Source organism: Bombina bombina, chromosome 7 (assembly GCF_027579735.1).
Source record: "Bombina bombina isolate aBomBom1 chromosome 7, aBomBom1.pri, whole genome shotgun sequence".
Classification (NCBI taxonomy): domain Eukaryota; kingdom Metazoa; phylum Chordata; class Amphibia; order Anura; family Bombinatoridae; genus Bombina; species Bombina bombina.
Genome location: NC_069505.1, coordinates 454,410,919 through 454,483,007, shown reverse-complemented (window position 1 = coordinate 454,483,007; position 72,089 = coordinate 454,410,919). Strand labels below are relative to the sequence as shown.

At 40.0% G+C, this 72,089-nt stretch overlaps 1 protein-coding gene across 1 annotated transcript; it reads right to left on the bottom strand.

The window, feature by feature from the left end:
- Window positions 1–34,750: 34,750 nt before the first annotated feature.
- On the bottom strand, window positions 34,751–48,727 carry LOC128635988 (transcriptional regulator Myc-A-like). The gene is made up of 3 exons (XM_053689063.1): window positions 48,672–48,727; window positions 36,933–37,876; window positions 34,751–35,647 (listed from the first exon to the last, which is right to left on the bottom strand). Exons 2-3 carry the CDS (start codon window positions 37,849–37,851, stop codon window positions 34,995–34,997), a joined length of 1,572 nt encoding a protein of 523 aa, XP_053545038.1. The 5' UTR covers window positions 37,852–37,876; window positions 48,672–48,727; the 3' UTR covers window positions 34,751–34,994.
- Window positions 48,728–72,089: the final 23,362 nt, after the last annotated feature.

Here is a 72,089-nt window from a genome sequence, read left to right as displayed (position 1 = left end):
AAATCTTTTTTTCCCCTGATTGGACAGGGGAGGCACTGCCTCCCCTGCCTCTTATTACTGCACGTCACTGAGGTACTGGGGAGAGGCTGTGTGTGTGTGTGAGACAGAGGGAACCTCTCTATAATATTATATATCTGTATATAAGGTACTGGGGAAAGGCTGTGTGTGTGCGAGACAGAGGGAACCTCTCTATAATATTATATATCTGTATATAAGGTACTGGGAGAGGGGCTGTGTGTGTGTGTGTGAGACAGAGGGAACCTCTCTATAATATTATATATATGTATATAAGGTACTGGGGATATGCTGTGTGTGTATGAGACAGAGGGAACCTCTCTATAATATTATATATCTGTATATAAGGTACTGGGGAAAGGCTGTGTGTGAGACAGAGAGAACCACTCTATAATATTATATATATCTGTATATAAGGTAACTGGGGAGGGGCTGTGTGTATGTGAGACAGAGGGAACCTCTCTATAATATTATATATCTGTATATAAGGAACTGGGGAGAGGCTGTGTGTGTGTGTGAGACAGAGGGAACCTCTCTATAATATTATATATCTGTATATAAGGTACTGGGAAAGGGGCTGTGTGTGTGTGTGTGGTGTGTGTGTGAGACAGAGGGAACCTCTCTATAATATTATATATCTGTATATAAGATACTGGGGAGGGGCTGTGTGTGTGAGAGACAGAGGGAACCTCTCTATAATATTATATATCTGTATATAAGGTACTGGGAAGGGGCTGTGTGTGTGTGTGAAATAGAGGGACCCGCTATAATATTATATATCTGTATATAAGGTACTGGGGAGGGGCTGTGTGTGTGAGACAGAGGGAACTTCTCTATAATATTATATATCTGGGTATAAGGTACAGGGGAGGGGCTGTGTGTGTGAGATAGAGGGAACCTCTCTATAATATTATATAACTGTATATAAGGTACTGGGGAGGGGCTGTGTGTGTGTGTGTAAGACAGAGGGAACCTCTCTATAATATATATATATATCTGTATATAAGGTACTGGGGAGGGGCTGTGTGTGTGTGAGACAGAGGGACCTTTCTATAATATTATATATCTGTATATAAGGTACTGGGGAGGGGGTTGTGTGTGAGAGACAAAGGAAACCTCTCTATAATATGATATATCTGTATATAAGGTACTGGGGAGGGGCTGTGTGTGTGAGAAACAGAGGGAACTGCTCTATAATATTATATAATTGTGTATAAGGTACTGGTGAGGGGCTATGTGTGTTTGAGACAGAGGGAACCCCATTTTCCCCTCCCTGGTGTCATGTGATTCATTAGTGTTACAAGGTCTCAGGTGTGACCGGGAAGCAGGTGTGTAAAATTTGGTGTTATCGCTCTCACACTCTCTCATACTGGTCACTGGAAGTTTAACATGGCATCTCATGGCAAAGAACTCTCTGAAGATCTGAAAAAAATAATTGTTGCTCTACATAAAGATGGCCTAGGCTATATGAAGATTGCCAAGACCCTAAAACTGAGCTGCAGCACGGTGGGCAAGACCATACAGCATTTTACAGGACAGGTTCCACTCAGAACAGGCCTCGCCATGGTCAACCAAAGAAGTTGAGTGCACGTGCTCAGCGTCATATCCAGAGGTTGTCTTTGGGAAATAGACGTATTAGTGCTGCCAGCATTGCTGCAGAGGTTGAAGGGGTGGGGGTCAGCCTGTCAGTGCTCAGACCATACGCCGCACACTGCATCAAATTGGTCTGCATGGCTGTCGTCCCAGAAGGAAGCTTCTTCTAAAGATGGTGCACAAGAAAGCTCGCAAACAGTTTGCTGAAGACAAGCAGACTAAGGACATGGATTACTGAAACCATGTCCTGTGGTCCGATGAGACCAAGATAAACTTATTTGGTTTTGGTGTCAAGCGTGTTTGGCGGCAACCAGCTGAGGAGTACAAAGACAATTGTATCTTGCCTACAGTCAAGCATGGTGGTGGGAGTGTCATGGTCTAGGCCTGCATGAGTGCTGTCGGCACTGGGGAGCTACAGTTCATTGTGGGAACCATGAATGTGACATGTACTGTGACATACTGAAGCAGAGCATGATCCCCTCCCTTCGGAGACTGGGCGGCAGGGCAGTATTCCAACATGATAACGACCCCAAACACACTTCCAAGATGACCACTGCCTTGCTAAAGAAGCTGAGGGTAAAGGTGATGGACTGGCCAAGCATGTCTCCAGACCTAAACCCTATTGAGCATTTGTGGGGCATCCTCAAACGGAAGGTGGGGTAGCGCAAGGTCTCTAACATCCACCAGCTCCGTGATGTCGTCATTGAGGAGTAGAAGAGGACTTGAGTGGCAACCTGTGAAGCTCTGGTGAACTCCATGCCCAAGAGGGTTAAGGCAGTGCTGGAAAATAATGGTGGTCACACAAAATATTGACATTTTGGGCCCAATTTGGAGATTTCCACTTAGGGGTGTACTCACTCAATGGTTTAGACATTAATGGCTGTGTGTTGTTATTTTGAGGGGACAGGCTGTACACTCACTACTTTACATTGTAGCAAAGTGTCATTTCCTCAGTGTTGTCACATGAAAAGATAATAAAATATTTACAAAAATGTGAGGGGTGTACTCACTTTTGTGAGATACTGTATATTATATATATATAAATTATATATATATATATATATATATATATATATATATATATATATATACTCAGACTTACAAAGATGAAATAACTTACCACCAGCCGTGTTTAAATCCCATCACCAAACGTGAACACGCCTCCCAGAATTGAGTGACGTTGTCGTCCATGGCAACGTGTATAACTTCTACAACATAAGCAAAACAGACGAGGATTTGCATACAACGAGGATCTAACAAAATAGCCAACTTTCTGACAGTATACGGAAAGAACACGGTGTCTAAATCACCGATCATTGTGTGCAAATCAGCTGGTTACCATAGGAACCAAAAAAGCTTCTCAACGTGATACCGGAAATGGTCATATCGGCACACAATGAGGGGCGGGACATTGCGGTTGTCAAAGCAACAAATAAAGCATAACTCGTTAAAGGCATACTACTAAATACACAATAGAAGACATGCCGAACAACAGAGAGAATATAAATTTAAACATGGATGCCAATACTATTAGGCATATTAAACCAACTATTAAACCAACTAATAATCTCCAAAAAAGGGGGGATCAGACAGGATAACCACAACATTATGTATAGACAATAGGTAGGCACGGTGTCCAAATTGCTGATCATTATGTGCAGATCAGGTATTTGTCATAAGAGCCAAAAAAAACACATGACACAATATCAGATATATTCATATCGGCACATACTGAGGGGCGGAACAACGCGGTTGTCAAGCAACTAATAAAAAAAACACCTGTTAGAATATAATACACAATCCGAAACATGCCAAACAACATAGAGATTATAAACTAAAGAGCGTGGGATGCCAAAATATCAGGCATATTAAACCAACGAGTATAGTAGTCTCCAGTGTTGTGCGGCGTGTGTCAGGGAATGAAATAAAATAAAATAAATGATTCTAGGGTTAAGTATCTATTCTATACAATGATATATAACAAAATGCTGTGTAACAAAAATACACGAGATTAAAGCAGAATCTCCAAAACAAGATAGTGGCTAAGGCAGATAAATGATGGATAAAAAATGGATAAAAAAATAGGGCTATTAACATCAATAAAGCATGGATCAATAACATAACTGAATAGATCGTGGATCTCAAATATCTATATGTTGTTATAGAAACACCTGCCAGTCCAATTGAGTATTGAGACCATTAGGGATAATAGTATCCAATTGGAATGTCCATTTAGCTTCTCTTTGGAGGAGTATCCGATTTCTATCCCCTCCTCTTGGCAGTGGTGGTACATGGTCTATAATAGTGTATTTGAGGTCCATCACACTGCGGAGGTCGTCGGAAGTCTTATCCACATAATATAGATTTTGCGTTTGTGGGGGTGAGTAAAGGTGGGACCGGTTATGAGACCTCCGCACGTCGTACACCAAAGCATTGAAAGACGCCAGGTTTCTTAATGTCCAGCCATGTCGACTGTCTGTAACAGTGTATAGGGTCAGTTTTAATCAAAAGATCACGTAAGGATCTCGACCTCCTATACCCTATCCTAGGGGGTTCCGTTTTAACCAGAGGTAATGACTTGTCAGTGCTAATAATTTTCCAGTGTTGCTTTAGAGTATCCATTAAAGGACCTTTGTCTCCAGTAAATGTAGTCACAAATGTCATCCTTGGAGCCTCCTGTTTGGATTCTTTGTCACGGCTCATCAATATCTTTTCACTTTGTTCAGACAATAATTGTCGAGGGTAACTTCTTGATTCAAATCGCTGGATCATTTCACTCAATTGTTCGTCTCTAGTATCAGCTTCTGAATTATTCCTAACAACTGTTAAAAGTTGGGATTTCGGCAACGCTTTTTTCAAAGCGGGAGGATGGCAGCTTGTGTAATGTAGAAGTGCATTCCTGTCTGTATCCTTCCTAAATAATGTCGACTGGATTTTTCCATTCTTTTTGTAGAGTCTGACATCAAGGAAATCAATTTGGATCTTACTAGACAGTATTTTGAACTTTAAGGCGAAATAAAGTTGGCTATTTTGTAAGATCCTCGTTGTATGCAAATCCGCGTCTGTTTTGCTTATGTTGTAGAAGTTATACACGTTGCCATGGATGACAACGTCACTCAATTCTGGGAGGCGTGTCTACCGTGGAGAGCGTGTTCACGTTTGTTTGGTGATGGGATTTAAACACGGCTGGTGGTAAGTTATTTCATCTTTGTAAGTCTGAGGACAGGTCATTTTGGGCCCGAAAACGTTCACAATAAAGTGAAGAATATATACAAGACCTTTGGAGTGCTTCATGTTTGCTTGCCTACATCGTTTTTGATTAGCACCCAAGGCTGCTGTGGATTATGTTCAGGAGTGCACTTTGTTGAAAAAAAAAAAATATATATATATATATATATACAGTATATACATTATATATATAGAATTACTTTCTCCTTTATTTGTGTGTGGGTGATATTAAATATAAACAAACTGGTCTGAGAGACAAACATGCCACAAACCTCATTGTTTAACTTGACTAGGTCTTTCACCAGGTCTGATCTAATCTTAGACAGTCAGTGTCACTCACACTGAAGTGACAAATTGCTGCTGACTGAGTGAACGGCATGCACACTTAGAATCACTCACCATTCAGCAGCCAGCTAACAGCACAGCCCGCGGGTCTTCTCGCTGATGTCACGCGCGTGATCTTGTGACGTCTGTCCGACAGACTCAGTCAATGCAAGTGGCTGTGCCCACCAGGAGTCTGGCTCCAGCTGAGCTAATGGAAGCCAACTAGCAGGCTAGATTGGGTGTGGACTGCCGGTTGGGAGTGGGACACGGGCTGGGAGACTCTGGGAGGGAACTTGGAAGTGCGGATGATGTAAAGAAAACATTTTGAAACAGAGGGAGCCTCTCTATAATATTATATATCTGTATATAAGGTACTGAGGAGGGGGCTATGTGTGAGGCAGAGGGAACCTCTCAATAATATTATATATCTGTATATAAGGTACTGGGGAGGGGCTGTGTGTGAGACAGAGGGAACCTCTCTATAATATTATATATCTGTTGTGACGGATTTTGGCTACCCCGACTGGGTAGCTCCAACAAAGGGTCCTTCCGATACCTGGAACTTGCCACTTTGTAGCGGGGAAAGTGATTTTAGCAGAGCCCACCCAAATAACTAGACAGAGTAGTATTCAGGTGAAAACATAAAGTACACATTATTAGGAAACACACAACATTTATACACAAACTTATCTTGATAAGAGTTTTATCAGTCCCTCAAATCTCCCGCCATTCCCGCCCCTCCAGACAGGCTGATGTCACCATAGTGTCCAGTGTTCCCCAGTGTCCAGCGGTACGGGGATGGGGCATTCAGGGTGATCCCGGGGCAGTGGCGGCACTTCCAGGTTGTCGTTGGAAAGCCCTTGGAGCAATAGATGTCCAACCGTACACCAGGAAGGCCGCTGGAGACTAGGTGATGAGGGGGAGTCCAAAACCCCCGGTTCCTATGGGAGCTCCTCCCTGGTCATCACCCCACCTCTGGTCCACTGCAAGAGGTATTAATTTCCATAAGAGCGGTGCTCTGGGACAAAGGACCGCTGGAGCGACCTGGGTTAAAGAGGACCTGGAATCCGGGCTGTTGCGGCCGGCGGTTCCATGGGGCCGGCCAGCCGAAGGGCGGTCTGCTGAATAGAGCTCGGAAACCCCAGTTCCCAAGGGGTACCAATCCCCAAGAGAGCGGAGCTCTGGGACAAGGGGCCTCTGAAGTGGCCGGAGGTAAAGTTTTCCGGAGGGTGCTGGATGCGGCCTCTGGACGGTAGTTCTAGGAGCCCGGCCGGAGAGGGATAGGTCGGTCAGAGACCGCCTATTTCAAGATCAGATTCAGGTTCAAAATACATTTCTCACAAAAGGGAAGAGTTTGGAGATCATGGTTGCTCTGAGGAGCCCAAAACCACCAAGAAATGAGAGGGGGTGAGATAGTAGGGGGTAGGGGTTTAACCCTTGCAGCCTGGTATCCGTGACAACTCCCCCCTTCCAGCTCGACAGACCCGGCTAGATCCACACAAGAGTCGGCCTGGGGCTGCCCGAGGAGCAATGCCACTTCTGTCTGCCGGGAAAGCCCATCAGTGTTTTTATTGCTTTTTCACGACCTGTACTAAATGTCAAAGTTAAATGGCTGTAGGGCTAAACTCCACCGCAGCAGTCTTCCATTGTCCCCAGAAACTCGGTTAAGCTAGACTATGGGGTTGTGGTCTGTGAGGACAGTGAATGATTTCCCATAGAGGTAGGGCTCTAACTTCTTAAGGGTCCAGACTAGGGCCAGACACTCTTTCTCCACCGCCAAGTAGCCTACTTCCCTGGGTAACAGCTTCCTGCTGAGGTGGTTTTGTCCTTCGTCGTCCACCTGGCTTAATACTGCTCCCAACCCGAACGTGGAGGCATCTGTGTGGACATAAAAACGTTTGGTTGGGTCAGGAGCGGCCAAGACAGGGGCAGAGATTAAGGCAGACTTAAGGCTCTGGAAGGCAGTTTCACACTCTGGGAACCACAGGACTTGTTGGGGGAGTCGTTTACGGGTCAGGTCGGTCAGGGGTTTGGCCAGGGCGCTGTAGTTAGGGACAAATTTCTGATAGTTCCCTGCGGTCCCTAGGAAGGCTAGGACTTGAGTTTTGGTCTTGGGAGAGGGCCAGTTGACTATGGCCTCAACTTTGGCCGGTTCTGGTTGCTGATTCCCGCAGTCCACCCGGTTGCCCAGGTACTTTACCTCTGAGCATCCGATGGTGCATTTGTCGGGTTTTAATGTCACACCAGCAGCCCTGATGCGATCTAGGATGACCCCCAGGTGTACCAAGTGGTCCTCCCAGGTGTTGCTATAGATGGCGATGTCATCCAGCAAGGCACAGGTATAGTCCTGGAGACCATCTAGGAGGTGATTCACCATCCTCTGGAAGGTGGCTGGAGCATTCTTTATTCCAAATGGCATGACCTTGAACTGGTAGAAGCTGAAGGGGGTGATGAAGGCTGACTTAGGGACAGACTATGGGTCTAAGGGGATTTGCCAGTATCCCTTGCAGAGGTCGAGGGTGGTGTGGAAGTGGCCACGGGCGATTCTGCCTAAGAGATAATTAACTCGGGGCATGGGATAGGCATCAGTCGTAGTCCTGTCATTGAGCCTGCAGTAATCGATGCAGAACCGGGTGGACCCATCCCGCTTGGACACTAGCACTACCGGGTAGGCCCAGGGACTTTTGGACGTCTCAACAACAACCAGGTCTAACATATACCTGAGTTCCCAGTGCATACTATCTCGGACTGCCTTCTGTCCTGGGGTCTCCACTCAGTGTATTGCCACGGTGGTGTACCCAGGGACAGTGTAGAACATCTCTTGTCTGTCTTCCAGTAGTTGCTGGACCTGCCCCCTCTGGCTAGCCTCCAACCTCTCATCCAGGGTTATATCGGCTATTCCTTGGGGGGTCTCATTTTGCCCGGGGAGCTCCTGCATGGAAAGACTCTTAGAGTCCTCCACAGCCAGAGCACAGATGGCGGCCATGTCTCTGGCCCTTTCTAAATATGCCTTGAGCATATTCACATGGAAGGTCTGACAGACCCGGTCATCTGAACATTTGGCCACCAGGTATGTGGTGTCATTCTCCTGTTCCACTACTCGGTAGGGTCCTTGCCAGGAGGCCTGTAATCTATCAGTTTTGACAGGCTTCAGGGCTAGGACCTTCTGCTCTACTGTCAAGGTCCAGTTTCGGGCATTCCGGTCTTACCACTGCTTCTGCCTACATAAGCAGGGGTCCTCTTATCTTCAGGCCATACAACAATTCAAAGTGGGAGAACCCAGTGTATTCCTGGGGTTTGTATCGTTCCCAGTCCCTGTGAGAGGCCGAGAATGTCCTAAGCAGCTGCTTTAGGGTCCCGTTGAACCTCTCACAATACCCATTAGTCTGGGGGTGGTATGGAGCGCTGTACAAGGGTTTGATCCCGCACAGTTTCCATAACAGTCGGGTGAGTGAACTGGGTTCCCTGGTCGGAGATAACTTCCCAGGGGAAGCCTACCCTGGTGAATATCTGGAGCATTGCATCTGCCACTGTCTCCGCTTGGATATTAGCCAAAGGGATTGCCTCCGGGTATCGAGTGGTATAGTTGACCACTGTAAGTATGTATTTCTTCCCTGTGGGGCTGGGTCGGGCCAAGGGACCAATGATATCTACACAACCCTGCTAAAGGGTTCATCAATATCGGGGAGGGGTGCAGGAAGGCTTTAGAGCGGTCCCCTTTCTTCACTACTCTCTGACACACTTTGCAAGTCTTACAGTAGTTCTTAATGTCTACTGTAATTCCTGGCCAAAAGAAACTCTGGGTTAGTCGGTGGTGGGCTCTGGATTTTCCTAAATGTCCTGCTAGGGGAATGTCATGCCCTATTCGTAGCAGGTTGGACCGAAACTTCTTCAGTACCACCAGCTAGTGCTTGGGCACCAACCCTTTTCTCCTCTTTGAGATCTGGTATAGGAGCCTTTTCTGCCACTGAAAACGTTTCTCTCCATGGGCCCTGGGGGTCAGTCCCTACTCTGTCATGGTAAGGGGCTAAGGGTCTCCTGGGCAAAATCAGTAGGGGATGCCCAGGAGAGTTGGTCAGGGGGGTAGGGTAGGGAAGGAGTCGGGGCGGAGGGTCCTACCTGGGTCCCCAGAACCGGAGTGGTGGCTTGGCGTCTGGCCTGCTGGCGGGTGGTCACTGGACAGGTATCCGAAGAGTTATTCCCCACAAAGTCTGAAGCAAGGTGGAAAAGGTCGTTCCCCAATAGGACCTCGGCAGGCAGTTGGGGCATGATGCCCACCTCTACTGTACGGGAGCTGGAACCCCAATTCAGGTGCACCTGTGCCATGGGGATCTGTAGTACAGCCCCTTCAGCCACCCGAACAGCAAGGGTCCTCCCTGTGTAACTAGAAGCAGGGGCTAGGTGAGGCTGGATCAAGGTGATGGTGGCTCCAGTGTCTCGTAATCCCTGGGCCACCTGCCCATTGACCCAGGCGTCCTGGCGATGGTGCTGATGGTTATCTCTAGTCGCTGTGTGTACCTCCTCCAGAACCCCAACTTCTTCTTCTGCCCAGTCACCATAGTGGGAAGGGCCCTCCGCATACAGGCAGTGAGCCGCAGCTTAATAGTTCCCGATTGGAGCTCTTACCCACTGTGCCAGAGGGGGGTTTCTTGCCAACTGTGCCGGAGGGTTTCTTGAAGACTGGGTCGGACAGTACCGTTGAATGTGGCCTTGTTGCCCGCATGCATAACACCCCGGGGGTTAGACGAGCAGGAGTTGAAGCAGAGCGGGGGCTGGCTGGGGTTGCCTGGCACCGGGTATCCACATACTGCTCTGCCAGGGCGGCAGCTTGGTCAGCTGTTGTGGGTCCTTTGTCTTTCACCCAGTCCCGTATCCCTGTAGGGTTGTGGTTGTAAAACTGCTCCAAAAGAATGAGCTGGACAGCTTCGTCAAGGGTAGTAAAGTGTCAACCACTAATCCATGAGTCCAAGGACAGGGCTAAACAGTGAGCCCACTCTGTATATTGCTGCCCCTCTTGCTTTTGATGTTCCCTGAATTTCAGCCATTGAGCCTTCAGCGTGAGTCCATAGCGGGCAAGGATGCACTCCTTCACCCGGTCATAGTTGTTTTGGTCTCCGGAGGGGATAGTGTGGAAAGCCTCCAGGGCCCTACCGGACAATTTCGCGATCAGGATAGTGACCCGATCAGCTGTGGCAACACCCTGTAACCGGTACTGGGTCTCAAACAGCTGGAGGTAGCGGTCGATATCCTCTCCCTCAATTAAAAATATGCTTGGCAATTAAAAGTATGATTCACATTTATTAAGAGCACTTAGCAGGTATTAGATGCATAAAGAAAATGACCTAAAGTTCGTAACAGCACGTTCCTACCGACAGGAAGCTACTCACGTGACTGGAATGGACAATCCGATGGTGCCATCACCAAAGTAAGGAACCCGGGGTTTGTCTGTATCGCTGTATCTATGTTATGACTCTGCACAGAGATTTTACTTAGATACCTTCTTTAAAATAAATCTTTTTGTGACGGTTCTTTTCAGTGCAAATACCATCAACGTGTTTCGCCGTTCAAATGACTTTATCAAGATGGTTTGTTCAATCTGAAATTTTTAATTCATACACTCCCCTAAATTTCCATTGGTTGATTCCAGGCTTGGCTGATGTTATTAAGGTGGTAAAGTCCACTTGACAATAGTTGATACTGCAAATCGTAAGGTGGTTATAAAAATGTAATGTGCAGGGCAGGCAACAGATCTGCATAAAAGTAAAGTGAACTATATAATATAAAGCATAAGAGCTCTTTATACATATAGACATAGTAACAATAATATTATACACAAAAATAGCACTGCCATTACAAGTTTTGGAAAAGCCGCCTTGTACGTGATATATGGTGGTGTTAAGCTCCATACCGCACAAAATACAAGGGCTGCTTTGATGTACTCGTGCACGCTTTCCCCATAGACATCAATGGGGAGAGAGTGTTAGGTTTTTTTCTAACACCTGCGTTCGCGGAATGAAAAGCTCCATAATGCAACCCCATTGATGTCTATGGGGAAAAAAAAGTTATGTTTAAACCTAACACCCTAACATAAAACCCACGTCTAAACACCCCTAATCTGCTACCCTTGACATCGCCGACACCTACATAATGAAATTAACCCCTAATCTGCTGCTCCCGATATCGCCGCCACCGAAATAAATGTATTAACCCCTAATCTGCCACTTCCGATATCGCCGCCACTATAATAAAGTTATTAACCCCTATTCCCCCGCACCCCAACATCGTCCACACTATAATAAAGTATATAACCCCTATTCCACCGCTCCCCGACATCGCTGCCACTAAATAAAGTTATTAACCCCTAAACCGCCAGCCCACCACATCGCAAAACACTAAATTAAACAATTAACCCCTAAACCTAACAACCCCCTAACTTTAAATTAAAATTACAAGATCCCTGTCTTAAAATAAATAAAAACCTACCTGGGAAATTAATAAAACCTAAGTTTAAACTATTCATTAAACTAACATTACTATTATACTAAAATTAAAATAACTATCAATTAAATAAACTAAATTACACATTATAAAAAACTAACACTACTAAAAAAAAAATCTACAATTACAAAAAATAAAAAATACTAAATTACAAAAAATAAAAAAATATTAAAGTACAAAAAATAACAAACAGTAAATTACGAAAAATAACAAACGAAATTATCCAAAATAAAAACAATTACACCTAATCTAATAGGTTATTTAGTTGTGGCGATGTCGGGGAGCAGCGGAATAGGGGTTAATATCTTTATTATAGTGTGGGCGGTGTTGAGGTGCAGGGGAATAGGGGTTAATAACTTTATTATATTGGCGGAGATGTTGGGGAGCGGCGGAATAGGGGTTAATAAATTTCATTAGTGGCGGCGCTGTCGGGAGAGTTAGATTAGGGGTTAATAACTTTAATATAGTGTTTGCAATGTGGGAGGGCCTCGGTTTAGGGGTTAATAGGTCGTTTATGGGTGTTAGTGTACTTTGTAGCAGTTTAGTTGTGAGTTTTGTGTAACAGTTTTGTTGCATAAAACTCATAACTACTGGTCTCAAATTGCGAAACGGATTGTGTCGGTATAGGCTGGAACGCAAGCTTTTTAGCCTCACCGCAAAACTTGTAATGGCAGCGCTATGGAAATCTCACACAAAAACGTCATTTTTACGAGAGCGGGACTGACGTTGCGTTACAGGCTAAAAGGCTTGTGGTACAGCTATACCGACAAGACTCGTAATGGCTGCGTTGCTGTTTTAACGCTGAAATGGCCATTTTTTCAGCGTTCCAACATGAATGCAAAACTCATAATCTAGGTGAGTGGGAGATGATGTATTCAGTAACCCATCATATTGATCTCATCTATACTCATATAGTCCATGCAACAAGTTGTTATTAATATCATGATTCCTTTACTCTAACATATTACAATATCAGTAGTTAACAATATGTACCCTTATTAAAGGGACAGTCAACCCAAAAATAGTTTTAACTTATATCTATAAAGTTGCCATAGATCATTTTTTACAAATATATCCCAGTGTTTACAGATATTCAATTTGTAAGTAAATTCACTTACTTTTGCCCCCGCTGCTGTTTGAAAATGTCCATCTGGCTCCACCCCTTTTTGTCATCCATGACATAATTAGCTTCTTGTGTTCCCTGTAACTTACTCGTAACCGTCTTTCGCGCATGCACAATGCGCCTATTGTACTGTTGGGCAACTTTTTCACACAGGAACAAAAACGCTGGCTCATTATCTGAGCGGATCATATTTGCAGCGTAAATAAAAAGAGAGAAGCGCTCAACCTGGGAACGAACAATAGCATAATAGCTTGTTCTATGGCTAGTTACCACCCAAGAAGCAGCCTCTTTTTGCTCAACTTGTGCCTTTTACAAAGAACTTTCCTTAATTATATCAGTCTGATCCTGACTTCACAGTACAGTCCAGCCCCGAAATACCAGGTAATGCCTCTCTGAACGAGAGAAACAGCAAAACCCCAGACATACGTTTCGGCCTATTGTGGGCCCCGTCAGTGAGGTGCAGCCATATCCCTCTAGGCACACTGACCAACGGATCAACGTCTGGATTCCCGCATCATACTTCCCCAAGTGTCATAATTTGCATAAATAAAAAGAGAGAAGCGCTCAACCTGGGAATGAACAATAGCATAATAGCTTGTTCTATGGCTAGTTACTACCCTAGAAGCAGCCTCTTTTTGCTCAACATGTGCCTTTCACAGAGAAGAACTTTCCTGAAGCATATCAGTCTGATCCTGACTTAACAGTATAGTCCAGCCCCGAAATACCAGGCAATCCCTCTCTGAACAAGAGAAATAGCAAAACCCCAGACGTACGTTTCAGCCTATTGTGGGCCTCGTCAGTGAGGTGCAGCCATGTCCCTCTAGGCACACTGAGCAACGGGTCCACGTCTGGATTCCCGCATCACACTTAGGGAGACTTCCCTAAGTGTCATAATTTGCATAAATAAAAAGAGAGAAGCGCATTTCCAATAAAAGTTTGCAAATGTATCTATCCTTGATTTAGCTTCAGCATTTGGATCAAAATCAGATGTGTATTGTGGTGATAGTTTCAAGAATATTTGACCTGGTGGATTGTCTGGAATTTGGAAGCTAGTATTATAGGTTGCTGGATTCAAATCTAGCTTTGGTGTTTTGTCCCATATTGGTCCCAGAGGATAATTTGCTTTAGCTACATCAAACCCAGTATTTGGTTGGTAGGTGTTTTGATTAAATGGATATGATGTAGTAGCATCTGCAGTGTCTTGTCCTGGAGACCAGTCATTGTTTGTTATTCTATATGATTCTCCTGGTATATTTCCTTGTGTGTATGACTCATTATATGTTGTAAATCTATCTAATAATGCTTCACTGTCAGCACCATGGTTGTAATCAAATACTACTTTAGTTGGTGCCTGTACTTAAGCTTGATTCTCTAGTAGGTCCATAATTGTATGATAAACCTCCTAATGTTGCTAGAAATATGCCGTCAGGATACTTCATGCCAATGTTGTATGGTCTGTATCTATTTGCTTCAGTTAGTTGCTTCGTGGTGCTTCCACCAACTGTCCCTATGTTTGCCCCGTGTCTATTTCAGCAGCAGTACCCAATGATGTAGTTTGTTTTATTCTTAGTGGTGCTCCTATATGTCTTTGTGTTTGCCATGATCTTATTAGATTTAGTAGTTTGCAACTAAATTTGTATTTACCCGAGTACCATTCATCCCCTGTTCTTAACATTTGTATAGGCATTGTGTTTTCTATTGTCACGAAGCTTGTCCAGTCTGCAGCCACTAATTTCTTGGTGTTTACTGCTGCTGTTGTAACTTTTTGAAAGGTACCACTTTTGATGGTTCCATAGTATGCTGTGTAGTATGAGTATAGTGGTAGTTTCTTGCTCTCCATGGTATGGACCCTAGGCCATTTAGTGAGAGACCGTTTGCTGAGAATGGTAATGTGTTGTTGATATTTTGTGCTATTTGCATGGTTGCTGTAAGATCATTGTTATAGCTTATTGTTTTAACTACTGGGTACTGCTGCCGGAGGGGAGCACAGGACACAGGTACGCTGCAAATATGATCCGCTCAGATAATGAGCCAGCGTTTTTGTTCCTGTGTGAAAAGGTTGCCCAACAGTACAATAGGCGCATTGTGCATGCGCGGAAGACATTATGAGTAAGTTAGAACAGTTACAGGGAACACAAGAAGCTAATGATGTCACGGATGATGAAAAAGGGGCGGAGCCAGATGGACATTTTCAAATGGCAGCGGGGGCAAAAGTAAGTGAAATTACTTGCAAACGGAATATCTGTAAAAACTAGGATATATTTGTAAAAAACTATCTATGGCAACTTTATAGATATAAGTTAAAACTATTTTTGGGTTGACTGTCCCTTTAAGTTTATGGTAATACAAAAGAATTCAAGTCTAATTCTGAGTTAAGACCCAGGGGATATAATGTTTTTAACTCGTAGATTCTTTCAGCCTCTTTCTTTAGCAATTTTCTTTCAAAGTCTCCTTCCCGCCAATCTTTCTTTACTTTACAAATCCCCCAGTATTTTAGGTCTTGTACACAGTTATTAGGAACTTCTCTGAAGTGCTCATACAGTCTGGTTTCATGTTTCCCTTTTTCTATAATGCTTAAATGTTCTCTAATCCTTGTTCTAAGGGTCCTGGTGGTTTCGCCCAAATACTGTTTATTGCAGCTGAATTGTAAGAAATAGATGACCCCTTTGTCTGGACACCTTATTGTATCGTATATTTTGTATGTTTTGCCTGTGTTTGTAGATTTATAGCTCTTAATTGTACTGCTATGTATACATGCCTTGCAGCTATAGAAACGAAAAAATCCTCTAAGGTCTACATCTCTTTTCGCCTTGTCTTTACCTTTAAATTCGCTTGGAGCTAAGATACTTTTTATATTAGCTGCTTTTCTATATATTACTGTTGGTGTTTAACTTATTTTATCCCCTAAAATGGGGATAATTAGATTCCAATGTTTGTGTAGTATTTTCTCTATTGATTTATGTTGACAATTAAATTTCGTTATGAATAGAACTTTTTTTTTGTTTTTGTTTATTCCTTGTCAGTATCTCTTTGCGGTCTATTTTTCTTACTGTTGACACTGCTGTCTCTATCTTGCTTGGGTCATAAGCCCTCTCTTGAAAACGGTCTTCTAAAGTTTTAATTTGCACATTGTAATCTATTACTTTGGAACAATTCCTTCTTATGCTCAGGCATTGTCCTTTCAGTATATTTTCTATCCACTTCTTGAAACGGCAGCTTTTTGCGTGTACGTAGTTATTCGCATCTACGTCCTTATAATGATTTTTAGTGTTTAAGCCACATTCATTAACGTAAATATCTAGATCTAGGAAAATTATGCTCTCTTTACTTAGTGTATACGTAAATTTAAGACCTACATAAATCAGGTTCCGTGCTACCATAATTAGCGTATTAATAAAGTTAAAGTGTATGTTTATATCAGAATATTTAGATAGAAAGATAATCTGGGTCAGATTGAGCATATATTCAGTGCCAAGTAAATTATTGAGCCACTAGTTCAACTTGCTCCAAAATTGAAAGATTTGGGGGAAATACCAGAAACAATGTAAAGTCTCTGCCAGTCTGGCATTACATTTTGGGCAGTTCCCTTTCTTGCCATAGCATTTTGCAAATCTTGAAGGATAAATATAGAGTATATTTATTAACTTGAAATGACATTCTCTCCAATTTATGGAAACCAGTGTTTTATCAATTAAGCGAATGCTATGCATAATATTTTCTCTTGTTAGGTCTGGCATGGTTCTGTTCCATTTGGAGAGTGTCATCTCGATGTGGGTGTTCCCATGGAAATGAATAATAGTATTATATAAATTTGTTATAGGAAAGTTCCCTTCTGAATATAAGATAACCACCTTGTCGAGTTCTCCAAAGGATAGATCAAGTCCTGTTTCCAGTCTTAAAGATTCGATCTAGTGTCTGGTCTGCAAATACATAAAAAAATAGATTTAGCTATGTTATATACCGAGCTTAAATCGTGAAAGGATCTTGCCCTCAATGTTCCGTTTTCACAAAAATCCTCCAATGTTTTGAGACCTCTACTTGGCCATGAAGTAAAAATTCCATGTCCTATACGTGGAGCAAATTCCGGGTTGCCCTCAAGAGGCAAGAAACCTGACCTGCGGCAGTTGACCTTTATCTCCACGCATAGCTTTTGCCAGGTGAGGATTATATATTAGAAATATCAAAGATAAGAGAGGGCGCATATACTATATATACACTATACAAAAAAACAACATACATAGCTCATTCAATATATGGCACTTGTACTTATTAACATACAATTATATCAAAGTCCCATGTTGAAAGTCACTGTGATAGTGCAAAAATGCAAAACATCAGATATGTCCTCAGTGTGAATGATGGCTACACTCCTCTTCACAGAAGATCAGGGCCGTCTTTAATATTGACTGGACCCTGGGCAAAAATGTTCTTGGTCCCCCCCCCATACAATTTCGCTCTCCTCCCCAACATCCCAAAAACTACTAAATCAATTTATTTTATAGTTGTTTTCAAAAAATTTAGCCCAGCAGTGGATCATCCACTGCTGGGCTAATCATTTAAAAAAAATGATATAAATTACAATATGTGAACCTGGACCGAAGCAGTATTAATAAATAAATAAATATATAAATTCCTCCACTGTGGATTCATTTAATATTCTTTTGAATGTGATTCTGGTGTGAGGTTAGCTGGTTAAAGAGATTTAGGGCAGCCAACAGGAGCAAAGCAAGGTAAAGACTGAGGAGGAAGCATGGAGGTGCACACAATTATAAGTTTAATGACTGAAACAGCAAAACTACTATGGGAAGCTGTAAAATCTGAGACAGAGAGAAAACAAAAACTATAAAACTAAACCTTACATTAATGTGTGAAGTATCAGCATGACACTATACATCAGCCACAGCAGAACATGTCACTTCTTTGCTAGTAACAAGTTCCCTCTCACCCTGCACTAGACAATGCTGCATGGGGAGGGGCGTGTGTGCACTCACTTATTCTTCCCACTGACACCTTTCTACAAAGCACTGTTCCCCTAACAAACTTCAGTTAGTTGATCTTAGGGCCACAGCAGAAAGAGCAGGGCTAAGGGGACCAGCAGACTGGATGCTGTCTGCCCAAGGCTGCATGGATACAGTGTGAGATGAGTCACACAGCCTCAAGACTGAAGAGAGCAGTGTATGCAGCTGCACAGATGCTCAAATCCTCATCTGCCTGCCGCTCCAGCTTTCTGCTGCATGCGCCTACAGTCAGCCCTACCCAGAAACAATCCCCACCACCAGAGCAGTTACCTGGTAACAGTGGTAACCCCAGTAGGACCTTTTCTGATGCAGTGGGAATGGCTGGATGCCGAGTTAGGGCTTTGCATTCAGTGCTGCACATTGCACATCTAAAACAGCACATGGCAATAGCTTGGCATGTCACATGACACTGGCACGGTCTGGCACAGTTTAAAAAAAATAAATATATAAGCAGAGTACTTTTGAATGTGACAGTATTATGACTGAATGTGTCTGTTCCCATGTCACATCAGCAGTCTGGTATGAACCAAAAAAAATAATAATAGTTTTTTTGTTTTTTTTAGGACTCTTGGGCCCCTCAACAGAGACTGGGCCCTGGGCAGCTGCCCCTTTTGCCCTGTGTTAAAGACGGCCCTGCAGAAGATACTGGATAAGCTGTAAAATAGAAGAAAGAGGGGGGCGCCTCATGGTCCAAAAACAGGGTAAATATACACACAGCCCAATATTGGGCAATGAGAAGTTAAAAACCACTATACTTGTGTTATAGTAAAAAACATTTTTATTAAAAAAACTGAAAACAAAAATTGAAATTAAAAAATTTAAATATTAAAAGAATATAATAACAACAAGTAATGGTCAAGGGGGTAATCCCCTCTAATGCAACGCGTTTCTCGGATTCCTGAGGAAACCGCCCTTCAGTATAGTGGTTTTTACCTTACATCTCATTCCGCAATATTGGGCTTTTTGTGCATTTATCCTATTTTTGGACCATATCATTGGCAACACCTGGAGTGGGTGAGCTGATATGCCCGAATCTAAAATTATCAGTCTGCATCTACCAGCACATAGGTGTACTATTGGACATTGTGAGTACCCATTTGGCATAATTATCTCCATTGCTCCATCTATTTGGTTGATCTGCACATGTGGTTTCCTTTGTTGTCTTGACTTTCCATTACAGACTCACCTAGCGGGGATATCCTGGAGTGGGTGTACTGACACACCATATTGGGGAGCTTATTTTAAATGTGAGTATCAATTTGGCTCGAGTGCATAAGCTTTGGCTTTTTTGGTTTGGTGATTCTACACGAGGCGCCCCTCTCTTTCTTCTATTTTAGAGGATTATATATTTGAAGGTGTACATATGGGCAATACTTGATGGAGCTTTAGAAAGCAGAGTATATAATATTGCTTTCAGGGTAAAGGGGTGGCTTAAATTAAATTCAATATTAAAAAAAGAAACAAAGTTCTTTTCCAAGATCCAGTCTAGAGCGAATTTGCCAAGTATGGTACAGCTATAGATTTGGATATTGGGAAATGCCAAGCCACCATTGGCTCTTGGTAATGATAATTTGAAAATAGAAATTTGCGCCCTCTTACCTTGCCATAGAAAAAGAGAACAAATCTTATTGAAAGTGACTATATCCCTTTTGAGCAAAAGGATGGGTAAATTTTGTATTAAGTACAACAATTTTGGAAACAAGATTGATTTTATTCACATAATACATGCAGACAAAGAGATAGGGAGGTTGTTCCACACTTTTAGCTTCTTCTTGAAGTCCATTAGACAATTAGAGAAATTGAGATCGTAGCGTGCAGGGTTTTTACTGAAGTTGATGCCTAAGTATTTCATTTGATTGACTTCCTTGAATGGATGTGCTGCTACTTCAATAATTGGTTTGGAGATGCACAGTAATTTTGACTTTTCAAGATTAATTCTATATCCCGAAAATGAGCTATACAGCTCATTGATCTGTAAAAGCTTAGGTATCGCCTGATTCGTCTTACTCAGGAAAATCAATATATCATCAGCAAATAAAGACTACACCAGTTTTCGTACTTCGTTTGATCCCATTTAATTCTTCCCTCAAAATTATTGCCAAAGGTTCTAATGATAGATTAAATAGCAGAGGGGAGCTATCTGATGTTTTGTCGTTTGCTATGAAAGAGGAAGATGGAGAGTTGTAAATAAGACGTAAAGTGTGAGAACTGCCCTGTAAACTCGAAGCCCTATGCATGCTGTGGCGTGTCTCCTTACTCCTGCTTATGGTGTGTGCTCCTGATGGTGGAGTCGCTACTGCGGCTCCCTCTTGCAAGCTAGTCCAAGCAGGTTGTCTTTCCCCACCAAGGCTCCGCAGTGTGAGGGGTTGATGCTGTTTTTTACACCAGTTCTGGCTGTTTTCAGCAGAGCCCTGTGTACAAGCCGCCATGCTGGGTGCCCCTCCCACCGGAAGTCACTTCTACACCGGAAGTCACACATACACAAGCACATAAACAGTCACACACACTCAAACATACAGACACAGATACATATGTACTGAAACATACATACATACACAAATAAACACTCAGTCATGCATGCACATGCACTCAAACATACAGACAGACATACATAAACACACATGAACTCAGACATACAGACACACATACATAAACACAGTCACACACATACATGCACGCAGACATACAGACAAACATAAACATACAGTCACACACATATGCACTCAGACATACAGACACACATACATAAACACAGTCACATACATGCACTCAAACATAAGACACGTACATAAAAACAGTCACACACACACATGCACTCAGACATACAGACACACATACATAAACACACAGTCACACACATGCACCCAGACATACAGATACACATACATAAACACAGTCACACACACACAAGCACTCAGACACACATACATAAACACACAGTCACACACACACACACATATACAGTCAGACATACAGGCACACATACATAAACAGTCACACACACACACACATGCACTCAGACATACAGACACACATACATAAACACACAGTCACACACACATGCACTCAGACATGCAGACACATACATAAACACACAGTCACACACACACATGCACTCAGACATACAGACACACATACATAAACACAGTCACACACACACATGCACTAAGACATACAGACACACATACATAAACACAGTCACACACACACATGCACTCATACAGACACACATACATAAACCCTCAGTCACACACACACATGCACTCAGACATATACACACATACATAAACACACAGTCACGCACACACATGCACTCAGACATACAGACACACAGTCACACACACACACGCACTAAGACATACAGACACACATACATAAACACAGTCACACACACACATTCACTCAGACATACAGACACACATACATAAACACACAGTCACACACACACACATGCACTCAGACATACAGACACACATACATAAAAACTCAGTCACACACACATATACAGACACACATACATAAACACAGTCACACACACATGCACTCAAAAATAGACACACATACATAAACACACAGTCACACACACACATGCACTCAGACATACAGACACACATACATAAACGCACAGTCACACACACACATGCACTCAAAAATACAGACACACATACATAAACACACAGTCACATACACACATGCACTCAGACATACAGACACTCATACATAAACACATAAACACACAGTCACACATACAAAAACACACAGTCACACACACACATGCACTCAGACATACAGACACACATACATAAACACACAATCACACACACAAATGCACTCAGACATACAGACACACATACATAAACACTCAGTAACACATGCACTCAGACATACAGACACACATACATGAACACACAGTCACACACACACACATGCACTCAGACATACAGACACACATACATAAACAGTCACACACACACATGCACTCATACAGACACACATACATAAATACACAGTCACACACACATGCACTCAGACATACAGACACACATACATACATAAACACAGTCACACACACACACACACGTGCACTCAGACATACAGACACACATACATAAACACACAGTCACACACACATGCACACATAAAAATACAGACACACATACATAAACACAGTCACACACACACATGCACTCAGACATACAGATACACATACATAAACACACAGTCACATACACATGCACTAAAAATACAGACACATATACATAAACACACAGTCACACACACACATGCACTCAGACATACAGACACACTTACATAAACACAGTCACACACACACATGCACTCAGACATACAGACACACATACATAAACACAAAGTCACACACACATGCACTCAAAAATACAGACACATATACATACACACAGTCACACACACACATGCACTCAGACATACAGATACTCATACATAAACACACAGTCACACACATGCACTCAGACATACAGACACACATACATAAACACACAGTCACACACACACATGCACTCAGACACATACATAAACACACAGTCACACACACACATGCACTCAAAAATACAGACACACATACATAAACACACATTCACAACATACATAAACACGCAGTCACACATGCACTCAAACATACATAAACACAGTCACACATGCACTCACATACATAAACATACAGACACAAATACACATGTACTCAAACATACAGACACACATACATAAACAGTCACACATACATGTACTCAAAAATACAGACACACATACATAAACAGTCACACATGCACTCACATACAGCCACACATACATAAACATACAGACACACATGCATAAACACAGTCACACATGCACTCAAACATACAGACACACATACATAAATAGTCACACATGCACTCACATACAGCCACACATACATAAACATAAAGACACACATGCATAAACACAGTCACACATGCACTCACATACAGCCACACATACATAAACAGTCACACATGCACTCACATGCATAAACATAGACACACATGCACATGTAATCAAACATGCAGACACACGTAAACATACAGACACACATAAACATACAGACACATGTAAACATACAGACACACATGTAATCAAACATACAGACACACATAAACATACAGACACACATACACATGTAATCAAACATACAGACACATGTAAACATATAGACACACGTAAACATACAGACACACGTAAACATACAGATACACGCAAACATACAGACACACAAACATACAGACACACAAACATACAGACACACATACACATGTAATCAAACATACAGACACACGTAAACATACAGACACACATACACATGTGATCAAACATACAGACACACGTAAACATACAGGCACACATAAACATACAGGCACACATACACATGTAATCAAACATACATAAACATACATGCACACATAAACATACATACAGACACACATAAACATACAGACAGACATAAACATAGACACACATAAACATACAGAGACATAAACATACAGACACACATAAACATACAGACACACATAAACATGCAGACATACATAAACATACAGACACACATAAACATACAGACACACATAAACATAGACAGATATAAACATACAAACACAGATAAACATACAGACACACATAAACAGACACACATACACATGTAATCAAACATACAGACACACTTAAACATACAGGCACACATACACATGTAATCAAACATAGAGACACTTAAACATACAGACACACATACACATGTAATCAAACATACAGACACACATACACATGTAATCAAACATACAGACACACGTAAACATACAGACACACATACACATGTAATCAAACATACAGACACATGTAAACATACAGACACACATAAACATACAGACACACATACACATGTAATCAAACATACAGACACACGTAAACATGCACACGTAAACATACAGACACACATAAACATACAGACACACGTAAACATACAGACACACATAAACATAGACACATGTAAACATACAGACACATGTAAACATAGACACACATAAACATACAGACACACATACACATGTAATCAAACATACAGCTACATGTAAACATACAACCACACGTAAACATACAGACGCACATACACATGTAATCAAACATACAGACACACATACACATGTAATCATACAGACACACATACACATGTAATTAAACATACAGACACATGTAAACATACAGAAACACGTAAACATAGACACACATAAACATACAGACGCACATACATAAACACACAGTCCTTGAAACAATGGTTGGAGTTTGCTGTGTATAAGGAGAGTGTAAGGACTGTTAAACTGCTGGGTTCATGGCTATTTTGTGTTTCAGGTCATTGTGCGCATGGTATGTTCATGATAAATGTTACTGAGCGGAAGATATTAGCTGTAACGTCTGTACACAGTATTGTCCTGTAAATGTTATGTAATAAATACTTTATCCTTATGCGCTACTGTTCCTGTTTTATCTGGAGGAAGCCGAGGTGCTAAATACCTACCAGCTTAACCACTTAAAGGTAAGTTATAGCTCATTTCTGTATGAGCACCAGTCACTTAGACTATATTTGTCACGCCGCTCGCTCCGGTCTCAGGCGCACAGCGATGACGTCATCGCGGCACACCCTACCTTTCCCTGATGCCGGTCCGGCTTCCATCTGTGCTCTCCTTGGCGCAAATCCTGCACCTATGTTAGTACCTCGGTCACTTTCATCCTTAGATGTGCTCTTTCCTGGATGCTATTGCCTGAACTGCTGAAATACATTTGGACTTCCTGTTTGTTTTCTTAACCCTGCTTACCACTAACTACTCTTTTGCTTAACCTCTGAACTGCTGAGATACATTTGGACTTCCTGTTTGTTGCTTGAACCCTGCTTACCACTGACTACTCTCCTGCTTAACCCCTGAACTGCTGAGATACATTTGGACTTCCTGTTTGTTGCCTGAACCCTGCTTACCACTGACTACTCTCCTGCTTAACCCCTGAACTGCTGAGATTAATTTGGATTGCCTGAACCCTGCTTACCACTGACTACTCTCCTGCTTAACCCCTGAATTGCTGTATATCATCGGACTGCCTACTCGTTGCTGAAACCTGCTTGTCTCTGACCATTCTCTGCTTTACCCTTAGTGCCGTGAAGGGCTGCCCTGTCTACCGTGAGTACTGTTTTAGCTCATTTCTTATCTGTTTCACTTGTTCTGGGATATTTGCCTATCTTTCCACTTGATACCGGGATAAGAAGACTACTGGCCAGGATTGGTCTGATAGGACAATATCCCACAAGCATTACAATATTCTCCTAACGGTCTTCACTAATTTGAAGACATAGAACAAGAGGGAGAGCCAAGGGACCTGATACCTACTTGCCTAATAACCACTAAGTGCTGAGTTATAGCTCAAACGTACCTGACCCCTCATAAAATCATTAGTTTGTTTCCCTCCCCCCCCCCTTTTTTCTTATTTCCCGTATTAACCCAGCACCCAACACAGGGATAGATTACACGTGAGGCACAAACCGTTTTGTGTAAGCCTTTTTCATTGCGTTGATATTACAAGTAGAGCGGCATCGCCATTTTACGCTAGAATGATTGCTGCAAACTCAAAGCTGATGTTAACTGTTTTCTGAAAACAAAAAAGTTGCAAAAAACACTTCAAAAGTACATTACAAAGTACAGTTACGCTCATATTAACACTGTGGTATAACAATTATTTTATAAAAATATTGCACAAAAAGTTATAAGGGCTCAAAGATATGGGCTGCAAAGGGGTTTAACACTGAGACACATAAATATACATTTCAAAAGATGTATTTGTACGTATATATATATATATATGTCTATATATGTGTACATATATATTAATGTATTTATATGTGTATATATGTATTTTCAGTCATATATAGACTTATAAATACATTAATATATATGTACACATATATAAACATATATATATATAAGTGCATTTTAGCCCTTTTCCATTAAGCAGATAAAAACATGATAAAATATATTTTATGCAGGAGGCGGGGCGTAGCCGTGCAGGGACATGGCCGCTTTCTGAAAAGCTCCGTGCATGTCCTGAGTCTCCAACCTAAATAACTAAGCCCTAACTGAGGAAAATTTAATAAACTTAACATATGTAAAGGTGGAACTTGGAAGAGAACAATTGAGAGCAACTACAAAAACATCTGACCTACCAGTTGAAAGTAATGCGCAAATATAAGAATCCGTCAACGCCAGTGTGAAAGGCAAGATCAACCGCATACCTCCGCAAGACAAGGGAGGTCTGATACAGCTTAAAACACACTGCCGCTATAACAGTCAGACTGTCAGATAAGCTCCGACAACACCGGGAGCACATAGAGAATCGGGACGCCATTACCCTGAACCACGCGGTTAGCCAATTGAATGCGTGTAAGTGAAGAAGTGGGGGTATAGGTACACAGAGCCCCGAGAACGCACAAACCAGACTCCTACACCTTGAAAAACACATTCTGAACCAGGCTGAGTTTGGGCCGAAATAAACCTGGGCTGGGACTTATAGTGCTAACTGAACCAGGCAGAGTAAAAATAGAAGAAGGCCTTATTGCATGAGAGGCAGTAATTGCTCAGCTCGACTCAGCGTGCAGCACCACTAGGTCTATACTGTAATTAACAAGATATACAGCAAAGAAGTACAAATATTCAATTCACAACAAAATTTATATCCAGAGTTTGAGAGCAATCTGCTAAAGCCATATTATCTGTTAAACTACCATGTGAAGACACAGCATTATCCCGCCGGGCCTTAACACCCAGATCTACACAAATACTAATGGCAGCTAAAAGAAATACAAAACCAGACAAAAAGCAAACAACTGCACCAATTATGAACTCTTTCTTCCCTAAACAAGATGTAGACCTACAGGAGCATCCACAACCACTTACTGACAACGACAATATACAAACAGTGATGAAACCTACAACTCCAACTTCACACACAGACCAGCTATCTCAGATCCAGTCAAATATCTTATCACTACCTTCCAAATCAGATCTAGCAGACTTAAAATCCTTTATAAAAACGGAAATGTCTTCTTTGAGGAAAGATATAAACGAAATGGGGTCTAGACTGGAATATTTGGAAGAAAATCATGACACGCTTAACAATATGATGTCTGATGCCAATCATCTACTAACTAGACACGAAACTTTAGTCCAATCCCTCCAATTAAAAATAGAAGACTTAGATAACCGAAACAGGAGGAGTAACTTAAGGATACGTGGAGTCCCAGAAACTGCAACCAGAGAGTCAATGACCTCCTATCTCTTGCAAATGTTTGAGTACATTATACCTAATTTTAAACTTACAGAGACATCAATGGAGAGAGCGCACAGAGCTCTAAAGCCCATTCCAGTTCCTCCGAAACCACCAAGAGATATAATTATCAAATTTGCTAACTACTTGGATAAAGAAGCCATCTGGAAACAAGTTAGGTTACAAAAGGAAATCAAATTCCAGACCTACAGCATACAGATTTTCCAAGACATAAGCCCTGCAACTATTGAAAGGAGAAGGGAGATTCGCTTTATCACCCAGCGCCTACAGGAAAGAAAAGTTAAATATCGTTAGGGATTTCCCTTTAGTCTTATAGTACAGCAAGATGGAAAAACGCATGTTTATAAAGAACCCAATGACTTGGATTCTTTCTCAAAAATCCTGAATATAGACTTTCCACAAGAGGGCATACCATCTTTATCAACGCAGAGAACGGATAACCCATTGCCCCAGAGAACACAATGGTCGACAGTCCAATATAAGAAGAAAAGAGTAGAAGATCCCTAATTAGTTTCCTGAAAAACCACGGAATTAGCACTGGATACATGTTGGGGGCCCCCCTCAAAGAGAAAATTTCGTCGTCTGCCTCCAGAACTGATAAGTATATAGCATAATACAACGAAAATGTCATATGATTAAGTTCTATGTATAATATGCAACTAGCCTTTAGGCTATATGACTATCTATCTTGCATATTAGAGAACAGCGGAGAAGGACAATACATAAAACTGTTAGGTTGTTGGTTGAACTTGATTTGTTATGGTTCAATGGGCGAGAGAAGGTCCTATATAAAGTTGTTTTGAGTTAATTAACCTGGAATTAAGTTAGATATTGTTGAATGAAAATGATTACTTGACTACTGGGTAAATGTATATAGTTTAAATTTGCATGTGCACTTGTAATACCACTAGTAAAAGTTTAAGATTCATCTAGCATAAGACTAAAAGCTGAACAAGTCAACACATAAGATAATAAGTCACAGCACCAGAATATATGAGATCAAATAAATACCCACCCACACATAGAACATTATCAGATAGACAGAGTACAAAAGAAATAGTCTGGAGGATATATTCTAAATTCCCTCATAAAATAGAAATGAACCAAATAAATAAGATCCTTAAAAACTCAGAGGGAGACACAGTTTAGAATCCAAGAAATTTGACAAATTCAACAACAAATATATTAAGGCTATAACACTTTAACTCACTTCGAACAAATTATATAAATATGAAGGAGATTGCAAGCGAGCCACACTAACAAGAAGACAGTGAGGTGAATACCCAATGTAGTAGACCTTTAATTATATATAGAAATAACAGAGAACCATTATGCCAAATACAAGAGGCCCTAACAATTGTAATGATGTAAAACATTAATAGAGTTAAAACCAAAGAGTTAAATGACAAACTCATATTAATTCCTCATACATGTGTAAAGCTTTGGAGTTGGAGACTTAGACTTTGACATGCTACCTCAAGTTTGAAAGTATGTTAATTTTTACTACATACTGTTTTTGTTTTTTATGTTTACTTTTATTTTTTGGATCATGTTCCTGCTCTGTCCTGTGTTTCCGGCCAAATTCTTATAATACACAATTGTTTGGGATGTCACACACACTGCTCACTCATCACATATATCACCTAGATTATGACTGATAAACGAAATCATCCTTCACCCACAAACAACATACGTTTATACTCAATAAACGCAAAAGGCCTCAACCTGCCTAACAAAAGATCCACATTGCTGAGAGAATGTCGCACCTTAGGGTCCGATCTGATGTTTCTTCAAGAAACTCACTTTAGAAAAGCAAAAGAACCATCCACATTCACCCGCCTTTATGGCACAGGCTTCTGGGCCTCACACCATAAACACAAAATACACAGGGTGGGCATTGTTGTCAAAAGAGGTATACCTTTTACTGAACGGAAAACCATTAGAGATAAAGAGGGCCGCTTTATCATATTAATAGGCCTGCTATACAATAGACCGGTGACTCTTGTCTCAGTATACGCTCCTAACTCTCACCAACATTTATTTATTAGAAAACTGTCTAATCTACTATTAGACAACCAGAAAGGAACCCTCATTATGCGTGGGGACCTCAATACAGCCCTAGATCCTGTTAAGGATTGTTCTTCCAGCCGTTCCTCGATTCCTACCTCAAATCTAAATAAAACAATAACAAGTCTCAAGACCATAGTAGCCCAAGACGTATGGAGAACATTGCACCCACAACTCAGAGATTACACTTTTTACTCATACCCACACGGAGTATACTCCAGAATCGATTATGTATTCACAGACATGGGGAGCCTAGATTTATTTCATACAGCTAAGATATGGCCGATAACATGGTCTGACCACGCCTCACTGACTAGTTCTTTTTCATGGCCAACTAAACCGATCAAAGACTTTATATGGAAACTGGACGACACACTCTTGACAGACCCCATAAATGTAACAAAGATCGAAAAAAACCTCATAGAATATTTTCAGATTAATATAACTCCTGAAACATCAGCACAAACATTATGGGAAGCACACAAAAGTGTTGTCAGAGGAGAATTGATAGCCATGAAAGCGTATATCAATAAAATTAAAAGAGAGAGTTAATTCATATCTCCTCAGAATACAACAATTGGAAACAAAACATAAAGACTTGCCCTCAGACAAAGATACCTTAACCGCACTTACATTAGAAAGACAAAAGCTAGCCTCTCACCTGTCAAAAGAACATAAACGAAAGGCTTTATACAGCCAACAGAAACATTACGAGGGCCGTAATAAATTTGGTCGACAGCTAGCGAGATACCTTAAACATAAAGCACATAAAAAATACATATTACATATTACCGATGAAAGAGGACATACACAACAATCTACCCGACAAATAGCCTATACATTTCAAGGATTTTTTCAAAAATTATATAATATCAGCAATGACTACAACAAACATACCACGGACACACAAGCGTGCTTACAAGAGATGAATACATACCTTAGTCAATTAAAAATGCCCAACATTACACCTGAACAAAAAGAGGAACTGGAAGCCCCTCTATCCTTAGAGGAAATAAACCAAGTCATTAAAGATCTACCAACTGGAAAAACACCGGGCCCAGATGGTTTTGGCCATAAATACTATTCCATATTCAGAGACACACTAACACCTCACCTCTTAAATTACTTCCAATATATAGACAACTCGAAGCTCATATTATTTTACTACCAAAACCTAACAAATCCCCTTCCCTCCCCGCAAACTACCGCCCAATCTCGTTATTGAACACAGACATCAAAATTTCCGTGAAAATACTAGCCCTTAGACTAAATAAAATTCTCCCCAGTATTATTCATCAAGACCAAGTTGGCTTTGTGCCCGGTCGAGAGGCTAAAGACAACACGGTCAGGGCCCTCCATCTCATACATTATGTTAAGAAAAACAATATCCCTACTCTATTCGTGTCAACAGATGCCGAAAAGGCTTTTGACCGTGTTGCCTGGGATTATTTGAAAGCCACCCTGACACACTTAGGTTTAGGTCCACAAATATTAGCCCGAATTTTCTCTTTATATTCTCAACCTAGCGCACGTATCTTGATAAATGGCACCCTGTCAGACCCTTTTCCAATTAGAAACGGAACACGCCAGGGCTGCCCCTTATCGCCCCTCTTATTCACCTGTGTTATAGAAACGCTAGCCACAAGTATCCGACATAACCAACAGATACACGGTATTAATATCAACTCACAAGAATACGCGGTTTCCCTCTTTGCAGACGATATGCTTTTTACCCTTACAAAACCAACAATATCTATTCCACATTTAAACAGTGAATTTGAAACATTTCACACACTATCCAACTTCTCAATTAACAGGACCAAATCTGAGATCTTAAATATAAATATATCTGACATAGACCAACAAGCTATCAAAAACCTCACCAAATACACTTGGTGCCCTTCAGCATTAAAATATCTGGGAATCAAGTTGGCCCCTACAATAGACAATATATTCACGCTGAACTACATACCACTTAAGCAAGCAATTATCAGTGATCTTTCTTCATGGAGGTCCAAACAGATCTCGTGGTTAGGACGCATAGAGGTAATCAAAATGAACATTTTCCCGAGAATGTTATACTATCTCCAGACACTACCCATCTCACTTCCCAAACACTATCTACCATCCATACAGAAAGCATTTCGGGAATACATATGGAACAAAAAACCACCTAGAATCAACCAACACACAATGCAATTGCCCAGAACATTAGGAGGTATGGGGGTACCAAATTTAGAATTATATAGGCAAGCTATATTTTTACAAAGAATCGTAGATTGGAATATCCATTACCATCATAAGAGATGGGTCCCTCTGGAACACTCGATATCTCAAAGACCCCACCTTGGGCGTCTCTGTTGGAGTAACTCCATCAAATCTAGTCTGAAAAATGATGATAACCCGGTGACTAGAGACCCACCAGATCTGGACAAAAACTATACACACATCTTTATTTATCTCCTCCATACCTTCCCCGCTGACATCCCTAATAGAGAATGGCGAGTTTACACTGAGTTCATTTACAAATTCCTCGACTACAGACTCGATAAACAGGGACTTTACCATTCGACAGATGGTTACTAATGAAACAATACGTTCACAAACTGACCTAATAACAGAGGGACACGAATGCTTTGTTAACTGGTTCACTTACAGACAAGCTAGAAATTTCATTCTCAAACACAGAGACCACAACAACATGGTAAGGCCATTGACCAACTTCGAAACCTTATGTATACAACCCCCTCCAGTCAGACATACACTAGCTAGAATATATAAATTGTTGATACAGAGGCCACCAAGTCATATACCACGATACCTAGAAAAATGGGAAACCGATCTGGGGGTTATTATAACTCCCCAGACGAGTGACTCGATACTTCAAGCCACCATCAAATCTTCTGTCTCATCTTCCATATTGGAAATTAACCTCAAAATACTACATAGGTGGTATTTTACCCCACAAAAATTACACCGTCTATTCCGCTCACAACCTAATAAATGTTGGAGATGCGGACATGTAAACAGCAATGCAGCACATATGTGGTAGTGGTGCAATGCCATCCAGAACTTTTGGAGACAGGTAGTAGAGGAGGCAGAAAACATAATGGAAACAATATTCCCGTTAGACCCCCTAATATGGCTTCTAAACAAAAAACCTATAATTAAATATAAACCTTACCTACGCTTATTTAGGATTATGACTAACGGGGCAAAACAACTGATAGCCAAAAACTGGAAATATAATGGAGCTCCATCACTAACTATGTGGGTTCAGAAGGTTTCCGAATTAATTTCACTAGAAGAATACTATTATCTCAAAAATGGATACTTATGCAGTGATAACCCAAACTTGGGACACATATCTTCAATTACTTAAAGAAAAACAACCCACAGAAAGCTAGACTGGTAGAGGAACATGGGCAGGGCAGGACGGATCCCTTTTTTTTTTTTCTCCTCTTTCTCTCCCCTCTTTCTCCCTTATCCCTCTACCTTCTCACTACCCCTTTTCCTATTTCTAAGTTGTTATTACGTATATTTTTATCTTTATTGATTCCAATACGTAGAGTTCTAGAAAGTTAATATATTTTGTATTAGATTTAGGATAACAAAAACTGGACAACTGTTGGATATGTAAACAACAAGGAGCTGCGTCTCCTATTATATGTATCACATTATGCATTATTCAATAAAGTTGTTTTAAAAAAAAATATATATATATATTTTATGCAATATTCATATTTAATAAAGATTTTAACAATGTATTTACTGTAAAATATTTTACATTTTCTAATGTGAATATGCTATGTTCTTTTCACGATGGGTGTTTTATTCAACAATTTTTTTCCTCCATTGACTTCTATGGGGAATGTGAAAATGCGATTGTGGTGTGTTAGTTTTTTTTTTTTTATATGGGGGAATACATGCACGCTATTCTGGTTAACGCTAGCGTAAAATAAGAACAAACACAACCTGACTACCGAAAAAGCTTAAATCTAGCGGAAAGAAGAAAAAAAAATACCGCAACACTTGACATCTTGCCCAGAATCTGGAGGAATCTCAACCTGTGGGAATGAAGGACTATATCCTATTTTATTTTACACAATTGTTTTGGCATTCTCACTATTTATTTGTGTATAAGTTTATATTTGAAGAAACAAATATATTTTTTGATCACATGTTGGTAATGTTTCTTAATCAGATCTTCAGAATTTGAGATGACAAATCAAGTAGAAAAAAATATAAACCAATGACAACTTTAATAACATTTTAAATAAAAAAAAATTGTTAAATGCGTCATGGCAGGAGGTGAATGTGATCTGCTTGTGTTACTATGATTGTTAGAAAAGTAAATACAATATCTATAAAGATTTATTAAAGATATTACACACAAGACAATCAGTATATACTATATACTTTTAGCTACAAACTTTAGGAACTTGTTTGTAAGAAAAATAAACATTTTAAATACAAAGATTTGTAAAACAAAGGAATTGGTGAAAAAAAAATGAATAAAGTGCGATCATCACATATTTCCCACAGTATTGAGACAGTTTAAGGTGCTGGCACAATATATTGAGACCATGACAAGGTTGTGTAGTTTGGAATCCCTGTGTGTAATATTGTCCATTGTCTACAAACTTCCAAACAATCACATCATTAGGTCTTAAAGTCTCCAACATCAGACAACAATCACATCATTAGGTCTTAAAGTCTCCAACATCAGACAACAATCACATCATTAAGTCTTAAAGTCTCCAACATGACACAACATTCACATCATTAAGTCTTAAAGTCTCCAACATGAGACAACAATCACATCATTAAGTCTTAAAGTCTATAACATGAGACAACAATCACATCATTAAGTCTTGAGGTCTCCAACATGAGACAACAATCACATAATTCAGTCTTAAATTATCCAACCTGAGACAACAATCACATCTTTAAGTCTAAAGGTCTCCAACATGAGACAACAATCACATAATTCAGTTTTAAATTATCCAACCTGAGACAACAATCACATCATTCAGTCTTAAATTCTCCAACATGAGACAACAATCACATCATTAAGTCTTAAATTCTCCAACATGAGACAATAATCACATCATAAGGTCTTAAAGTCTTTAACATCAGACAACAATCACATCTTTAAGTCTTAAAGTCTCCAACATGACACAACATTCACAACATTAAGTCTTAGTGTCTCTAACATGAGACAACAATCACATCATTAAGTCTTAAGGTCTCCAACATGAGACAACAATCACATCATTAAGGCTTAAGGACTCCAACATGAGACAACAATCACATCATTAAGTCTTAAGGTCTCCAACACGAGACAACAATCACATCATTAAGTCTTAAAGTCTCCAAGATGAGACAATAATCACATCATTAGGTCTTAGTGTCTCCAACATGAGACAACAATCACATCTTTAAGTCTTAAAGTCTCCAACATGACACAACATTCACATCATTAAGTCTTAGTGTCCCCAACATGAGACAACAATCACATCTTTAAGTATTAAGGACTCCAACATGAGACAACAATCACATCATTAAGTCTTAAGGTCTCCAACATGAGTCAACAATCACATCATTAAGTCTTAAGGTCTCCAATATGAGTCAACAATCACATCATTAAGTCTTAAGGTCTCCAACATGAGACAACAATCACATCATTAAGTCTTGAGGTTTCCAACATTAGACAACAATCACATCATTAAGTCTTTTGGGTAAGTTCTAGTTTAAAAACTAAACTTCCTTAGCTGATTAAGTTTTTCTTTTAATTGTTTATTTCTAATCCTCAGCTCATCTACTTCTCTTGAAAGCCATCGCTGATCTTCCCGCATTGAAAGAACATATTCTGTTGCTTTTTTAAGGATTACATGTGTTGATGCTTTCTTGTTGTTTGCTATTTCTGGTATCTGGTCACGGAGAGCAATGAAACTCAACCTAAGCTCTTTCCTTCTTTGTCTTTCCAAGACATTGTGTGACGTTTTCTGGCCTGGTGTCCTTGGGCTTGTACATTTACTGTGGTTGCTCATCTGATCGAGGACTCTAGTATTGCTTTCTAACCTTGCGTTATGTGACCTTTTCTGGCCTGGTGTCCTTGGGCTTGTGCATTTACTGTGGTTACTGACCTGATCGAGGACGCTAGTCTTGCTTTCTAACCGTGTCCTTTTTGAGGAAGGGCAATCGGCTTTGGTAGAGGGAGGTGCAGTATAATTGTGATGATCATTGCATACATGACATCTTTTCAAAGCTGAGTTGCGGTGAGGTTGGGATCTCTGTGAACAAGAGCTTAATTCAGCTTTCTTTGATGCCAATTGTCTTTTCTCTAAGGTCACAACATCAGTCTCCTCTTTACCTTCATCATGGTCTGGTTCATCATCTTGTTCTGTTATAAGAAGTTATGGGTATTAGACATTTGTCTATAGTTTATAAAACAAACAAAATATACATTTATGTCCTAGCAAACTTAGCTCTAGACATTCTGTAACTTAGTGTATAAAAAGCCCTTTTAGCTGTACAGTAAAGACATGAATTAGTCACATTCAATTCCTTGACTGTTCGATGCTAGTCTCACACTGCAGTAATGAATTCTTCTCATGCTGTCTAAGACTGGAGTGAACTTACAGTACAATGACTCCTTGTGACCCTTTCACTGGCAGTGCCCCCCCCCCCCCACCACTACTGTACTGGTAGATTTCACTCTTCAAATATTTTATGTACCACTTTCCTAGGTGGTCAAGTAGAAAAAAAAACCTTTCCAATTTACTTTTATCACAAATTTTGCTTTGTTCTCTTGATATTTGCAGTTGAAAGCTAAACCTAGGAGGTTCATATGCTAATTTCTTAGACCTTGAAGGCTGCCTCTAATCTGAAAGCATTTTGACAGTTTTTCACCACTAGAGGGCGTTAGTTCACGTGTTTCATATAGATAACATTGAGCTCATGCACGTCAAGCTCCTAGGAGTGAGCACTGATTGGCTAAAATGCAAATCTGTCAGAAGAACTGAAATAAGGGGGCAGTCTGCAGAGCCTTAGATACAAGGTAATCACAGAGGTAAAAAGTGTATTTATATAACTGTGTTGGTTATGCAAAACTGGGGAATTGGTAATAAAGGCTAAGAGGCCTATTTATCATAGGTCTTGCGGACCTGATCAGACAGTGCGGTTCAGGTCTGCAAGACCTCGCTGAATGCGGAGAGCAATACGCTCTCCGTATTCAGCATTGCACCAGCAGCTCACAAGAGCTGCTGGTGAAACGCCGCCCCTGCAGACTCGCGGCCAATCGGCCGCCAGCAGGGGGGTGCCAATCAACCTGATCGCACTCGATCGGGTTGAATTCCGGCGATTCCTGTCCGCCTCATCAGAGCAGGCGGACAGGATTATGGAGCAGCGGTCTTTAGAAACACAGGCTCTCAAGCTCCGTACAGAGCTTGATAGATAGGCCCCATAATCTACCTTTTTAAACAACAAAAATTGTGGTGTTGACTGTTCCTTTAACAGTTAAGCTCTAGAGGAGACAACCTGCTAACATATGCACAGTAAGACCAATCCCACAGTTAAATAACTGATTAAAACCTTGTTCTCAGACACCTAATGGGTTAAGGTAAGTAATTGGACACATTTAATTTGCTCTAACAAGACAAGTATAAGTGATTCTCAGAAGTACTCACCGGAGTCACTGCTATTGCGGTCACTGCTGATGGGTGGAGTACTGCTGTTGATGTTACTGCTGATGGGTGGAGTACTGCTATTGATGTCACTGCTGATGAGTGGAGTACTGCTATTGCGGTCACTGCTGATGGGTGGAGTACTGCTATTGCGGTCACTGCTGATGGGTGGAGTACTGCTATTGCGGTCACTGCTGATGGATGGAGTACTGCTATTGCGGTCACTGCTGATGGGTGGAGTACTGCTATTGCGGTCACTGCTGAAGGGTGGAGTAATGCTATTGCGGTCACTGCTGATGGGTGGAGTGTCCATGGTTAAGTCTTTGACCAGGTGAGTTGGGTTGGCTTTTGAGATTGTCGCACTGACTGGGCATGGAAAAACCACAGATGGAGCAATACAGCCAGAACTAGGGTCCTGCAGGTAGCTATGACTGGACCTTACTGGACTTTCATGGCCAGAGCAAGTCTTCTGCAGGATCTGCTGCTGAGGCTGGTTGTGTGAAGACAAGGAGCCCTCCTTCCTGGATAGCTGGTAAGATGGAAGCTTTTCAGAGACCGCTTTCTCCGACTTTGCTGCTGCTGCTGAGAAGCCACTCCACATACAATCCTGTATAATTATGGACTTGACCGAGGTCTCATCATCAGGCCCATGTATAAAGCTCGGATTCACTATATCCCCTCCCAGGAACTCAGTGACCATCTCTAACTGGTCTTCAGAGGATGAAACCAGGCTGGAAAGACTGGACATGTGACTGGGAGAAACTGGTGGGGTGGTAAAGAGCTCAAACTTCTTCCAGATGTCTTCACTGGGGGCCGGAGGCTGTAATTTGCTGTGCTGCTGCTGTTCCTCCTCAAAGTAGAAATACGGCTTCATTGAGTCATAGTCATAGTTCTGACTCTGGGAAGATGAATCGAGAGCCATTGTCTCTGCTCACTCTCCCAAAGGTCTGAAAAAATAACATAGCATTAGTAAAGGTGACAACTTAAATACAAAAAACTTAAAGGGACATATTTTTAACAAATGGCGGGCAGACATGATTAGCTGTAGCAAATCACGTCCGCTCAACATCGATAAATGCCAACAGCATACGCCGTCTACATTTATCATTGCACAAGCATTTCTGGTGCACATTTGTGGCCAATCGGCCGCTAACAGGGGGTGTCAATCCTCCCGATTGTATCTGATCAGATGATTGCAGTCTGCCACCTAAGACGACCGCTGCTTCTTAAATCATGATTCTGACGAACCAGAAGGCTTTTGCGGAATGAGCAGGATACGCTGCTTAATAAATCGCCACACAGCCTCACATTTTTCTTTCATGATTCAGATAGAACAGACAATTTTAAACAACTTTCCAATTTACTTGTATTATAAAATCTGCTACATTTTTTTAGTGTTTTTTGTTGACCTCTCCACCCAGAAAGGATGAGGTGAGATTTGCAAAGATAATTATATATCTGTCAGACCCACCTTAAAGGGACACTGTACATCAATTTTCATTTAAAGTGAAGGTAAAGTTATCCGGTATTGCAGCTAACCAACCATTTCTCAATAGTACCTTAATGTATTCGCCAAGTTTTTTTTTTATTACTGGTATATTTAAAAATATATTTCACATTGCCTCACTGTTTGGCCGCAGACTCCTCCCAAGCCCTACTTACATGTTCTGCAAGTTGCGACGTCTTGAGCGGTCCCACCCGCTCTCAACAGCGTGCTCATGATTCAGAATTAAACTGTGCATGCGCTACTCTCCGATGCTGCCTACCACGTATTAAGGGATTCATACCTGGAACTAGAACGCATGCGCAAAACGGGAGTGTGCGCAGTGTGGAATCCACAGAAAATGTAATTGCACATGTGCTCTTGAATAAGTGGGCGGATGACGTCTAGTGACGGTCGCCTAACGGCCTACATTTCAATAGGACAATAAAAAAATGTGATCAAAAAGTAAAAAAAAAATATATTTTCAGGTTGACTAAAAATGTTTAATAAATTGCCTTAAAACAGTTTATAACTTTGTTTATGCGCAGAGCTGAAAAAAAATGATGAATGAAACCTATATTTATTTGACTCTATAAACGGAATACTGGATAGAGACTAAGGTAACTTTACCTTCACTTTAACTGCATGTAATAGACACTATTATAAAGAAGAATATGCACTGATGCTGATCTAAAAATCCTGTATAAACCTTTTAAAACTTACTAGAATGCTCCCAGTTGATGGGGTTAGGCTGGGACACCCAGTGAAAGTGGCTGGGAAAGCAGGAAGAGAAGACCCCCCCTTCCCTGCATATGAAAAGACAGATTACACAAACAGCAGTCTGTATACATCAGTATACATCTGATAATGTGGGGCTTGTTTAGGAGTCTGAAAATCAGAATGTTATAAAAAAATAAGCAAAACTATATATTTTTATAAAAACACTCCCAGATGGGCTATGTAAATAGATAGTCTGCAAAACATTTATGCAAAGAAAAATCTAGTGTACAATGTCCCTTTAATTTAAGCCCCTGGACGTAAATGCTGCAACATACAGCAGCCCTCAGTAAAGGCGTTTAATACCTCACTGCATATGTGAGTCTGACAGATGTGTGATACAAAGACACCAAACCTGCAACATACATTACACACATACAGTTACATACACATACATTACACACAGTTATACACATACATTACACACATACAGTTACATACATACATTACACACATACAGTTACATACACACACATTACACACATACAGTTACATACACATACATTACACACATACAGTTACATACACACATTACACACATACAGTTACATACACACACATTACACACAGTTACATACAAACATTACACACATACAGTTACATACACATACATTACACACAGTTATACACATACATTACACACATACAGTTACATACATACATTACACACATACAGTTACATACACACACATTACACACATACAGTTACATACACATACATTACACACATACAGTTACATACACATACATTACACACATACAGTTACATACACACACATTACACACATACAGTTACATACACATACATTACACACATACAGTTACATACACATACATTACACACAGTTATACACATACATTACACACATACAGTTACATACATACATTACACACATACATTACACACATACAGTTACATACACACACATTACACACATACAGTTACATACACATACATTACACACAGTTATACACACACATTACACACATACAGTTACATACACATACATTACACACAGTTATACACATACATTACACACATACAGTTACATACATACATTACACACATACAGTTACATACATACATTACACACATACAGTTACATACACACACATTACACACATACAGTTACATACACATACATTACACACAGTTATACACACACAGTTATACACACACACACATTACACACATACAGTTACATACACATACATTACACACATACAGTTACATACACATACATTACACACATACAGTTACATACATACATTACACACATACAGTTACATACACATACATTACACACATACAGTTACATACATACATTACACACATACAGTTACATACACACACATTACACACATACAGTTACATACACACACATTACACACAGTTATACACATACATTACACACATACAGTTACATACACACACATTACACACATACAGTTACATACACATACATTACACACAGTTATACACATAAATTACATACATACAGTTACATACATACATTACACACATACAGTTACATACAAATACATTACACACAGTTATACACATACAGTTACATACACACACATTAAACACATACAGTTACATACACACACATTACACACAGTTATACACATACATTACACACATACAGTTACATACACATACATTATACACATACATTACACACATACAGTTACATACATACATTACACACATACAGTTACATACACACACTTTACACACATACAGTTACATACACACACATTACACACAGTTATACACATACAGTACACACATACAGTTACATACATACATTACACACATACAGTTACATACACACACATTACACAGTTATACACATACATTACACACATACAGTTACATACACATACATTACACACAGTTACATACATACATTACACACATACAGTTACATACACACACATTACACACAGTTATACACATACAGTACACATACAGTTACATACATACATTACACACATACAGTTACATACACACACATTACATACAGTTATACACATACAGTACACATACAGTTACATACACATACATTACACACAGTTATACACATACATTACACACATACAGTTATACACATACATTACACACATACAGTTACATACACACACATTACATACAGTTATACACATACAGTTACATACACATACATTACACACAGTTATACACATACATTACACACATACAGTTACATACACACACATTACACACAGTTATACACATACAGTTACATACACACACATTACACAGTTATACACATAGTTACACACATACAGTTACATACACACACATTACACACAGTTATACACATACATTACACAAATACAGTTACATACATACATTACACACATACAGTTACATACACACACATTACACACAGTTATACACATACAGTTACATACACACACATTACACACAGTTATACACATACATTACACACATTCAGTTACATACACACACATTACACACAGTTATACACATATAGTTACATACATACATTACACACATACAGTAACATACACACACACATTACATACAGTTATACACATACATTACATACATACATTACACACATAGTTATATACATACATTACACACATATAGTTACATACATACATTACACACATACAGTTACATACACACACATTACACACAGTTATACACATACATTACACAATTCAGTTACATACATACATTACAAACATACAGTTACATGCACACACATTACACACAGTTATACACATACAGTACACACATACAGTTACATACACACACATTACACACAGTTATACACATACAGTTACATACATACATTACACACATACAGTTACATACACACACATTACACACATACAGTTACATACACACACATTACACACAGTTATACACATACAGTACACACATACAGTTACATACATACATTACACACATACAGTTATATACACACACGTTACACACAGTTATACACATACAGTTACATACACACATTACACATATACAGTTATACACATACATTACACACACACAGTTATACACACACATTACACACACAGTTATACATATACATTACACACATACAGTTACATACACACACATTACACACATACAGTTATACACATACATTACATACATACATTACACACATACATTACACACATACATTTACACACATACATTACACACATACAGTTACATACATACATTACACACATACAGTTGCATACATACATTACACACATACATTATACACATACAGTTACATACATACATTACACACATATATTATACACATACAGTTACATACATACATTACACACATACAGTTACATACATACATACATTACACACAGTTATAAACACATACATTACACACATACAGTTACATACACACACATTACACACATACAGTTACATACACATACAGTTACATACACACATTACACACATACAGTTATATACACATACATTACACACACACAGTTATACACATACATTACACACATATAGTTATACACATACATAACACACACATACAGTTACATACACATGCATTACACACATACAGTTATATACACATACATTACATACATACAGTTATATACACATACATTACACACATAGTTATACACATACATTACACACATACAGTTATATACACACATTACACAGTTATACACACAGTTATACATATACATTACACACACACAGTTATACACATACATTACACACACACAGTTATACACATACATAACACACACATACAGTTACATACACATGCGTTACACACATACAGTTATATACACATACATTACACACATACAGTTATATACACATACATTACACACATAGTTATACACATACAGTTACATACACACATTACACACATACAGTTACATACACACATTACACACAGTTATACACATACATTACACACATACAATTATATATACATACATTACACACACACAGTTACATACACACACATACAGTTACATACACACACATACAGTTACATACACACACTTATACACATACAGTTACATGCATACATTACACACATACAGTTATACACATACATTACACACACACAGTTATACACATACAGTTACATACACACACATTACACACACACATTACACACACTTATACACATACAGTTACATACATACAGTTATACACATACATTACACTCATACAGTTATACACATACAGTTACATACACATACATTACACCCAGTTACACACACAGTTATACACACATATACAAGTATACACACACATTACACACACACATACATTACACACACATACAGTTACACACATATAGTTATACACATACATTACACATATAGTTACACACATATACATTACACACAGTTATACACATATATACAAGTATATGCAGACATTACACACACACATACAGTTATACGCATACATTACACACATACAGTTATACACACACAGTTATACACATACAGTTATACACACACATTATACATATACAGTTATACACACACATTATACATATACAGTTATACACATACATTACACACATACAGTTATACACACACAGTTATACACATACAGTTATACACACACATTATACATATACAGTTATACACACATAGTTATAAACACATATTACACATATACAGTTATACACACATAGTTATACACACACATTACACACATACAGTTATACACACACACAGTTATACACATATATTACACACATAAAGTTATACACACACATTACCCATATATAGTTATAGACATACATTACACATACAGTTACACACATATAGTTATACACATACATTACACACATACAGTTACATACATATAGTTATACACATACAGTTACACACATATAGTTATACACATCCATTACACACATATAGTTATACACATACATTACACACATACAGTTACATACATATACATTACACAGTTATACACACATATACAAGTATACGCACACATTACACACACACATACAGTTATACACATACATTACACACATACAGTTATACACACACATTATACATATACAGTTATACACACATAGTTATAAACACATATTACACATATACAGTTATACACATACAGTTACACACATACATTACACACACAGTTATACACATACATTACACACATACAGTTATACACATAGATTACACACATAAAGTTATACACACACATTACACACATAGTTATAAACACATATACAGTTATACAAACACATTACACACACACATTACACAGTTACACACATACAGTTACACACATACAGTTATACACAGTTATACACATACAGTTATACACACAGTTATACACTTACATTACACACATACAGTTACACACATACATTACACACACACACAGTTATACACATACATTACACACATACAGTTATACACACACATTACACACATATAGTTATACACACATAGTTATAAACACATATTACACATATACAGTTATACAAACACATTACAGTTACACACATACAGTTAGACACACACCACACATTAAACATAATGTTATACACACACACATACAATAATAAACACATACATTACATGCAGTAACACACATACAGTTACCCACAGTTATACACATAAACAATTACCCACACACAATCACAGTTATATACACACACAGTGTTATATATAAAGTAGTTAAGTAACACACATAAGTTACACACATATAACATACAGTAACAAACATACAGTTATACACACATATAACATACAGTAACACACATACATACAATAATAAATACATAAATTACATTCAGTAACACACATACAGTTACCCACACAGTTATACACATCACAATCACATAATTATATACACACACATACACTAAAACACATTTACACACACATACAGTTATACACATACATACAATAATAAACACATAAATTACATTCAGTAACACACATACAGTTACCCACACAGTTATACACATCACAATCACATAATTATATACACACACATACAGTAAAACACAATTACACACACATTACATATAGTAACACATACAGTTACTCACACACATATTAGGTATGTGTAAAATTATTATTAAATATTAATATTTAATCCTAATAAATAATTAATAATAATAAACAATTAGATATGAATATGTAATCCTAATTAATAACTAAGTTCTGACACACATATACATTACACACATACAGACATACACACACACACAATTATATACACACATTACTTATAGTGACACATACAGTTGTAGATACACACATATACATTACACATATATAATTATATACACACATATGCAGTTATGCACACACAGTTAAACACACCACACATTATACACACACATACAATTACATACAAACACATCACATACATACATTACGCACATACAATTATATATACACACATATCATACACAAACAGTTACACTCACAGTTATACACACACATACAATTATATGCACACACGTTATACTCACACTCGTACACTTACACACACACACACACACACACATTCAGTTATATACACATACAGTTATATATACACACACACACAAATACAATTCTATACTTACACACATATTATAAACATAAAATTATACACACACAAATATACACACACATTCAATTATATATACACACATATCATATACAAACAGTTACACTCACAGTTATACACACACACACACACACATACTTATATATACACACGTTATACTCACACTAGTACACTTACACACACATTCAGTTATATACACATACAGTTATATATACACACACACAAATACAATTATATACTCACACACATATTATAGACATAAAATTATACACACATACAATTACACATAATTATACACACACATACAGTTATACACACACACACATCACATACATACATTACACACATACAATTATATATACACACATATCATATACAAACAGTTACACTCACAGTTATACACATACAGTTATACACACATTATACACATAAAGTTACACACACATACAATTATATGCACACACGTTATACTCACACTTGTACACTTACACACACACACATTCAATTATATACACATACAGTTATACACACACACACAAATACAATTATATACTCACACACATATTATAGACATAAAATTATACACACACATACAATTACACACAATTATATACACACATACAATAATATACACTCACACAGTTACTTACACACATACAATTATACACACATACAATTATATACACATCACGCACACATAGTTATACACACACATTGGTTATAGTAACACTCAGTTACTCACACATTACACAAAAATTACACACACTACACAATTACATACACATTACACAATTATACAATTACACTCACAACACAATTATACAATTAAACACACATTACACACATAACACAATTACATACACATTACACAATTATACAATTGCACACACATAACACAATTTCACACATTACACAATTATACAATTACACACACATAAAACAACTATACAATTACACATACATAACACAATTACATATACACATTACAAAATTATACAATTACACATACATTACACACATAACACAATTATACAATTGCACAAACATTACACACACAACACAATTATACAATTACACACACATAACACATCTATACAATTATACACACATAACACAATTACACACACACATAACACAATTACACACACATAACACAACTGTACAATTACACACATAACATAACTATACAATTACACACACACACATAAAACAACTATACAATTAAACATACACATTACATAATTATACAATTACACATACATTACACACATAACACAATTATACAATTGCACAAACATTACACACATAACACAACTATACAATTACACACACATAACACAACTGTACAATTAGACACACACAATTACACACATAACACAACTATACAATTACACACATAACACAACCATACAATTACACACACATAGCACAATTACACACATTAAACAATTATACACATAACACAACTATACAATTACACACATTACAGAATTACAGACATTACACAATCACACACATAACACAATTATACACATTAAACAATTATACAATCACACACATTACACAATCACACACATAACACAATTATACACATTAAACAATTATACAATCACACACATTACACAATTATACACATTAAACAATTACACAATCACACACATTACACAATTATACACATTAAACAATTACACAATCACACACATTACACAATTATACACATTAAACAATCACACACATTACACAATTATACACATTAAACAATTATACAATCACACACATTACACAATTAAACACATTAAACAATTATACAATCACACACATTACACAATTACACATTAAACAATTACACAATCACACACATTACACAATTATACACATTAAACAATTACACAATCACACACATTATACAATTATACAATCACACACATTACACAATTATACACATTAAACAATTACACAATTATACACATTACACAATTATACAATCACACACATTACAAAATTATACAATCACACACATTAAACAATTATACAATCACACACATTACACAATCACAAACATTATACAATTATACACAATTATACACATTAAACAATTACACAATCACACACATTAAACAATTACACAATTATACACATTAAACAATTACACAATCACACACATTACACAATTATACACATTAAACAATTACACAATTATACACATTAAACAATTATACAATCACACACATTACACAATTATACACATTAAACAATTACACAATCACACACATTACACAATTATACAAATTAAACAATTATACAATCACACACATTACACAATTATACACATTAAACAATTACACAATCACACACATTAAACAATTATACAATCACACACATTACACAATTATACACATTAAACAATTACACAATTATACACATTAAACAATCACACACATTACACATTTATACACATTAAACAATTACACAATCACACACATTATACAATTATACAATCACACACATTACACAATTATACACATTAAACAATTACACAATCACACACATTACACAATTATACACATTAAACAATTATACAATCACACACATTACACAATTACACACATTACACAATTATACAATCACACACATTACAAAATGATACAATCACACACATTAAACAATTATACAATCACTCACATTACACAATTATACACATTACACAATCACACACATTACACAATTATACACATTAAACAATTATACAATCACACACATTACACAATTACACACATAACACAATTATACAATCACACACATTATACAATCACACACATTACACAATCACACACAACACAATTATACACATTATTCTATAGTTGATTTACGCAACTGAGAACTTTGTTCTTCTTGGGATGAGGGAAAAATAAAAGTTCAGTTGACACACCCAGTGACGTCACAAGCAGAAGGACACAGATCCAAAAAAAAAAAAAAGAACTACAATTACCGGCATGCATTTACCATAACATGGATGAAACAAGAAAATCAGTCCCAGCATGCAATGCAGCGGATGTTTGTTCACGCATGAGACAGGAACACGTTGGTTTCACTTTGGCTTTTGAGATGCCGTGTTTGTGCCTCTTGCTCCCTCTAGTGGCTGTTTATTAATGTTACTGAATTGTGCTGTCACCTATATATGCAACTGTAAATATAATAACTACATCCACCTGTTTATAATTATTATATGGTATATACATAGGCTTACCATAATTTTTAGAGATGAAACTGGGACCACTTGGCACGGTGCCCGTGGGGGTGTGGTCAGGGGTGTGGCCAAGGGGCGGGGCATTTGTCGACCAGAACTAATTTTCCATGCACAATTATATTTCTACATTTTTTTGCAGCACAATTGTATTACCATCCATAATTAATGATGATGACCCCAGCAGCACAATTATATTACCATCCATATTTAATGATTATGACCCCAGCAGCACAATTATATTACCATAATTAATGATGATGACCCCAGCAGCACAATTATATTACCATAATTAATGATGATGACCCCAGCAGCACAATTATATTACCATAATTAATAATGATGACCCCAGCAGCACAATTATATTACTATAATTAATGATGATGACGCCAGCAGCACAATTATATTACCATAATTAATGATGATGACCCCAGCAACACAATATATTACCATAATTAACAATCATGAGCACAGCAGCACAATTATATTACCATCCATAATTAATGTAATTGTGCTGCTGGGGTCATCATCATCATCATCATCATTATGTTAATTTAATTGTGCTGCTGGGGTCATCATCATTAATTATGTTAATATAATTGTGCTGCTGGGGTTACTCATCATCATTAATTATAATTGTGCTGCTGGGGTCATCATAATTAATTATGTTAATTTAATTGTGCTGCTGGGGGTCAACATCATCATTAAATTAATTAATGTTATTAATTATGTTAATTTAATTGTGCTGCTGAGATCATCATCATTAATTATGTTAATATAATTGTGCTGCTGGGGTCATCCATCATCATCATCATCATTAATTTAATGATGAGTTGACCCCAGCAGCACAATTATATTGACATAATTAGTGACAATAATTTATTTAATGATGATGACCCCAGCAGCACAATTATATTAACATAATTAGTGACATCAATTAATTTAATGATGACCCCAGCAGCACAATTATATTAAGATACTTAATGACATGATGACCCTAGCAGCACAATTATATTAACATACTTAATGATGTGATAACCCTAGCAGCACAATTATATTAACATAATTAATGATAATGACCCCCAGCAGCACAATTATATTAACATAATTAATTACATTAATGAAGGTAATATAAGTGTGCTGCTAGGGTCATCATCATTAATTATGTTAATTTAATTGTGCTGCTGGGGTCATCATCATTAATTATGTTAATTTAATTGTGCTGCTGGGGGTCATCATCATTAATTATGTTTATATAATTGTCCTGCTGGGCATCACTAATTATGTTAATATAATTGTGCTGTTGGGGTCATCAATCATCATCATTAATTTAATGATGATGAGTTGACTCCAGCAGCACAATTATATTGACATAATTAATGACCAGCAGCACAATTATTAGTTTTACCATCCATAATTAATGATGATTGATGAGTGACCCCAGAAGCACAATTATTAATGGAGATATCTAATAATATAAATGAATAATAACACCACATAGCAGATAGAGATAGCAGCCTAAGATATGTGGTTGCATATGAAAAAAGGAAAAGATCAAGTAATATTGTATTGTAGTAAGTAACTCACACGTACTTATTATCAGCAAGAAGATCTGCAAAAGTCAAGAAATTTGTTGTTGTTGGTATTTGCTTCAGCAACAGGAAGCCACAGTGTGCAGCCCCACGATGCGTTCTCCTAAGTTGAAGGCGCCTAAAACACTGAGTGTGAAGCAGAGGTGGAGCACACGTTATCAGTCGGATTCTGCGACCCGTCTGTTGCAGGAATGTGGTGACGTCACGGTCGCACATTCCGACGGGCAGCAGACAGCTGTAAAAGGCAGTACATGCTGCATGCGCAACAAAGCTAAATTCACAGATTTGCCGGTGTTCTATCATTCCAGCTAATTCATCAGACTACGCTAGTCTGATGAATTTGCTGGAATGATTGATAGAACACCGGCGGCCGGGACAAAAATGAAAAACGGGTGGGACACTGGGACAGGGGCTCAAAACAGGGACAATCCCGGTAAAAACGGGACGTATGGTAAGCCTATATATACACCCTCATGAGAATCCTGTAAATCAATAACACAATATTATTAAACCTGGCTTTAAAGGGAAACACAACATCTATTTGTCATGATCCAGATAGAGAATAGTTTGAAGCAGGGATAGACACAGACAAAGGCTGTGGCGGACATTTTCCAAAGTACAGACCTTAGTGAAGGACACCAAGATACATTTGAAATGGAAAAACATTATTTTATAGTGCTTGGTGTTATTATACTGATGCAGATACCACTGATCTTATAACCAGCCCTCCTCTGGCAATACCCATGAGCCAGTGTCACTACTGTGTCATTATATAGTGCTGGGTGTTATTATACTGATGCAGATACCACTGATCCTATAACCTGCCCTCCTCTGGCTATACCCATGAGCCAGTGTCACTACTGTGTTATTATATAGTGCTGGGTGTTATTATACTGATGCAGATACCACTGATCCTATAACCAGCCCTCCTCTGGCTATACCCATGAGCCAGTGTTACTACTGTGTCATTATATAGTGCTGGGTGTTATTATACTGATGCAGATACCACTGACCCTATAACTAGCCCTCCTCTGGCTATACCCATGATGAGCCAGTGTCACTACTGTGTCATTATATAGTGCTGGTGTTATTATACTGATGCAGATACCACTGATCTTATAACCAGCCCTCCTCTGGCAATACCCATGAGCCAGTGTCACTACTGTGTCATTATATAGTGCTGGGTGTTATTATACTGATGCAGATACCACTGATCTTATAACCAGCCCTCCTCTGGCAATACCCATGAGTCAGTGTCACTACTGTGTCATTATATAGTGCTGGGTGTTATTACACTGATGCAGATACCACTGATCTTATATAACCAGCCCTCCTCTGGCAATACCCATGAGTCAGTGTCACTACTGTGTCTTTGTATAGTGCTTGGTATTATTATACTGATGCAGATACCACTGACCCTATAAGTTATCCAGCCCTCCTCTGGCTATAACCATGAGCCAGTGTCACTACTGTGTCATTATATAGTGCTGGGTGTTATTATACTGATGCAGATACCACTGATTCTATAACCAGCCCTCCTCTGGCTATACGCATGTGCCAGTGTCACTACTCTGTCATTATACAGTGCTTGGTGTTATTATACTGATGCAGATACCACTGACCCTATACGTTATCCAGCCCTCCTCTGGCTATACCCATGAGCCAGTGTCACTACTGTGTCATTATATAGTGCTGGGTGTTATTATACTGATGCAGATACCACTGATCCTATAACCAGCCCTCCTCTGGCTATACCCATGAGCTAATGTCACTACTGTGTCATTATATAGTGCTGGGTGTTATTATACTGATGCATATAACCAGCCCTCCTCTGGCTATACCCATGTGTCAGTGTCACTACTGTGTCATTATATAGTGCTGGGTGTTATTATACTGTAACTGATGCAGATACCACTGATCTTATAACCAGCCCTCCTCTGGCTATACCCATGTGCCAGTGTCACTACTGTGTCATTATATAGTGCTGGGTGTTATACTGATGCAGATACCACAGATTCTATAACCAGTCCTCCTCTGGCTATACCCATGTGCCAGTGTCACTACTGTGTCATTATATAGCACTGGGTGTTATTATACTGATGTAGATACCACTGATTCTTTATCACCCAATATCACTAGCAGTCTCTTGACAAGCCACTAACTTTATTCACACTACATATTTTTTTTTTATTCCTATTATTTAATCAGAAAGAAAAGATATACTAAGGTTGTGGTGGACACTGCAAGGTCTAGTCACGGACACCTTGCCTATCCCTGGTTTGCAGCAACCTTCCAATTGATTTGTTCTCTTTATATATATATATATATATATATATATATATATATATATATATATATATATACTGTATATACACACGTTGATTGGAGTAGCCGTGTTAGTCCAGAGATTTAGATATCAAAATAAAAAATCATTAGTCCAATAAAAAAGTATTTCATATACAGTATATATAAATATATATATTAAGAAAAAGCAATACACATGTGTGAACCAACAAAATGAGGCATATATGTGCAACCACCAATCATCAGTCTCTGATCCTAACTAGGTATTCTTTTCAACAAAGGATACTAAGAGAACTATAACAATTAGATAATAGAAGTAAATTGGTAAGTTCAAAATTGCTCACTGTGTAAATCATGAAAGAAAAACTGTGTGTTTTATGTCTCTTTAAGGTGAAAAACTGTTGTCTTGCAGAATTGTAATTATCTCATTGTATGCCAGAGAGGGTTACTATATTATCAATGCTCTAATACAGTTCCCTACCATCATGCAGTGTAAAATGCAATATACTGGTGTCTAATGGTCGTGTCTGCTGGATCAGTTTTGTATTCACAGACTCACAGTCTAGTTGTGCATATAGAAGTGATAAAGAAGCCCCTGGAAGGGACGTAGTGAGCTGTAGGGGGCTTTGACCGGGCGAGGAAGAGGCCCTTTGTGGTTGATGGGTATAGAAGGGAAGTGGTGGGTTCAAGGTGAGCCGTACTTAAGGGGCTGAGCGGGAAGAGGCAGGAAGTCACTTGTGAATAAACACTGTGGTGGCAACAGCTATTGCACTTGTTCCTTTGTGCCTTTTCCCGCTCAGTCTGAGTATGGCTCAGCTTGACGCTTTGTTGTCCCAACTGAGGTATGCTGCTGAATCTAAGGGACCTACCTGGTTAGAAGACAGGCTCCGGTCCCTGCTGGTCCCTGATGACGTCGGCGGTGAAGAAAGGGTGGCAGCAAGGTCCCTGCCGGTCCGCCGCTCCAGGCCTCCAGCTCGACTCAGTCCGGAGGTGGGGAGGAGTTCCGGTAGCCGCAGGAGGAGCAGTCCGAGTCCGGGTGCCAAAAAGGTGGCGTAGAGTACAGCAGTACTCGGTTCCGCGGAGCAGCAGGCATGGGCAGTTCGACAGCAGCCCTGTGTTGCGGTGATGGATGACGTCACCGCCCCGGACCTGGAACCCCGCCCCCGCTGAGACAGTGAGACGTTGGTGTCGGGTAAGGCGGGGACGCATGGCCCGGGAAGGCCTGGTGATGCAGGAACAGCTGGCAGCAGGCGTCACAGCCCAGGGGGGCCTGAGGTTTTAAGCGCTAGTGCTCCAGGTGCAGGGGAGCGTTGCAGGGAGGGGAGGGTGGGTCCACAATTGGGGATTGAGGCTCCGGCGGCCGGGGATAACGGCTCGGTGGGGGGGCACGCATATTGAAGCACAGGTTAGTGTAGTGGGTGGGATTAGCAGGGGAGCTAGGCAGAGTGATGGGACAAGGGTTTCTCAAGGAGTGTATGTGGTGGGGGAGTCAGTTAGAAGTAAGGTTGCCAGGTGTCCGTTATTTGACCGGACAGTCTGGTATTTTAGGTTACTGCCCGGTATTATGTTTTTTTTTAAAAACGGGACTATTCAAAATGTATAGGAGGATTCAGCGCTGGAGATAAATATGTATGGAAATATGCTTGCAAATAAGACTGTTGTTCTCACTAGCCCAAATAAGTTATTTTAAATTTTAAAAAAAACAGACATAGGCAGCTTTTAAAATTTATATTTTTTTATGTGGTCCAGTCTAGACCAGACCGCAACCTGCTTTTCCTAACCCAAGTCAACCTGCCTAGCCCGTGATCCACCCACAACCGGCGGCGGCACCGCTTCTAGCCTGCTAGGCTGCTACTCAGCTGGAGCGGACTACAAGCAGGCACTAGTGGACAGGCAGTGGCACGGCTGAATCCTGATCTGTGCTACAAGAATTAGGGAGTCACGTGATCACATACGTGACATCACGTCATGCTCACTCTCTCTGCAACTTTAGATTACTTTTGCAGCGCCAGCCTCACACAGCATGTGACAATTGAATTTGATTGTCAGTGTGAGAAGATTAGAAGAGTCAGAGATCGTGAGCAGAGTGACCCTGGTTATTATCATCCCATATTCAGTTACAAGTAAGGTATGTGGCATCTCAATTAAAGGTACACTCAAGTCAAAATTAAACTTCATGATTCAGATAGAACATGTAATTTTAAACAACTTTCCAATTTACTTCCATTAACAAAAATGTGCACAGTATTTTAATATTTACACTTTTTGAGTCACCAGCTCCTACTGAGCATGTGCAAGAGTTCACAGCATATACGTATATGCATTTGTGATTGGCTGATGGCTGTCACATGATACAGGGGGAGTGGAAAAAGACATAACTTTGCAATTTATTTTAAAAAAAAATCTACTACTCATTTGAAGTTCAGACTAAGTGCTATTGCATTGTCTTCTTTTCATGCATTTGTTGATTATGAAAATCTACTGTGTTGACTGGTCCTTTAATTTATATTTAATATCACCCACTGCCATACACACACAAAAAATATATATATATATATATATATATATATATACTGTGTGTATGTATGTGTATATATATATATATATATGTGTATATATATATATTTATATATACTGTATGTGTGTATATATATATATAAATATATATATACACATACACATATACACATATATACACACAGTATATATATATATATATATATATATATATATATATATATATACATGCATACATATATATACACATACATACACACAGTATATATATATATATATATATATATATATACATGCATACATATATATTGTTAAAGTAAAATAAAGTGAAGACAGCTGTTCCAAATTAATAAGGTTATAATTGTACAATTAAACATGATTACAACAAAAATGACAACCGGTCATTTCACATAGTAATACAGAGTGTGTGTGGCGTGCAGCATTAGATTGCAGCAATGTCTCTCTTTTATAGGCCATGTGTTGTTTCTTCACAATCAGCACCTCGTGGTCTTCTTCTTATCTTGTCCATACAAACTTTGGGTGTTACTGTAGCTGAAAATACTTACTTTGCATATACAGCAGTTTCTGTACTAGCTGAATTGACAAAAAGAAATGTAACTGTTTAAAAATATCACTTGTCAGTCCCTTATAACACATAAGTAAAATATATATAGAATTAAAAATATTTTTCCTTAACATTTCTCACCCTTTTGATAATTGTATTATCACATGTATTTATCTATTAGCTTGCGTTTATTATCACGCCATTATTACTTTGTGTTTCTCATTAGACTAACTAACAGCCTTCCTATCTGGAAATGACCCCTTAGACAGACTGTATATCACTGAGTATACAGATAAGCTGCATAGACAGTGGGATGCTGAGCCTCCATTCCAGATCTGCCTACATAGTTATCATTTCCTCTAAGCATTCACACATCTTTATTGGTTACACGCAAACACAAAATATGCAATCTCTATCTAAACAGATAACAACAGCAGCCAGAACTGCATCCCTTCACAGGCCTAAGTCCAAATCCTGTAGTAGGCCCAAAGCTGATGAGGTGCAATTGTGGGACCCCCTCGCAGAGATGAGATCTTCCACCTGTCTCCTAAAATGACTGGAGGGTCTGCAGGGAAGGCAGGTAGCTGACCTAGGTTATCAGTCGGTCATCTCTGTAGCTGTTGTATCATCAGCCTAAACAATCGGTATCTTCATCTTTTTCTGCAATGAGAAACACAAATCATTAACAATTTCCAAACAATTAGGCACATTAGAATTACTCCTATCACTACCACTATGGGTTTTAAAAGATTTGTAAGCATATTGTTAAACCAGGTTCCAATCGATCCCATCCTTCCTTAGATATATCTCTAGATCTTTGTTGTAACTCTTTTACTTGTAGTCTCATTAATAATCCCATCCATGATACTAGTATATTTGTTAATTCTATTTGCTAGCTCAATTCCCCAACCTGTCCAGGCAGGAAACTACATCCAGACTTTATCTGCAGATGAGAATAATTCTTACTTATACCTTGTTTAAGGACCATTGGAGGTGGGTGTTGTCAGTAACACCTGATATGGGCCGTCAAACCAGGGCTCTAAGTGTCTCCTCACGTATCTTCTTATCACCACCCAATCTCCAGGGAGCAGGTGATGAGTTCCAGTTATTTGTTCTGGATCTGGTAATGAAGAGAAAACTTTTCCATACAAATTAGTCAGTTGCTCATGTAGCTGAACAAAATAATCAGTTAGAGAAGCATACTGCCCATGTAATTCTTGTGGAAAGAAAAGACCTATTAGTGGTCTACCAAACAAAATTTCAAATGGTGAAAGGCAATGCTTTGCCTTTGGGGTGTGTCTTACTGCAAAGAGGGCTAAAGGTAAGGCTTGTACCCAAGTAAATTTTGTCTGCTCACAGATCTTAGCTATTTTATTTTTTAAAACACCATTGGTTCTCTCTACTTTTCCAGACGATTAATCTGCAACCCTTTCATCATTTCTGCAAACACTTGCCCAGTAAAATGAGTCCCTTGATCAGATTCTACTGTTTTCAGGTACACAATTTCAGTTATCAGTTTTTTTTCTTTTACACCTGCTGTTGCCTTGGCAACCCACCAGGCCTCCAGCCAAGAGGAAAACATGTCTACACACACCAAAACATACTCATACACACCACATTTGGGCAGCTGAATATAGTCTATTTGCAGTCTTTGGAATGGGTAGTCAGGTTTTACAAGGTGTTTCATCTCCACCTTTGTCAATTTACCTGTAGTGTATTTAACACACATCATGCATTTCTTGCACCATTCAGTTACAAATTGTGAGAAACCTGGTGCAAACCAAAATTTATTAACACTTGCAATCATTCTTGCAATCATTCCCCCTTTGGAAACATGGGAAGGGAGATGAGATAAACTGGCTAAAACAGGATATAGCACTGTAGGTGCACATAATCTACCATCCCCATGTTTCCAATCCTCATTTTCCAGTTTGCAACCAGCATTTTCCCACTTGCATACACACAGTATATATATATATATATATATATATATATATATATATATATATATATATATATATATATATATATATATATTTAGTGTATATATACATATATATGTGTGTATCTATGTGTATATGTGTGTGCATGTGTATATATATATATATATATATATATATATATACACTGTGTGTATGTATGTGTATATGTATGTATATATATATATATATATATACACTGTATGTGTATATATATATATATATATATATATATATATATATATAAATCCACTAAATTTCACCCCTCCCCCCATTTATTTCTTGGGTGTCTGGTATTTTTGTGGAGGATACCTGGCAACCCTAGTTAGAAGGGATGGTTGCCCTGCGGCCCAGAGTGTGACTGGGGACTGGGATGACTTTGAGGACCTTACCCTTTGCTTGGATTCCTCAGACAAGGATATGTTCCCTCCCACTCCTCCAAGGGGGGGTCTTCGGGGTCGTCCTATTATCCCAGTTACGTCACAAAGTGTCAGCTCTTTAGCCAGGGAGGGTTTAGATGGGGCTGTCAATGTCAGGGAGGCTGTTGATGGGCCTAACTATATTTCTTTTGCAGATGGGGGTGTTATGGGGTCATGGCCAGGGATTTCTTCCGGCCTGTCTGCAGGGAGAGAGGACGGCCTGAGTGAGGATGCTTATGGCCTGCAAGAGTTATGGACAGAGACCATTCAGCTGGATTTGGAGGATGGCGTTCCATTGGAGAAATGTGCTGAGGTGCAGGTCAGAAGGGGGCTTCGGCCTAGGCCAGAGGGTGAACATGGGGAGGGGGGGTTATTCTGTGCATAGGGGGTCTACTAGTGTTGTGAGACGGCCGGCCAGGCCAGGGGGAGGTGGTTTGCCCATTGGAGTCAGGCAGCGTAGAAAATGTGGGGACGTTGGTCAGGTGGGGGCTACAGCTCCGAAGAGGGGTAGAGGGGGAGTTTTGGCCAGTGCTACGGGCCTGTCCACGGCCCAGAAGGGGGCCAGGATGTGGGCGCCAGCGGGGGGCTTGTCACAGGTGTCTGTTTTGCAGGCTACAGGAGGAGAGCATCAGATGGCTGCTACGGATGTTGGAGTCTCCGGGTTCCAGAGCCAGAAGATTGATACCCACCTGGGTCAGCCCCAGAGGACTGAGGAAGCAAGAGCAAGTACGGGTGGGGTGGCTGTGGTGGGTCGGGGTGTTGGGATGGACTCGGGGATGAATGTATGTGTTGATTCTGTTGCAGGCACTGTGGGGGCTGGGTTGAGGGATCTGTTGGCCAGACTAGAGGGGTCCGGGGCGCAGGGGATGGGGGCGGTCGCCAATTCGTGGACCACACCGGCGGCCTCTGCATTGAACACTGTTGCGGGTGGGTCAGCATTGGTGGGGACGGGTCTTGCGGCTGGAGTTTCTACTCTGGTTCAGTCCGTTTCGGTGGCACCCCATGCGACTGTCAAGGTTGCTGATAAGGGTGCAGGGGGCCCAGAGCTCAAGATTGCAGACACCGCTTTGTTGCGGTCCTGTCTGTGCTCCATCGGCCCTTTGGGCATGCACCTCACGGCGGAATTGCGGGAGAAGATTTGCAAGAGGGAATTCATTGAGTTGTTTTCTCTCTTGCCGCTGGATCAGTCTTTCGAAATCCCTGAGGATTCCAAGAAAGATGCTTCCAAGAAGGAGGAGGAGGAGAGGAAGAAGCGCTATAGGAAGCTGCCAAAGACCTTTACGAATTGGTTCCAGACGTTTGTCATCTATGCCAGTGTCGTGGCAGGCAAGTTTCCTGATCAAGGGGCAGCGCTCTTCTGTTATTTGGATGAGGTTGCTGCCACGCAGCATACTTATGGGGGCATGGCCTGGTGGGCGTATGACGAACAGTTTCGTCAACGCCTGTCGGTTAAGCCTGAAATGAGGTGGGATGATCGGGACATGGGCTTATGGCTTAAGATCATGAGTCCGCTCCGATCATCTCAGCCTTTTCGCGGGGGAGCCGGCGGTTCCCCTCAGGGAGGGCTGTCGGCGCCTGTCAAAAAAGGTTTCTGTTTCTCCTTCAATGAGAAGGTGTGTAAATGGGGCTCATCGTGCAAATTCCGACACGAGTGTTCTGGGTGCGGGGGTTCCCATCTGGCCTCAAAGTGTTTTCGTAAGGGGAGAACAGGAGGAAGTTCGGAGTTGCCTGACAAAGGGAGTTACTCCAGTGATGGTAAGCGGGATGAAGCGTTGGCTCGCCCTGTACGCTAAGCGTCGGGGGTGCGAGGAAAAGGCATTGCGGTTGTGGCAGGGGTTTGTATACGGTTTTAAAATACCGTCTACGGGGGGGTCGTTCACTTCCGGGGTAACTTGAAATCAGCTAGGGACTGGCCTGAAGTGGTGCAAGAAAAATTGGAAAAGGAGGTCTTGTTTGGGGCAAATGGCAGGTCCTTTCGGGGCGCCACCAATTGATCGGTTGCGCATTTCAGCTTTGGGTGTAGTCCCTAAGAAGGAACCAGGGAAGTTCAGGTTGATACATCACCTGTCCTTCCCAAAAGGGTGTTCAGTGAACAATGGCATTCCGGAAGAGCTGGCTTCGGTGTCTTATACATCATTTGACCTTGCTGTCAAACTCGTAAGGGAGGCTGGTCCTTTGGCGTTGTTGGCTAAGGTCGATATTGAGGCAGCGTTTTGGTTATTGCCGGTTCATCCTGCTTCCCATTATCTGCTGGGTTGTTGTTTTAATGGGGCCTATTACATGGATCTTTACCTCCCAATGGGGTGTTCCATCTCCTGCTCCTTGTTCGAGTCCTTTAGCTCGTTTGAGTGGGTGGTGAAGGTTTGGTTGGGGTTTTCATCAGTAGTTCACTACCTGGATGATTTCCTGTTTGTGGGTCCGGCTGGTACGGAGGTTTGTGGGACGCTGAGGGACTGTTTTTATTTGGTGGCCAGGGAGTTTGGGGTACCCATTGCCCTGGAAAAGTCTGAGGGCCCTGTAACGGTCCTCAATTTTTTGGGCATCACTATTGATTCGGGCAGGATGGAGTGTAGGTTGCTGCATGATAAGATTGCTGATTTGGTGGGCATGATTCAACGGTTCCTCGGTTTGTCTAAGGTGACATTGCGGGACATTCAGTCCCTCCTAGGGAAGTTGAATTTTGCTTGCAGAATTATTCCCATAGGTAGGGTGTTTTCCAGGAGAATGTATTTGGCTATGGCTGGTGTTCCTAAGCCTCATCATTTTCTGAGGGTGACAAGGGGGTTAAAGGATGATTTGGTGATTTGGTTGAGGTTCCTGCGGGATTTTAACAGGGTGACTTTGTTCCTGGAGTCACGAGTGTCTAACATTGATTTGGATTTGGTGACTGATGTCGCTGGGGGTCATGGTTTCGGGGCCTATTTTCAGGGCTACTGGTGTGCGGCCCCTTGGCCGCAGGCCTGGGGCGCGATGCATTTGCTTCGTAATCTGGTGTTTCTTGAGTTGTTCCCCAATGTCGTGGCGCTGTTCGTATGGGAGGGGGAGTTGGGGAACAAGTCCATCTTGTTTCACACGGATAATATGGGTTTGGTGGCGGCGGTTAACACCCTATCGTCTTCTTCTCCCCCTGTTTTGCGTTTGCTGAGATTGCTAGTTTAAAAGTGTCTACACATGAATGTGTAGGTTAGGGCCAGGCATATTCCTGGTAAGTGTAATCTGATTGCAGACGCTTTATCTTTCTTTCAGTGGAATCGTTTCCGGGAGTTGGCCCCTCAGGCGTATGCGGTGGGGAGAGGTTGTCCGGAGCAGCTATGGGGGCTTGGGGAGGAGGACTGGCTGGATTGGTGAAGAGTTCTTTGGCTCCAGGTACTTGGTCTGCCTATGTTAGAGTATGGTGGGAATGGGAGAACTGGTTGCGGCAGGCTGGGGTTAAGGAAGGGGTAGATGATGTTACTGGCTCTCTCTTGGAGTGGTTGTGGCATTGGGGCAGCTGGGGCTTGTCATCTGCTAATATGGATAGGAGACTGTCGGCCTTAGCTTTCAGGTTTAAGTTGTTGGGCCTTGGGGATGTGAACAAAGTTTTTTGGGTTTGGCAGGTTCTCAAAGGTCTGAAGAAAAAGTGTAGAATGATTAATGGTAGGAGGCCCATTACTTTTGCATTATTGGTGAGGATTTGGGAAATGCTGCCCAGCATTTGTGATTCCACATTTGAGATATGTTTATTTCGCACAGCCTTCGTCCTGGCTTTTTTCAGGGCCTTCCGTATTTCTTAATTAGTTAGTCCGAGCAAGAGGGCTCCTGGGGGTTTGAGGGTGGAAGATGTGTTGTGGGGCGAGCGCAGGGTGGATATGTTCCTGAGACAAAGTAAGACTGATCCGTATGGGAAAGGCAAGAGTGTAGTTTTATTTCCCAGTGGCAGTGAAGTTTGTCTTTGTGGTGTTTTGTCACAGTATGCGGCTATACGCCCGGCGCAGGCGGGACCGCTGTTAATTCATGCGGATGGGTCCTTTCTGTCACAATATCAGTTCAGGGCAGTTTTAAAAGGGGCGGTGGGTCTTTTAGGGCTGTCACCGTCCGAGTTTGGGTCACATTCCTTTTGGATAGGGGCAGCGACTGAGGCATCTATGCTGGGTTCACGGGACGATGTGGTTAAACGTCTTGGGAGGTGGGAATCCACTAGATACAGGTCATATGTGCGTAGTATTGGGTGTGTAGTCAGTTGGTTAATGGATTTCTTTGTTTTGTTTTTTCTTCCCAGGTGTGCAGAGCGTTTGGGTGATGGGGCACTCGTTTATTTATTGGGCCAGATCTGAGGCCAGGAAAAAAGTGGACGGCCTGCAGTTGGGGTGCCCGGTTGATCAGTGGGAGGTAAAATGGTTGGGTGTCCAGGGTTTGCGGTGGGAGAGTTTGTTGCCAATGTTTGTGGATTACTGTAGGCAATTTCCTCGTCCAAGGGTGTTGATTGTGCATTTGGGGGGTAATGATTTGGGTTTTTTTGTCCCAAAGGGAGTTGGTTAGGAGAATTAAAAGGGATTTAGGGAGAATTATCGATCTTCACCCGACCTTGAAAATTGTTTGGTCTCAGATTGTACCAAGGTTGGTGTGGAGGGCAGCTTGTGACTATGACAGGTTGGAGCAGAGTTGGAGAAAAATCAATAAGTTGATAGGTTCTTTTGTTAGGAGACTTGGGGGTGCTGTGGCCTACCACTCAGAATTTGAGAGGGTGGGTTCTGGGGAGTATTATGTGAGGGATGGGGTGCACCTTAATCAGTTTGGCCAGCAGCTGTTTTTACTGGAGATGAAGGAAGCCTTGAGAGGACTGTTGGGGTTGGCGGGACTGGGCTGATTTCATCAGGCCAGTCGGTGGCGGGGGTGCTAGTTCTCAGGAAGCAAGGAAAGGAATATGGTCAAGTGAATTGGGGGTTTTGAACAAGTTGCCTCTCCATGGGGTGAGTGTGCAATTGGATTCTTATAGGGGCAAGGGGTCCTCTAATAAAGTAGAAGTGAGGTTGGTAACGGACTCAACAGGGATATAGTTGAGTCCAGATAGAGTAACGGCCATGTTGCTAAATAAAAGGAACTAGCACCGATGGGTATTGTCGAGTATGGTTTTAAATGGTGTTTTAAGGATAAGTTATTTAAGAACATTGTGTTGATGTTCATGTTTAGAAATGTGGCATTTATTAATAAATTAAAGGTTTTCTGGTTATTTAATAAAAAGTGCTGCGGCCAATTTGTACCAAGTCAATGTCTGCTGTGTCTTATTTTATGTATGGTATGGTTGGTGGTAGGCTGGTGATTACTGGGTGGGGCCGTAACTTGACGACTTTAAAGGTCAAGAAGCCCCTGGAAGGGACGTAGTGAGCTGTAGGGGGCTTTGACCGGGGGAGGAAAAGGCCCTTTGTGGTTGGTGGGTATAGAAGGGAAGGGGTGGGTTCAAGGTGCGCCGTACTTAAGGGGCTGAGCGGGAAGAGGCAGGAAGTCACTTGTGAATAAACACTGTGGTGGCAACAGCTCCCTCCCGCCCACCCTTTTGTTAATGGTTTATTTTTATTATTTTGCAGAAGTTGTCACAGCTAGGCGAGGTGCAAGTTCTCAGGCAGCAAGGAAAGGAATATGGCCAAGTGAATTGGGGGTTTTGAACAAGTTGCCTCTCCATGGGGTGAGTGTGCAATTGGGTTCTTATAGGGGCAAGGGGTCCTCTAATAAAGTGGAAGTGAGGTTGGTAACGGACTCAACAGGGATATAGTTGAATCCAGATAGAGTAACGGCCATGTTGCTAAATAAAAGGAACTAGCACCGCTGGGTATTGTCCAGTATGGTTTTAAATGTTGTTTTAAGGATAAGTTATTTAAGAACACTGTGTTGATGTTCATGTTTAGAAATGTGGTATTTATTAATAAATTAAAGGTTTTCTGGTTATTTAATAAAAAGTGCTGCGGCCAATTTGTACCAAGTCAATGTCTCCTGTGTCTTATTTTATGTATGGTATGGTTGGTGGTAGGCTGGTGATTACTGGGTGGGGCCGTAACTTGACGACTTTAAAGGTCAAAGCTTTAGTAACAGCAGTGATACAGTGTTATAATCTATATATTTATGTTAGGTAGAATGCACCAAGACTGTTAGCAGCACTGTTGTCAGATCTCTGTAGGAGCAGCCTAAAATCTTATGAGCAGAATTACAAGTACTTTATACCCTTTAATTGATTCCTTAAAGGGATATGAAACTTATTTTTTTTCTTTCGTGAATTAGATACAGCAGCAATTTTAAGCAACTTTCTATTTTACTCCTAATATCAAGTTTTCTTTATTCTCCTGGTATCTTTATTTGAAAAACAGGAATTAAAGCTTATGAGCGGGCCTATTCTTGGTTCAGCACCTGGGTAACTGGCTATACACCCAACAATCAACTAGCGCTACCCATGTGCTGAACCAAAAATTGCCTAGCTACTAAGCTTACATGCCTGTTTTTTTTTTTCAAATAAAGATACCAAGAGAATAAAGAACAAATTATAATAGGAATAGGAGTAAATTAGAAAGTTGCTTAAAATTGCTTCTCTATCTGAATCATGAAAGAAAAAAATGTGGGTTTACTATCCCTTTAAGGCGACTTGAACAAACACCTAGAGAATGCTGTTACCAGCACTGTTTTAGCAAGCTGAAAAACAAAATGAAACACAAGCAAAGAATTTAGCAAACTTCAATGGACAGTCAACACCAAAATTGTTATATTGTGTGTATATAAGTGTAATATCCCATCAGTAAGGTGTAAGTGACCTGTGCTACTCACACACTGGCTGGCTGCAAAACTATGTATTGTATCTTGTGTTTATATAAGTGTAATATCCCATCAGTAAGGTGTAAGTGACCTGTGCTACTCACTCACTGACTGGCTGCAGAACTGTGTATTGTATCTTGTGATGTAAGATGTAAGTGACCTGTGCTACTCACACACTGACTGGCAGCAGAAGTGTGTATTGTACCTTGTGTGTATATAAGTGTAATATCCCATCAGTAAGGTGTAAGTGACCTGTGCTACTCACACACTGACCGGCTGCAGACTGTGTATTGTATCTTGTGTGTATATAAGTGTAATATCCCATCAGTAAGGTGTAAGTGACCTGTGCTACTCACACACTGACTGGCTGCAGAACTGTGTATTGTACATTGTGTGTATATAAGTGTAATATCCCATCAGTAAGGTGTAAGTGACCTGTGCTACTCACTCACTGACTGGCTGCAGAACTGTGTATTGTATCTTGTGATGTAAGATGTAAGTGACCTGTGCTACTCACACACTGACCGGCTGCAGACTGTGTATTGTATCTTGTGTGTATATAAGTGTAATATCCCATCAGTAAGGTGTAAGTGACCTGTGCTACTCACACACTGACTGGCTGCAGAACTGTGTATTGTACATTGTGTATATATAAGTGTAATATCCCATCAGTAAGGTGTAAGTGACCTGTGCTACTCACACATTGACTGGCTGCAGAACTGTGTATTGTATCCTATGTGTATATAAGTGTAATATCCCATAAGTAAGGTGTAGGTGACCTGTGCTACTCACACACTGACTTACTGCAGAACTGTGTATTGTATCTTTGGTGTATCTAAGTATAATATCCCATCAGTAAGGTGTAAGTGACCTGTGCTACTCACACACTGACTGGCTGCAGAACTGTGTATTGTACCTTGTGTGTATATAAGTGTAATATCCCATCAGTAAGGTGTAAGTGACCTGTGCTACTCACACACTGACTGGCAGCAGAAGTGTGTATTGTATCTTGTGTGTATATAAGTGTAATATCTCATCAGTAAGGTGTAAGTGACCTGTGCTACTCACACACTGACCGGCTGCAGACTGTGTATTGTATCTTGTGTGTATATAAGGGTAATATCCCATCAGTAAGGTGTAAGTGACATATGCTACTCACACACTGACTGGCTGCAGAACTGTGTATTGTACATTGTGTGTATATAAGTGTAATATCCCATCAGTAAGGTGTAAGTGACCTGTGCTACTCACTCACTGACTGGCTGCAGAACTGTGTATTGTATCTTGTGATGTAAGATGTAAGTGACCTGTGCTACTCACACACTGACTGGCTGCAGAACTGTGTATTGTACCTTGTGTGTATATAAGTGTAATATCCCATCAGTAAGGTGTAAGTGACCTGTGCTACTCACACACTGACTGGCAGCAGAAGTGTGTATTGTATCTTGTGTGTATATAAGTGTAATATCTCATCAGTAAGGTGTAAGTGACCTGTGCTACTCACACACTGACCGGCTGCAGACTGTGTATTGTATCTTGTGTGTATATAAGGGTAATATCCCATCAGTAAGGTGTAAGTGACCTGTGCTACTCACACACTGGCTGGCTGCAGAATTATGTATTGTACCTTGTGTGTATATAAGTGTAATATCCCATCAGTAAGGTGTAAGTGACCTGTGCTACTCACTCACTGACTGGCTGCAGAACTGTGTATTGTATCTTGTGATGTAAGATGTAAGTGACCTGTGCTACTCACACACTGACTGGCTGCAGAACTGTGTATGGTACCTTGTGTGTATATAAGTGTAATATCCCATCAGTAAGGTGTAAGTGACCTGTGCTACTCACACACTGACTGGCAGCAGAAGTGTGTATTGTATCTTGTGTGTATATAAGTGTAATATCTCATCAGTAAGGTGTAAGTGACCTGTGCTACTCACACACTGACCGGCTGCAGACTGTGTATTGTATCTTGTGTGTATATAAGTGTAATATCCCATCAGTAAGTTGTAAGTGACCTGTGCTACTCACACACTGACTGGCTGCAGAACTGTGTATTGTACATTGTGTGTATATAAGTGTACTATACCCTCAGTAAGATGTAAGTGACCTGTGCTACTCACACACTGACTGGCTGCAGAACTGTGTATTGTATCTTTTGTGTATATAAGTATAATATCCCATCAGTAAGATGTAAGTGACCTGTGCTACTCACACACTGACCGGCTGCAGAACTGTGTATTGTACCTTGTGTGTATATAAGTGTAACATCCCATCAGTAAGGTGTAAGTGACCTGTGCTACTCACACACTGACTGGCAGCAGAAGTGTGTATTGTATCTTGTGTGTATATAAGTGTAATATCTCAGCAGTAAGGTGTAAGTGACCTGTGCTACTCACACATTGACTGGCTGCAGAACTGTGTATTGTATATTGTGTGTATGTAAGTGTAATATCCCATCAGTAAGGTGTAAGTGACCTGTGCTACTCACACATTGACTGGCTGCAGAACTGTGTATTGTATCCTATGTGTATATAAGTGTAATATCCCATAAGTAAGGTGTAGGTGACCTGTGCTACTCACACACTGACTTACTGCAGAACTGTGTATTGTATCTTTGGTGTATCTAAGTATAATATCCCATCAGTAAGGTGTAAGTGACCTGTGCTACTCACACACTGACTGGCTGCAGAACTGTGTATTGTACCTTGTGTGTATATAAGTGTAATATCCCATCAGTAAGGTGTAAGTGACCTGTGCTACTCGCACACTGACTGGCAGCTGAAGTGTGTATTGTATCTTGTGTGTATATAAGTGTAATATCTCATCAGTAAGTAAGGTGTAAGTGACCTGTGCTACTCACACACTGACCGGCTGCAGACTGTGTATTGTATCTTGTGTGTATATAAGTGTAATATCCCATCAGTAAGGTGTAAGTGACCTGTGCTACTCACACACTGACTGGCTGCAGAACTGTGTATTGTATATTGTGTGTATGTAAGTGTAATATCCCATCAGTAAGGTGTAAGTGACCTGTGCTACTCACACATTGACTGGCTGCAGAACTGTGTATTGTATCCTATGTGTATATAAGTGTAATATCCCGTCAGTAAGGTGTAGGTGACCTGTGCTACTCACACACTGACTTACTGCAGAACTGTGTATTGTATCTTTTGTGTATCTAAGTATACTATCCCATCAGTAAGGTGTAAGTGACCTGTGCTACTCACACACTGACTGGCTGCAGAACTGTGTATTGTACCTTGTGTGTATATAAGTATAATATCCTATCAGTATGGTGTAAGTGACCTGTGCTACTGACACACTGACTGGCTGCAGAACTGTGTATTGTATCTTGTGTGTATATAAGTGTAATATCCCATCAGTAAGGTGTAAGTGACCTGTGCTACTCACACACTGACTGCAGAACTGTGTATTTTACCTTGTGTGTATATAAGTGTAATATCCCAGCAGTAAGGTGTAAGTGACCTGTGCTACTCACACACTGGCTGCAGAACTTTGCATTGTGTCTTGTGTGTATATAAGTGTAATATCCCATCAGTAAGGTATAAGTGACATGTGCTACTCACACACTGACTTGCTGCAGAACTGTGTATTGTACCTTGTGTGTATATAAGTGTAACACCCCATCAGTATGGTGTAAGTGACCTGTGCTACTGACACACTGACTGGCTGCAGAACTGTGTATTGTATGTTGTGTGTATATAAGTGTAATAGCCCATCAGTAAGGTGTAAGTGACCTATGCTACTCACACACTGACCGGCTGCAGAACTGTGTATTGTATCTTCTGTGTATATAAGTGTAATATCCCATCAGTAAGGTGTAAGTGACCTGTGTTACTCACAAACTGACTGGCTGCAGAACTGTGTATTGTGTCTTGTGTGTATATAAGTGTAATATCACATCAGTAAGGTGTAAGTGACCTGTGCTACTCACACACTGACTGGCTGCAGAACTGTGTATTGTATCTTGTGTGTATATAAATGTAATATCCCATCAGTAAGGTGTAAGTGACCTGTGCTACTCACACACTGACTGGCTGCAGAACTGTGTATTGTATCTTCTGTGTATATGAGTGTAATATCCCATCATTAAGGTGTAAGTGACCTGTGCTACTCACACATTAACTGGCTGCAGAACTGTGTATTGTATCCTATGTGTATATAAGTGTAATATCCCATCAGTAAGGTGTAGGTGACCTGTGCTACTCACACACTGACTTACTGCAGAACTGTGTATTGTATCTTTTGTGTATCTAAGTATAATATCCCATCAGTAAGGTGTAAGTGACCTGTGCTACTCACACACTGACTGGCTGCAGAACTGTGTATTGTATCTTGTGTGTATATTAGTATAATATCCCATAAGTATGGTGTAAGTGACCTGTGCTACTGACACACTGACTGACTGCAGAACTGTGTATTGTATCTTGTGTGTATATAAGTGTAATATCCCATCAGTAAGGTGTAAGTGACCTGTACTACTCACACACTGACTGCAGAATTGTGTATTGTACCTTGTGTGTATATAAGTGTAATATCCCATCAGTAAGGTGTAAGTGACCTGTGCTTCTCACACACTGACTGCATTTCTGTGTATTGTATCTTGTGTGTATATAAGTGTAATATCCCATCAGTATGGTGTAAGTGACCTGTGCTACTGACACACTGACTGGCTGCAGAACTGTGTATTGTGTCTTGTGTGTATATAAGTGTAATATCCCATCAGTAAGGTGTAAGTGACATGTGCTACTCACACACTGACTTGCTGCAGAACTGTGTATTGTACCTTGTGTGTATATAAGTGTAATATCCCATCAGTAAGGTGTAAGTGACCTGTGTTACTCACACACTGACTGGCTGCAGAACTGTGTATTGTATCTTGTGTGTATATAAGTGTAATATCACATCAGTAAGGTGTAAGTGACCTGTGCTACTCACACACTGACTGGCTGCAAAACTGTGTATTGTATCTTATGTGTATATAAGTGTAATATCCCATCAGTAAGGTGTAAGTGACCTGTGCTACTCACACACTGACTGGCTGCAGAACTGTGTATTGTATCTTGTGTGTATATAAGTGTAATATCCCATCAGTAAGGTGTAAGTGACCTGTGCTACTCACACACTGACTGGCTGCAGAACTGTGTATTGTATCTTCTGTGTATATAAGTGTAATATCCCATCAGTAAGGTGTAAGTGACGTGTTCTACTCACACACTGACTGGCTGCAGAACTGTGTATTATATCTTGTGTGTATATAAGTGTAATATTGCATTAGTAAGGTGTAAGTGACCTGTGCTACTCACACACTGACTGGCTGCAGAACTGTGTATTGTATCTTGTGTGTATATAAGTGTAATCTCCCATCAGTAAGGTGTAAGTCACCTGTGCTACTCACACACTGACTAGCTGCAGAACTGTGTATTGTATCTTGTGTGTATATAAGTGTAATATCCCATCAGTAAGGTGTAAGGGACCTGTGCTACTCACCCACTGACTGGCTGCAGAACTGTGTATTGTATCTTGTGTGTATATAAGTGTAATCTCCCATCAGTAAGGTGTAAGTCACCTGTGCTACTCACACACTGACTAGCTGCAGAACTGTGTATTGTATCTTGTGTGTATATAAGTGTAATATCCCATCAGTAAGGTGTAAGTGACCTGTGCTACTCACACACTGACTGGCTGCAGAACTGTGTATTGTATCTTGTGTGTATATATGTGTAATATCCCATCAGTAAGGTGTAAGTGACCTGTGCTACTCACACACTGACTGGCTGCAGAACTGTGTATTGTATCTTGTGTGTATATAAGTGTAATATCCCATCAGTAAGGTATAGGTGACCTGTGCTACTCACACACTGACTGGCTGCAGAACTGTGTATTGTATCTTGTGTGTATATAAGTGTAATATCCCATCAGTAAGGTGTAAGTGACCTGTGCTACTCACACACTGACTGGCTGCAGAACTGTGTGTTGTATCTTGTGTGTATATAAGTGTAATATCCCATCAGTAAGGTGTAAGTGACCTGTGCTACTCACACACTGACCGGCTGCAGACTGTGTATTGTTTCTTGTGTGTATATAAGTGTAATATCCCATCAGTAAGGTGTAAGTGACCTGTGCTACTCACACATTGACTGGCTGCAGAACTGTGTATTGTATCCTATGTGTATATAAGTGTAATATCCCATCAGTAAGGTGTAAGTGACCTGTGCTACTCACACACTGACTGGCTGCAGAACTGTGTATTGTATCTTGTGTGTATATAAGTATAATATCCCATCAGTATGGTGTAAGTGACCTGTGCTACTGACACACTGACTAGCTGCAGAACTGTGTATTGTATCTTGTGTGTATATAAGTGTAATATCCCATCAGTAAGGTGTAAGTGACCTGTGCTACTCACACATTGACTGGCTGCAGAACTGTGTATTGTATCTTCTGTGTATATAAGTGTAATATCCCATCAGTAAGGTGTAAGTGACGTGTTCTACTCACACACTGACTGGCTGCAGAACTGTGTATTATATCTTGTGTGTATATAAGTGTAATATTGCATTAGTAAGGTGTAAGTGACCTGTGCTACTCACACACTGACTGGCTGCAGAACTGTGTATTGTATCTTGTGTGTATATAAGTGTAATCTCCCATCAGTAAGGTGTAAGTCACCTGTGCTACTCACACACTGACTAGCTGCAGAACTGTGTATTGTATCTTGTGTGTATATAAGTGTAATATCCCATCAGTAAGGTGTAAGGGACCTGTGCTACTCACCCACTGACTGGCTGCAGAACTGTGTATTGTATCTTGTGTGTATATAAGTGTAATATCCCATCAGTAAGGTGTAAGTGACCTGTGCTACTCACACA

What these genes read in the sequence shown, in the direction of transcription:
- LOC128635988 (XM_053689063.1), bottom strand. Translation starts at nt 37,851, where the DNA reads ATGGCTCTCGATTCATCTTCCCAGAGTCAGAACTATGACTATGACTCA. An exon ending in CCGCAATAGCAGTGACTCCG is followed by an intron (nt 35,648 to 36,932) that starts GTGAGTACTTCT and finishes TTCTTATAACAG; the next exon opens with AACAAGATGATGAACCAGAC.